The following is a 60,769-nucleotide window of genomic DNA, read 5'->3' on the forward strand; positions in this document are numbered from 1 at the left end:
ACAGACTCTTCAACCCCCCTGGAAAGACCCTTATCGGGATGTGCTAAGCAACTTTGTGCAGACACACTGCAGGGAACAGACCCTTGGGTTCGCATGACTGGCCCTGCATACCGTGTGGTGGCCTGAAAGTGCAGACTGCCTGGAATCCAGGTGGACGACATCTGACGAGACTCTGTCCCAAGGTGTCTGGACAGGCCTGTGTACCGTTTCTCACCGCTGCGTCTTCTATCTCTTTGTTGGAAAGAAAATGCCCTTGTCTGTATTCTCAAACTATTATAAACGGAGGAAACATCTTCTAGGATTATGGCCTTTTGGAAACAGCCTCATCATCATTCTGGAACAACTAATTTCTCTCTTGCTTTTTCTGAAGGGTTAGAAGGTTCAGACTTCACAAAGTCTTTTCATCTGAACTGTTAACTGACTCTGGATTCTTATCCAAATTAATGGTCTCTGAATTTACAACTTTATGGATTAGTATTGATAAAATGTATGTTTCTAAACAGTTCTTTTGTGATGCCAACACTGTTTTAAAACATCCTTGAAGTTTTGCTGTTTTCCAAAAAGTTCAGCAGCCATTGCTTCACGTTTACTCCTTCCCCGTATCTTCCCAAAGGCACATGGCATTCTCTCTCACTGTGCTCTTATGAGATCCACTATTCTGCTCTCCTGGTCACTTGGCAGGAGGCATGCGTGGCCTCGGTTTATCTTTGTGGAGACAACCCTTCTCCTGAGTCAGAACACATGCTAGTAAATATTTCAGTTGGCTACTTTCAGACCTAGATAGAGTCCTGGTTTGCAACACCGTGCACTTCGGAGTTGTAGTCTTACTACTTCTGTTTTGTACAATTAAGTTTCGTATTTTGTTAAAAATAATGCTGTGCCCCGTAACGTGATGTTGGCTCTATGCTCCAGGATGATCTCGTGGGGCACCTGGGTGGCTCAATCAGTTAAGCAGGATGATCTCTCACACTCAGGACTTTGAGAAAATGTAGACTTGGGATGGGAAGCACCTGAGAGGTCTCCACCCTGACCTCCCAGACAGCCCAGCACAACCAGGGAAGAAAGAATCTCAAGCAGGCCCCACACTGTTAGTGCAGAGCCCAACGTGGGGCTTGATCTCATGAACCATGAGATCCTGAACCATGAGATCATGACCTAAGCTGAAATCCAGTTTGATGCTTAACTGACTGAGCCACCCAGCAGCCCCAAGATTTTATTTTTTAAGTAATCTCCACACCCAATGTGGGACTCGAACTCACAACCCCAAGATCAAAAGTCACTCAGCCAGGGACCCTAGTAGTGTTTCTACATATTATTGGAATTAAACTAGTATAACTCTGAATGTGATTCTGATAGTTCAGACAGATAAGGTAAACCCTAGAGCAACCACTAAAAAAAACACCATCAAAAATAGAGTGAAAAAAGTGAATGAAATTACAATGCTACCTCAGAAAATCATCACTGTGCCAAAGAAAGCAGTAAGGAGGAAGAGAGGAAAAAGACATGATGCACAGGGAGAAGTAAAAAGTAAAATTACAGAAGTAAATCCAACTATATCAATAACATTGAATATGCATGGAATTAGCCACCCAATCTGCTTTTTAAAATAGGTTATTGGACCGGATTTGAAAAAACCCCACAATGACCCAACTGTATGTTGGAGATACTTTAGGTTCAAAGACCCAAGGAGACTGAAAGGACGAGGATAGAAAGATACCCTGCAGCGACGATCCGAAGAGCAGACAAAACAGACCTTAAAGGGAAGATGTTACTAGAGACAAAGAGTAATCAGGAAGATCTAACAAATACAAACATACATGCACCTACCGAAAGAGGACCAAAGTCCACGAAGCAAAAACTGACAGAAAGGGAGAAACAGACAAATTAATGATAATAGTTGGAGACTTCAGTGCCCACTTTCAACAATAGATAGAAAAACTAAGCAGAAGATCAATAAGGGAAGAGAATCAAACAACACTAGAAACCAAGCAGACCACACAGACATCTGCAGAACATGCCAACAAACAACAAAATATGCATTCTTGCAGGGCACACAGGGAATATTCTTCAGGATAGAGCACACTACATCACAAAAGATATCTCAGTTGATTTAAAGGGATAAAATAATACAAGGTATGCACTCTAATCACAATGAAATGAAATTAGAAGTTTATATGGGGAGATTTTAGAAGCTCATAAATACATAGAAATTAAGCAACACTCTTCTATGTAACCAATGGGTCAAAGAAGAAAGGAGCAAATCAGAAAATATTTTAAGATAAATGAAAAGGAACACACAAATATCAAAATATACAAAATGTAGTCAAGGAGTCCTGGGGCACCTGGGGGGGCTCAGTCGGTTTAGAGTCCAGCTTCGGCTCAGGTCATGAACTCACCGTTCATGGGTTCAAGCCCCGTATCAGGCTCTGTGCTGACAGCTCAGAGCCTGGAGCCTGCTTTGGATTCTGTGTCTCCCTCTCTCTCTGACCCTCCTCTGCTTGCACTCTCTCTCTCTCTCTGTCTCTCAAAAATAAATAAAGAGCATAAAAAACTTTAAAAAGCAGTCCTTAGAGAGAAATATATTTTTTTAATTTTTTAAAATTTATTCTTGAGAGACAGAGAGAGATAGCACAAGCAGGGGAGAGTCAGAGAGAGAGGGAGATACAGAATCTGAAGCAGGCTCCAGGCTCTGAGCTGTCAGCACAGAGCCCGACACGGGGCTTGATCCCATGAACCGTGAGATCATGACCCGAGCCAAAGCCAGACGCTTAACTGACTGTGCCCACCCAGGCGCCCTGAGAGAAATGGATTGCTGTAACTGTCAACATTAAAAAGAAAATCTCAAATCAGCCAGCTAACCTTCCAACTTAAGATAATGGAAAAAGAAGAGCAAAATAAACCAGAAGAAAGAGAAGAATGAAAATAAAGAAGATCAGGGGCGCCTGGAGGGCTCAGGCGGTTAAGCGTCTGACTTTGGCTCAGGTCATGATCTCATGGTTCTTGAGTTCAAGCCCTGCTTCGGGCTCTGTGCTGACAGCTAGTTCAGAGCCCAGAGCCTATCTTCGGATTCTATGTCTCCTTTTCTCTCTGACCCTCCCCAGCTCACATTGTCTCTCTCTCTCTCTCTCAAAAATAATAAACCATTAAAAAATAATGAAGATCAAAACCGAAATTAATAAAATAGATAATAGAAAAATAGAGAAAAAGCAATGAAACCAATGCTATTTCTCTCACAAGATCAACAAAATTGATAATCAACTTTTAGCTAAATTAACTCAAAACAAAGGAGAAGAGACTTAAATTACTAGAATCAGAAATGACAAAAAGGTCACTACTCCCAACCTTACAGAAATAAAAAGGATTTTAAAGTAATAGTATGAAAAAATGTACACCACAAATTTAGTCATTTAGGTGAAATGGATAAATTCCTAGAAAGACACAAACTACCAAAACAGACTTAAGAAACGGATTGTCTGAAAAGACCTATAGCTAGTGTAGAGACTCAATCATTTATCAAAAAACAATCCACAAAAAGCCAAATTCTTCACCACTGAATTTTACCAAACATCCAAAGAAATTTAATACCGATCTTTCAAGACTTTTCCAAAAATAGAAGGGAAGAGAACACTTTACATCTCATTTAATGAGGCCAGTAATACCCTGATACTGAAACTATACAAAGACATCACAAGAAAATAAACTAACAAATATCTCTTATGAAGATTCAGGAATGCAAAACTCTTCAAGAAAATACTAGCAAACGGAATCCAGCAACATGTAAAAATAATTATACATCATGTCTGAGTGGGACCATTAAAAAAATGTCTGCTCTGTGACAGATACTGTCAAGAGAATAAGACAAGCCACAATAAAGGGGGAAAATATTTGCAAAAGGTATCTGATAAAAGGCTGTTATCCAAAACATACAAAGAATTTTTAAAACTAAAAATAAGAAAACAAACAATCTGGTTTAAAAATGGGCCAGACATCGGGGCGCCCGGGTGGCTCAGCTGGTTAAGTGGCTGACTTCAGCTCGGGTCCTGATCTCACAGTTTGTGGGTTCGAGCCTCGCGTCAACCTCTGTGCTGACAGCTTGAAGCCTGGAGCCTGCTTCGGATTCTGTGTCTCCCTCTCTCTGTGCCCCTCCCCTGCTCGTGCTCTGTGTGTCTCTCTCTCAAAAATAAACATTAAAAATTTAAAAAAGGGCCAGAGATTTTGACACCTTGTCAGAAAAGATATACTGATGGCAAATAAGCATGTGAGATATTCCACATCGTTTCATCAGGGAAATGAAAATTATAACAACAATGATACCACTACATACCTATTAAAATGGCTAAAACCTGGAACACTGAGAACACCCGGTGCTGGTGAGGATGTGGGGCAACGGAACTCTCACACATTGCTGGCAGAAATGCAAAATGAAGCTGCCACTGTGGAAGGCAGTTTGGCAATTCATTACAACGTTAAATACTCTGATCACACATTCCAGCAATAGTGCCTGGGTGTTTACTAAAGACATGAATACAAACATCCAAGAAGCTCCACAAACTCCCAGTAGGAAACACTCAGACAGCCACGCGGAGACACATTACAATCAAGCTGCTGAAAGCAAGAGACAAAGAGAAAATCTTGAAAGCAGCAAGAGCTCATCACATACAAGGAAGGGTGTCCTCAAAAAGATGTCAGCAGATTTCTCATCAGAAACCTTGGAGGCCAGAAGGCCATAGGTTGATAGATTCATGCACTAAAAGAAAAAAGAAAAGAAAACCTATCAGTTGGGAATCCTATATCTGGAAAACTGTCCTTCACAAAGGAGGGGGAAATGAAGGAATTCCCAGATAAGCAAAAGCTGGGAGAGCTCATCAGCACGAGACCTGCCCTGCAGGAGACGCTCAAGAAGTCCTGGAGGCAGAGATGACAAGACGCCAGGCAGTAGCTCAAAGCCAAATGAAGTAATAAGTTTCCAGTAAAGATAAATATATGGACAATTATAAAAGCTAGTGGGAAATAACAAAATATAAACACTGCCCCTGTCTGCTGACACAGAGCCCCTAAAACTCTTATAATTTCCTAAGTAATGAGAGCACTGGGCACATCTTTTGTTCTAATATTCAGTCTCTGAGGCCAGTTCCTGACACAGAGCTCCTAAATCTCATGGAATTTCCTGAGTGAGAGGAATGCTTTTTGTTCTAATGAGGTGATGCTGAGTGGGCTCCTGGGTGGCTTTAGGAGGAGGGCTGATTACCAGAAACACGAAGCCATGACTAGGAGCTCCCAGTGGTCAGTCCCGCTCCCCAAGTCCTCTGGGAAGTAGAGAGGGGCTGGACAGTGAGCCTATGACTGATCGTGACTACATGATAAAGTCCCTGCAGTGCAGGGTTCAAGGTGCTTCAGGGTCAATGAACACGTCCAGGTGCTGGGAGGGTGGCACAGGCCAGCTTCACAGGAGCAGGTGCTCTTGTGCTCAAGATCCCTCCTGACATCCCATCAGTTCATCTGTCTCCCTTGCCATATCCTTTTATATATCAAACGGTAAATGGAAATGTTTCCCTGAGGTCTATGAGCCACTATAGCAAATTATTAAACTCAAGTTTCAGGGTGGTGGGAACCCTGATATATAACCCACTGGTCAGAAGTGTAAGTTACACCATGAACTTGAGATTGGCATCTGAAATGGCCCAGTCTTGTGGGTCTGAGCCCTTGTGGGATCTGACAGTAACGCCAGGAAGATAATGTCAGAATTGAAGTGAATTATAGGAGATTCAGCTGGCGTCACAGAGGGTTGCTTAATGTGTGGAAACCCACACATTTTCCGTCAGAAGTCTGTGATGTGTGGTCGAGGAGAGGCACAGAGGGGCGTGTCCTTCCAACTCAGCCAGTGTTATGGAAACCTTGGTTTGTAACTCCATCAAACGTTTGTAAATGCACCAAGGGGGATTTATTTCTGAAATGTAAGAATGGTTAGACATACCGCAATCATTCACTATAACAGACCACACTAACAGAAATTTCCTTCACTGATTCAGAAAAAGTACTTGACAAAATTCAACATCCTTTTGTGATAAGAAAAAATCCCTACTCAACAAACTTAGAAGGAAAGTACTTAGATAATAAAATGCAGATATGAAAAACCCACAGCTAAAATCAAACTCAGTTATAAAAGACTTAAAAGTTTTTCCTCAAAAATCAATAAAAGGGGCATCTGGGTGGCTCAGTCGGTTGAGCGTCCACCTTGGGCTCAGATCATGATCTCCCGGTTCATGAGTTTGAGCCCTGGAGCCTGCTTCAGATTCTGTGTCTCCTTCGCTCTCTGCCCCTCCCCCACTCATGCTCTGTCTGTTTCTCTTTCTCTCTCTCTTAAAAATAAATAAACATTAAAAAATTAAATCAAGAGGAAGATGAGGATGCCTGCTTTCACTATTTCTATTCAACATAGTACTAGAAATTCTAGCCAGAGCCAGTAGGGAAGAAAAGGAAATAAAAGGCGTCCAAGTTGGAAAGGAAGAAGAAAAATGACCTCTGTCTGCATATTACATGATCTTATATGTAGAAAACTAATAATTCCACTAAACACACACATGTATTAGAATAAATGAATCCAGCTTAGTACTAGTACATTGCAGGATATATACAAAATCAACACACAAGAATCAGTTGCATTTCCATACACTAAAATAAACAATATGAAAATGAAATTTTAAAAATCCATTTGCAGGGCCCCTAGTTGGCTCATTTGGCTAAGCATCCATCTTCAGCTCAGGTCATAACTTGTGGTTCGTGGGTTTGAGCCCCACATCAGACTCCATGCTACCAGGGTAGAGCCTGCTTGGGATTCTTTCTCTCTCCCTCTCTCCACCCCTCCCCCACTTTTACTTTCTCTCTCAAAATAAATAAACTTAAAAAACTAAGAATAATAAATAATAGGGGCACCTGGGTGGCTCAGTCAGTAAAGTGTCCAGCTTCGGCTCAGGTCATATCTCATGGTTCATGGGTTCGAGCCCCGCGTCGGGCTCTGTGCTGACAGCTCAGAGCCTGGAGCCTGCTTCAGATTCTGTGTCTCCCTCTCTTTCTGCCCCTCCTCTGCTTGCACTTGTCTCTGTCTCAAAAATAAATAAATGTTTAAAAAAAACCCTACAACAAAGTGACAATAACCAAAACAGTGTGGTCCTGGCACAAAGACACAGACCAGTGAAATAGAGAGCCCAGAAATAAACCTTTGCATCTGTGGTCAAATGATTTTTGACAAGGATGCCAAGACCATTCAATGAGTAAAAGACAGTCTTTTCAACACATGGCATTGGGAAAACTGGATATGTACATACAAAAAATGAAGTTGAACCTTTACCTAACACCATATATAAAAATTAATCCTACACATGGATCAAAGACGCAAACCTAAGAGCTATGACCAAAAAACCCTTAGAAACCATAGAGGGAGAGCTTCATGACACTGGATTTGGCAATGACTTCTTGGCTATGACACCAAAGGCACAGGTAGGTGATGAAAGAAAGAACAGAGTGCATACACTTAGTGTCACTAATCATTAGGAAAATTAAGATAAAAACCACAGAGATGCCACATCACATCCATTAGGATGGTTACTATAAAAAAAAAAACCTAGAGGGGCATCTGGGTGGTTCAGTCAGTTAAGTGTCCGACTTCAGCTCAGGTCATGATCTCGCATTCGTGGGTTGGAGTGCCGGGTCGGGCTCTGTGCCAACAGATTAGAGCCTGGAGCCTGCCTCAGATGCTGTGTCTCCTCTCTGCCTCTAAAAAAGGCTCGCGCTATCTCCCTCTCTCTCTCTTTCTCAAAAAAATAAATAAACATTAAAAATTAAAAAAAAAAAGAGTTCATGTTAAAAAACCAGAAAGAAAAAGTGTTGGCCAGGATGTGGAGAAACTTAAAATCCTTGTACACCATGAGGGGGAATGTACACTGGTGCAACAGCTGTGAAAGTGTGTGCAGGAAGGGAGGTTCCTCAAAAAATTAAACATGGAATTTCCATTTGATCCATCCATTCCACTTCTAGGTAAGCAGCATTATTTATGGTAGTCACAAGATGAAAACGAGCCAAATGTCCACTGACGGACTGAATGGATGAACAAAAGGTGGTTTGTACCCACAAAGAAGTATTATTGGCTCATAAAAAATGAAATTCTGACACTTGCTACAATATGGATGTACCTTGAAGGTATCCGTGAAACAAGCCAGATACAAAGAGATAAATACTGGCTCAGTCAGTTCAGCCTGGGACTTCGGCTCAAGTCATGATCTCACAGTTTGTGGGTTGGAGCCCTGCGTCGGGTTCCCTGCTGATTGCTAGTTCAAAGCCTGGAGCCTGCTTTGGATTCTGTGTCTTTCTCTCTCCGCCCTTCCCCCTCTTCACGCTCTGTCACTCTCTGTCTCTCAAAAATAAATAAAATGTAAAACAACAACAACAACAAAACCCCAAAGAGACAAATACTTATGATTCCTTTTGTATGAGGTAACCTAGAAGAGGCCCATTCACAGCTATCGACAGACAGTAAATTGGAATTATTGGGGGGGGGGCGGATACGGAGGTACTGTGTCACAGGGACAGAGATTCGGTTTGGGATAATGAAACGGATCCAGAGACGGGTGGTGGTGATGGTTGCATAATACTGTGAATATATTTAATGCCCCTGAACTGTACACTTCACAGCGGGTGAAATGGTATTTTTCCAGAATGAAAAACTGCACATAATACGGAGCGCACGTCACAGAAGGTCCCTTCCCTGCGCCGCACGCACACCACCCAGCCCTGGCTTTCCGGGGACAAGGTCTCGAGCTCTGAGGCGCCCATTCCCAAAGGCACCGCTCCTGTTGAGCCTTCAGCTCCCTAAGCCCTTTTATGTATCTACACATTTAAGAACATCTTCAGTTTCACGTTCAAAGAGCCCAAAGAGGAGAGAACAAATCGGGATTCGCTTTACGTCGCAAAGTAAGAACCTAGCAATTGCCGGCTGTGGTCAAGCTGCCACGTGGCACCGGTGGGGCAGCAGGACAGCGCCCGAGCTGGCGGCAACAAGGAGCACATTTCTTGGAACGCTGCACGGATGCTGCACCAACGCCTCCCCAACGTCGGGGGCCCGCCCCATTCCCCACGACCGATGGCACCGGCCTGGGCTTCCCCGTCTTCACCGGGCTGAGACGGCATTCGCCGCAGCAGCAAATGTGAGGCACCCCAGGCAGCGCAGCTGGGGTTCTGCCACCCACTCATGTCGTTCTGGAGACCAAAGCGGCACCGGAAACGGCGCGCAAGGAATGACGCGCAGCGCGTGCGACCGGCCCCGCTGCTGCGCGTGCGAGCAAGCTCCGCGGCCAGGCGTCCTGGCTTCGGTACCGTGCGGCAGACAGCACCCCGCAGTGGGCGCGGCGTGGGGAAACCCGGGGGCGGGTGCAGGACGTAGGAGAGTTCGGTGGACCTTGGGCCACAGCTTGTCCGCTCCCCTAACACTAACTCTATTTCGAAGCACTCCTCCGCTGTCCAGGAACGCAGTCCTGGGCTCTGCTCTCCGCCCGCGGACCTCAGGGACAGGCCTGAGACACGCTAGCGCCCGGGTCACACAGCACCAGTCGGCCAGCCTTGTCCGGGAAACATGGGGCGCGTCCAGAGGGGGGGCGCTCGCGGATTGGCAGGCCCCACGGTGATGGACGGAACGGGCAGCATGGTGATTGGCGGAGGAGGCGGGGGCGGGGCGCGCGACCCGGGGCGGGAGGAGGGCGGGCCTTTAGGGGATGGACCGAACGGGCACTTTGGTGATTGGCTGGAGGCGGCACGCGGAGAGGGGCGGGGTGGTGCGCGCGGATTGGCGGGAGGCTGCTGGTTGCGCGCGGCTGGTGAGTGAGGTCCCGCGTACCCGGGCCCGCGTGGCGGCAGTGGCGGGGCCGGGGCTCCGAGTCCGCGCGTGGTAGCGGCTGGGTAGCTTCTCTTAGAGTCCCTGCTGCACTCGACAAGCTGAAGTCAGAGCGCGGGGCCGGAGTCCCTTTCAGGGTTGCGGCCCCGCTCCGCTCGTTTGGGCCGGAAGTCAGTCCGGTTCCGCCCCGGCCCAGAGCCGTGCGATAAAAGCAGGGTACGGGCACCTGGCTACCGCCCTGAAACCGTGCACGCAAAAGGAGAGACCGTAGGCCGTCCCATGCGCAGTGTCCGACGGTTGGCACGGGGCTCGTGGTTCAGAGAGCGGCTCAGTGCAGTTCGGGCGGCCGCCGGGAGGCGGGGTCGGGGCTCCGCGCGGTTCGGGCGCCTGCCAGCTGCCAGGCGGTGGGGTCGGGGCTCGGTGCCATTTGGGCGGCCGCCGGGAGGCGGGAGCGGTGCTGGGCCTCTGCCAGGAGGCGGGGTCGGAGCTCAGTAAACAGTCAAAAATGGGAGGAAATAGAAGTGCCAGGGGACGGTTGCAGTTGGCGAAAGTGAGGCGTGAGCAAAGACGGAGAACAGGGAATGGGGAGCCAGCGAGTCTGCACCTATAGGCAGTAGAGGAAGAAGATGTGGGCCAGATGTCATTGGGGACTCTGGGTTTTAGTCCCTGATATGGGGACCCTTTTGAGCAGAGGAGTGACAGATTTATATTTTGTATAGGCTTATTATTTTATGGCAGACTTATGTGACAAGAGGCTGCCCTCATGCCCTGAGCTAGGGCAAGATGGGGACAGATGGCATGTGGAATCTGGGACCCTGGCTAGTTGTCCAGGTGGAGATGTGAGGCAGTCAGGGGTTGCCTGGAAGGGTTTGGAGAGCTCCAGGTGGGAGAAGCATTTCCTAGCTCTCTTTCTGGATGAGGATTCCGAGGTGCACTTTGGTATCCAGCACAGTTGACTTGGAGGTGCCGCTCTGAACTACATGTGGTGTGGGCGGCAGCTCTGCCCTCCACTTCGAGCACCCGTGGGTGCAGTGGAGACACATCAGGGTGGGCAGGGGTTGCAGGGAGACATCTGTGTTTTTGCAGTGACTGGCTCCTTGCCGTGAACATCCTCGTCTGGACGCATCCAGCACGGCCATGTTCTCTGAGCAGGCTGCCCAGAGGGCCCACACTCTGCTCTCCCCGCCGTCAGCCAGCAATGCCACCTTTGCCCGTGTCCCTGTGTCCACATACACCAACTCCTCGCAGCCCTTCCGGCTGGGGGAGCGCAGCTTCAGCCGGCAGTATGCCCACATTTATGCTACCCGCCTCGTCCAAATGAGGCCCTTCCTGGTGAGCCGGGCCAAACAGCACTGGGGTAAGTGATGAATTTGGGGCAGTGCTTCCTCCCCACCATCCCAGACAATCCCTGGGTTTTCAGAAATGTAGTATGAGGGACCTGGTAGAGCTGGAATCTTCTTCAGTTTATCCCACTTCCCAGTTATCTTGGGGAAGTAAAGCTCTTTGTGCCTCCGTTTCTTCTTCAGGTAGTCACGAGGATTAGATTAAGGAATTGCTAGGTTTAAAGTGAGGTTTGGTGCTGAGGCTGGGTGAGGTAGGGCTGAGTTCCGGGGTAGCAGGGATGATTTCATTGGTGCCGAGAGACGTTTGTCCTTGTCTTGAGCTCAGGCTGTGTGTCCACACTGTAGCTGGCAGGGGTCTCAGTGCAGCAGGCCAGCCACCAGGCACTGGGAGCCAGGGTCCGTGAAGACACCACCACCTGTCTAGGGGGTTTCTGTGTGCTCACTGATATCTGTCTGTGGGTCTGCTTCTCCTCTGCGCCTTCCGTGTTGGTTGAGCATGAGTCTCCCGCCCCTTGGGCTCTCCTGTCTTTCCTAATCAAGGGGCCTGGGCAAGGCACATCTTTTTCTTTTTTCCCCACTTCTTCCATCGTGTCTCCTGCAGGGCCCCCCCTTCAACTTTTGCTGCCTCGCTCCATTCTTACTGTTTATAAGAGAGACCTTCCATGTAGTTTTCAACTCTTCTGTTATGTTTTTAAACTGGAATGTTCATAGGGGGGACCGTGTCTTCCTCGTTTTTCTTGCACCCAGCACTAGACTCAGTGGTCCCAGCTCTGGCTGCACACTGGAAGCACCAGCAAGGCTGTGGGGGACAGAGGGGTTCAGGCCCAGCCCAGCCCACTGAGCGACGGCATCAACTTTGGTTTTATCATAGGCACGAGGAGAACTAGACTGTCATATCTGTTGTGTCCGCTGCAGGCGGGAGTGCTGTCCACCTCTCCTCTGTCACATGACGAGGGTCTCCTTCCTCTGGCTCCCAGTAGCCTTTTCCTCGCTTCCCTTGAAGCTTCCTCCACCCTCCTCGGTCCCTGTGTCACCACCATTGTCCTGGTACTACACCTGTTCTCAGACACCATTCCTACTAACAAAGCTTCCCGGTGACAGAAAACAGCCGTCTAACTCTGCCCGCAGACGAGTCAGCAGTTCAGACAGCGGCTGTGGTGAATGGACCTTGGCTGGGTTGATGCTGGCGTCTCCCAGAATATCCACCTGCAAGTGCATTCCCCCATGTGGCCAGGCTTTCCAACCAGACTTCAGCCAGTCCTGGGACTCATCTGTCTCTCTGGAACTTCCTGACCACCCCAAGCCCCTTCTCATTGTTGGCATCACCTCCTCCTGGCATGCTCTTGCCCCGTCTTTGTCATGACCTCAGCTTAAGTGTCCTGTGCTTCGAGAGGCCATGGCGCCTCAGGGCTTTCTCAATCCCTTCCGCCTCGGCTCCTGCTGGTTGGGAGGCTCGGGAAGGGTGAGGAGGGGCCTAAGTTTTCACTCTCTGTGTGGTTCCTGGCTTGATGCCCACATGCTGTACAGCTGGACAGTTCCTGCCCTCGACACGGGGCTGTGTGGTTCCACCTGGCGCTCAGCTGCACACGTTAGATCCCAGCCATGTACCCTTGCACGTGTCACTCAGTCTCCCTGTATCTCTGTTTTCTCAGTCGTCTGTCAGGGCAGTAATGTCTCCTCCTGCATGTTGTCGGGGTGGATGAGTTCCACATACTGCTCAGCATGGTCCCCCGGTGCTGAGCAAGGGTTCCGCAGACAAACTTTGGGGTCTATTGTTTCCAGGGCATTTCTGGCCGTCAATGGCGCTCTCCTTATCTTGTTTTGAGCACCAGGATGCAGATCTGTGGAATGTTCTTGGTTACTACAGGGCAGAAGGGGCTCAGGAAGAGGCTGATCCTGTGTGCACATGACCCCATGGGGTCCGGACAGCATTCTGCCCAGGGGCGGGATCTTTCCTGACAAACCCTCAGGCCTCCTGGGACTTGCACGCCCTCTCTTCTGCCCAGCAAGCCTGGTAGACGGTGCCTCTCTGATGTTTTTGGGCAGGGCCGTGCTGAGACTCGGCACGCTTCCTCCTAAGAACCATGATTGGGTATGAGTGACGTAATACTCTTGGTTTCCTGTTGCTCTTTGCTGCAGCAGACGACAAAGCCACAAACCAAGTAGCTTAGGACCACAGAAATGTGATCTCAGTCCTGGAGACCAGGAGCATGACGTCAGGTGTCGGGAGGGCTCTCAGGGAGGACCCTTCCTTGCCTCTTCCAGTCTCTGGTGGCTGCTTGGGCCTCAGGCCACAGCCTTCTAGTCTCTGCCTCCATCTTCATGGTGCCTTCTCTGCGCATCTGCCTTTCTTCTAAGGACACAGGATCCAGGGACCCAACCACATCCCGGATCTTTCTGTCCTGGGGCCAAGTCTGCTAGTGGTGGGGGGGTGGGGGTGGTCCTTGCTCCTCATGGTCTCTTTCTCCTCCAGAGCTCAGGCCTGTGGCTGCATGGCTCTGTGAGGCCTACTGTGTCCGGGGTGGGTTGGGAGGGCACCTAGTCTGAGCTCATGCCCATCATGCCTAGGTGCTGGAGTCCAAATAAAGAAGCTGTGTGAGCTACAGCTTGGGGAGAAGTGCTGTGTAGTGGGGACCCTATTCAAGGCCATGCCGCTCCAGCCATCCATCCTGCGGGAGATCAGCGAAGAGGTGAGCCGCCCACTCATGCAGAGCTCCCCTGGGACACGTCCTGTGGGCATTGATGGGACCTTCAGCCTTGGACCTAGGGGGTCGGGAGCTGTGGTGCCATCTCACTCGGGCTCAGAGCCTTGGTTGCTTCCGGCCCCAAAACTACCTCCCTGTCTCCAAATTCCAGCACAACCTGCTTCCCCAGCCCCCACGGAGCAAATACATCCACCCTGATGACGAGCTGGTCTTAGAAGATGAGCTGCAGCGCATCAAACTGGAAGGCAGCATTGATGTGTCCAAGCTGGTCACAGGTGGGGGGCAGGAGGGGTGGCCTGTGCATGTGGGTGCTGGCATGTCCCTGCATCCCTGGAACACTGGGTTCGGGTCAGGCAGCTGGTGAGGCCGGGGGAGGGGACCAGCGTTCCCGCCTCTACTCGGAGGCTGTGACCCTGGGAAGCAGACACTTGGTCTCAAGTCCTAGGCAAGATTTGGCCGGCACGGCATAGGAGAAACGGCTGGTTTTGCGTTTGGGTGACTGGAAGGGGGCTTGCCTCCTGGCGCCTGACTGCACTGCACTACAGGGACAGTCCTGGCCGTGCTTGGCTCCGTGAGAGACACCGGGAAGTTTTTGGTGGAGGACCACTGCTTTGCAGAGCTCGCTCCACAGGAGCCAGCACCCCTGCTTGACACAGACAGGTGAGGAGTAGGTGTACGGGGGCTGGGCCAGTGGTCCCAGGAACCACCAGTGCCGGGCTCCATGTCCCCCACTCCCCGTGATGATGGCGGGGGGTGCAGAGGCGGGACACCTGCCTTGGCACCCAGGAGGACCCCCCCCACTGCTCCCACAGGTTTGTGCTGCTGGTGTCTGGCCTGGGCCTGGGTGGAGGTGGGGGTGAGAGCCTGCTGGGCACCCAGCTGCTGGTGGATGTGGTGACCGGGCAGCTGGGCGACGAGGGGGAGCAGTGCAGTGCCGCGCATGTGTCCCGGGTCATCCTGGCGGGGAACCTCCTGAGCCACAACACCCAGAGCAGAGACTCCATCAACAAGGTACTGTGCCCGCCTGCCTGCCTTTAAGCTTCTCCTCCCCCGGGAGAGTTGGGACCCGGAGCCTTGCGTGTCTGGTGGGATGTGCCCTGTGGCACCTCTGCTCAGGCCCTGCTCTGAGGGTGGGGGAGCCCCTGGTGCCGGCCCTTTCCACCCCCAGCAACGGGGCCTGACGGTGTGTGGACTTGTATCCCCAGGCCAAATACTTAACCAAGAAAACACAGGCAGCCAGTGTGGAGGCCGTCAAGATGCTGGATGAGATCCTCCTGCAGCTGAGCGTGAGCGAGCTGGGGGTCGGCCAGGCGATGACACTGGGGTCTCTGAGGCTGCAGCTGGGCACCTGAAGGCGGGCCGGGGGAGGGGTAGGTGGGATCTGGAGGGGACGAGTAGGGAGGGTGCCAGGCCTTACAAGCTCCCCTGGCCCTCCCTTGTGCCTTTAGGCCTCAGTACCTGTGGATGTGATGCCGGGCGAATTTGACCCAACCAACTACACGCTCCCCCAGCAGCCCCTGCACCCGTGCATGTTCCCGCTGGCCACTGCCTACTCCACCCTCCAGCTGGTCACCAACCCCTACCAGGCTACCATTGACGGTGTCAGGTAGCCACTTGCAGCCACACCCCAGCTGAGCACTGGACTCTGGCCTCTGTGGCACTGGGAGGGGAGGGTGGGGTCCAATGCTGCACTGAGCCCAACTGGACCCGGCCTCTTTGTCAAAACTGGCCTGGAACAGCAGCCATGAGAGCTCAGGGTGAGCCCTGGGCCCTGTGGGGGTACAACTGGTGTCCCCAGGGTGGAGATCAGCCGAGCCTTGCCTTGCAGATTTCTAGGGACATCAGGACAGAATGTGAGTGACATTTTCCGGTACAGCAGCATGGAGGACCACCTGGAGATCCTGGAGTGGACCCTGCGTGTCCGTCACATCAGCCCCACAGCCCCTGACACGCTAGGTAATGAGCTCAAGGCCAAGGGTGTCCTGACGGGGAGCCTGCGTGCTTGGAGGTTGGGTGTCCTTTGCACCCAGCAATCCTGCCGTGACCAGTCTAAGGAAAAGTCCAGACTCCTGGCCCTCGTTCTGGAAGGTATTCTGGAGCCTTCCCTCATGGCTGAAGGCCACGGGGACTTTATCAGGAGCTAGGGCTGGTCAGAGCCCCAGAAGGGTGAAGGCGGCAGGCATGCTCACCTGTCCCCAGGCTGTGTGGCCATGTCTGGGCGCATTTTGGGTGTCGAGGCTGGCAGGGCCGCTACCAGCATAGCCTGAGCGTGTGCGAGCAGGGGGGTGGTGCTCTGTGAGGGCCGAGAGGCCGAATCCACTGTGGGCCTTCCCCAGGCTGCTACCCATTCTACAAGACTGACCCGTTCATCTTTCCCGAGTGTCCTCATGTCTACTTTTGTGGGAATGCACCCAGCTTTGGCTCTAAAATCTTCCGAGGTAAGTCCTTTCTCCTGGGGGCCCCAGGCCCCAACCGTCATGAGGGGGCAGGGCTCGCAGAATAGGCTGCACTGGAGTCCCCGGATCCCGTGGGGCAGCCAGCCTGCCTGGAATGGCCCACACGTGTGTTCCCGTGTTTGCGCTCACCGTCAGCGTGGCTTTACCCCTGCTCGCCTGGGCCCTGCTGTCTGACGCGAAGGGCCTTCCATGGCCAGCACTCCCAGGATGCTCATGGGGAGCTCCTGTTTGCTTCTGGTGACTTCCCTTGGAAGAGTGGCCCACCCAGAACCTGAAGGGGCGCCTATGTGGCTTCTCTGCAGGCCCAGAGGACCAGAGGGTGCTGCTGGTGGCTGTCCCGGACTTCAGCAGCACACAGACTGCCTGCCTCGTGAACCTGCGCAGCCTGGCCTGCCAGCCCATCAGCTTCTCAGGCTTTGGGGCTGAGGATGAGGACCTGGGGGGCTTGGGTCTGGGCCCCTGACCCATGGCAACCCCGGTACCCATTCCCCACAGCGTTGGCACCGCAGCAGCGTGTACTTTGTAATAAAAGCCTGACCGTGTGCTGGCTCTGAGCTCCTGCAGACCCGGCGCTCCACCCTGACCCTCCCCTCAGTGCTCAGCAACATGCATGCCGTGAGCTTGCTTTATTGGTGTGGCTGGGCAGGTGGCTGACAAGTGTGCCCCACCCTGGCCCTGCTGTGCCTGTCCTGAGGCTGGCAGGTGGGGCAGGAGTGCCTCGCAGACCCAGGCTCCTAGATCTCGCGCCCGTCGGTGCAGCCTTCTGGCTGGGCCCATGCCGATGGCTGGGGCTTCTGTGGGGACCAGGGCATGGATGTTGGCCGACTTGTGCTCAGAAGTCCCCAAAGTTCACTGTGTAGGTCTCAGCTGTGGTAAATGGGAAATCTGGACCCATGACCGTCTCCTCCAATTCCTCCACTTCCATCTCCTCCTCCTCCTCCTCCTCCTCCTCCTGGGGTCCCAGCTCCGTCCCAAACTCTGTCACCACCTCCGTGTAAGTCTCTGTCTCAAACTCCTCCCAGCCGGCTGTGGTGGTCTCAGGTGGAAAGTGCCAGGGCCCCGGGCTGGAGCTGGGGGCGGGCGAGGGGCTGAAGGTGGGGGAGTGGGCGGGGGGTAACGTGGTGGCCGGCGCAGGTGCTGCGGCGGTAGTGGGGCCCGCAGTGGCGTTGAGACGCCGGAGCCGCATCTGTTCGCGCATGCGCAGCCGGTACTGGAGGCGGCGGCGCTGCACGCGCCGCTGCTGGGGTGTCATGGGGCGCGAAGGGTCAATGTGTGGGATGGGTCGGTTCCCGTTCATGGCCATGATCTCCCGGATGCGCTTCCAGTTGGAGCGGGCCAGGATGAAGTTGCACTGGGTGGCCCCGATGTCGTAGTCCACATTGCAGGTCTTGGCGCTCGGTGTGTAGCCCTCCGCGTGGGCCGTCACGCGGTACTCACCCGGATTCAGGATGCGCCAGTAATCGCCACCGCTCGCTGCACAGAGAGGACGGGTTCTGCTGCCCAGGATTCCCCCATATCTCCAGCCTCCAGCCCTTCTCTCTGAGATGCCACCCCAAACTCCCGGCCCACCCTGTGCCCTGGGCAGACCCTCTGGTGGGAAGGCAGGGAGTCAGGGATCTGCCGGGCAGGCCTGGGCTTGCCTTGCCACAGCTACACGGATCTGCTTGCCCAGAGCCATATTCAGATAAGGTACCTGTCTTCACGCCGTGGTTGATGCCACTCACAGAGATGGTGGCATTGGCAATGGGGATGCCCTGCTCATCTGTCACAACCCCCTTGATGCCACGGTGAACCTGTAGGAGGAGGCAATGGAGGACGCCCCACCCTGTCCTGGCCCTTCCGGGCAGGGGCTTCCCCAAGGCCTCAACCTAGGCCTAGTCCCACCTCTTCCCCCACGCTGCCTGTCCCCACCTGCTCCATGAAGGTGAGCAGGGCCTCCTTGTTGTTCTCCCACTCCTGGGGCAGCTCGCTCTCATGAGGGAACTTGTCACAGCCCAGGTAAATCGAGAGCTCCAGGCAGTTGGTGTGCAGGTAGCTGAAGTCATTGATAGCTGTGCGGGGGGTAGGGGGGGGAATACAGAACCGCAGTCACCCCTACGCCCTGTCGCACGCCGGACCTCGGCCCATCATGGGCTGACTTACTCCCAGACCGGGGGTTCCACTTGGCCCCGTTGACGATGCCCATGCCGCTGGTGTAGTCCTGTGCCTGGCAGCCTCCCCGGTAGGGCTCTGTCATGGTGAGGTGGGCAGAGGCGTAGGAGATGGCCAGCCAGCGGAAGATGGCGTGGTCTGGGGTCTCCTGGGCCTCGGATACGTCATCCTCGTCTTCTCCCCGGGCAGCTGCCATGGCTGCGGCCAGCAGCTGCTCCTGAGTGGGCGTCCGGGCCATGTCGTAGGGGTAGGACACAAGCCGCTCCCCACCGTTCAGGTTTGCCCCCAGCACGAAGGGGTTCTTCTCCATCCACGCAATGATGGCCCGGACCTCTGTGGACACCTGAGGGTGGCCGAGGCATGACATCTGAGCTGCAGCCTCCGTTACCCTCCCTACAGAACCTCCTGCCCCTCTGCCCCCCCCCCGCCCCCACCTGTGCGGGCTCAGTCACCCGCCATCCCACCCCCAAGCTCACAGCTCAGGACCCCAAGGTCCGGGCTGCTCCCCCTGGCCTCACCGTGGCGTCTGGGGAGAGGTAGCGTTCAGGAATGGGCAAGTTATTGTTGGGGACCCGGTAGGGGACCCATTTCCTCTCCTCGGCTCCCCAAAGCACAGAGTTGAGATCTGGGAAGTCTTCATAGATGTCAAAGCCCTCCTCAGTCCACAGCCCCATCGCCCAGTTCCCAAACTCTGAGCCCTGGAAGAACCGGTGGGTGTGGCATCATTCCAGCCCCGCCCCATCTCTTGCCCCGCCCCACTGCCCTGCCAGCCAGCCTAGTTTCTAGCCCACCCTACCCCGCTCCCCACCCACCATTTGCGCTGCCACCTCGTAGCCATCTGGGTTCAGAGAGGGCACCAGGTGGATGCGCGTGTCCTGTACCAGGCTCCGCACGCGGGGATTCCCGTCTCGGTACTCGCGGCAGAGGTACTGCATGAGGAGCAGAAGCAGCTCGCGGCCCAGCACCTCGTTGCCGTGGATCCCGGCCGTGTATCGGAACTCGGGCTCCCCTGCAAGGGCAGGAGCCTCAGCCAACCACCAGGCCTCCTGAGGCCTGAGGAGATCTGAGGAAGGACCCAGACCAACTCATTCCCAGGGAGCTGGGGGCAAATGAGGCTTGTTGGCCCTAGCAAGGCACACTGGGACCCGAGAGGCTCCAAAGACAGGTAGAGGCCCAGCTGCAGTGCCAGGGCCTGCCTTCGAATCCTTGCCAGGGAGGGCCAGGCCTCCATGGATTTACGGGGCCCTCACCTAGCTCGTGATCCCCGGGGTTGTCCGAGATCTCCATGGCATAGATCTTGAGCCCCCGTGAGCTCTTCCCCAAGCTGTATGTGCGGGTGATAGTGGGGCACTCCTCATTCACCACCTTCATCAGCTGGGCTCGGGAGAGGACACGGAGTTATGATGTGTCCCCCCCTCCCCCGCTGCCTTCCTGCCACCACCCACAGAGGCGATCCAGGCTTTGGGGAGGGCCAGACCTCTCCACTGCCCTGGTCTGTTCATAGGGGAAGGCATCTGTGGTAGGAGTGGCCCCCACCAGCAAGCCCAGCCCCTCTCCAGTCCTAGAGTCAGAGGGAGGGTCCCCCAGCTGAGGGCGCCAGCCAGCCCCCATGCCAGGCAAGCCGTTTCTGGGATGGGAGCACTGGACACAAGCTCCCCCATTAGCCCTGAGCCTGGGGACAAGCACCCCACCTGCCGCATGTCCTTATAGCTGTGGTGTCTAAAGTCCAGGTTGTCGGTGGTCACGACCTCATTCTGTGTGTAGTAGCTGTGGACAGCTGCGGGGTGGGGGTGGGGGACAGGCAGGGCCCTCAGCTGTGCCGGCCGGCCCCCAGGTGGCTCCAGCCACCCCCTCTGAGCCCAGCCCACCCCTGCACTCACGGGACATGGGACACCCGAGCACCTCCAGGCGCATGCACAGGCTGCCGTTCCAGGTGAGGGGGTAGATGCGGATGAAGCGGGCCACCACCGGTTCCGGGAGCTCACTCAGCACAGGCGTGTCCTTGTCCACGTTCCCGTGGAAGGTCTGGGGAGAGGCCCACCTCAGAGTAGCCCTCCACCCCTCCCAAGAGCCCACCCTCAGCCCAGAGGATGGGGGCAGAGCCAAGAGCTTGGGAGCGCACCATTTCTTCGTAGCCGTTGGTGTACATCAGCCACGTCTGGCTGTCATTGCTGAAGCCCACGAAGAAGGAGGTCACAAAGTCGTCACTGGGGAGCAGATGGCAGTCAGGGCAAAGCTTCTCTTGCTGCCCCACGTCCCCGGCACTCAGGATCCGAAGCCCGTTCTTCTGGACCCAAGAACTTAAGAGCTAGCAGGGGTGTATGATGCTCGAGGATGGAGTTGGGGGGTGGCTCCCATGCCCACTACGTGCCATGGAGGGGTAGTTGGGGACGGGGTCCCTAAATGGCCCCCTAGAATGTCCTAAACAGGATGCAGATCTGGAGCCATCCACCCCTCACGTACTGGATGCTGGAGTCACGGCCCTGGGTGATGACACCCGTGAACTTGGTGGTCCTTCTGGTGTCTACCTCGATCCACTGGGTCTGAGCTTCGTCCTCAGCACACCATGCCCCGTCGTAGTAGTCGTCCTCGGTGGCACCGGCCTGTTGGGGGCAGTGGGGAGAATGAGCGGTGCAAGAGCCCCCTGCGCAGCCACAAAACGGGCCCATCCCAACACCTACCTGAATGTTGAGCCGGCCGCGCTGTGCCCCCAGGCCATGGCGCAGCATGGAGGAGGCCCGGATCTGGTTGTCCTCAATGCGATGGGACTCCATCCCGATGGGGGGACACTCTAGGGACATGGCACCCGAAGGCTGGTGGCCCACTGGCTCGGTCACTCCCTCCACCAAACCCAGAACAAGGAGCCCAGAGCCCCCCACCCCCTTAAATCAGGGGGCACCAGTCAGGGCAGCTCCACCCCAAGCTGTGCTTTCCCTGGCTGGGACTCAGCTTCCTCATCTGGAGAAGGGGCAGATGATGCCAGCTTCGAAGGGCCACATAGCTCACATAAAACCACAGGCAACAGTGACCCCAGAGCTCAGCCGCTCACAAGCATCATCTGTATCAGGGCCTTGTGCTAAGAGTTCTGTCCCCTGGACTTAATCCCAGGGCAGAGCTACTCCAGGACCTCTCCCTTCTGGGCCCCAAGAATTTAAGAGCAAGAAAGAGTCCTGGAGGCCTGAAGCATCATTGGGAAACCCAGATTTGTGACCTACATGTGGCTTGGGTCTTTTGCCCCACCACTTTTACCTTGCTGCTGTGGCGGGGACCCCAGCCCCCATACCCACCTCCCAGCATCCTCACACACCCTAGCCCCCCAATATACCCTCCAGTGCACACAACCGTCTGCAGCCCCCACAGCTCCCAGGCCCCTCACTCACTGACTCTTTCCGTTGGAGCCCACTCCTCCTCCAGCTCCTCCCCCTTCCGGGGCCCTGGAGGCAACACAGGGAGGAAGTGAGCCACTTGTTCACCAGCAGGCAGCCCAGCTGGGTGGGGCCAGCCCCCACACACACCTTTGTGGTCCTTGCCCTTCTCCACGGCCCATTTGTCATCTGTCTCCTCCTCCTTAGGGCCTCCTCCCTCCTTTTTGGGTTTCTCTGAATGGTGCAACATGAAGAAGCCTGTCACCTTAGCTCTGGGCTCCAGGGGGCAGAGATGCAGGGGTGAGGGGACTGGGGTGGGGATCAGGCCTGCACTGGGGGGCTGGGGTGGGGGGGTGAAGCCTGCACTGGGGACTGGGAGGGTGTCAGGCCTGCACTGGGGGCAGGGGGCTGGGGGTAGGGGTCAGGCCTACACTGGGCTGTTGGGCTGGGGGTGGGAACAGCTTGATTCCACTCACTCAGCTTCTCTTTCTCTTCATCTGTCTCCAGCTCAGTGTCAGGTTTCCTGGGTCTCAGAGGCCCAAAGTAATAGTCCACTGTGGGGAGGGAGAGCCTTGCTGAGGTGCCCTAGGTGCTGCCCCCCAGGGCCCCCACTGTGAGCCAGAGACTGGGCAGGAGGGAGGATGAGATGAGGAAGTGGGATCAGGGTGGGTCTTTAGGCACAGGTGAGGAGGGAGGGGCTCCTGAGGGGAAGCCAGCTAGTCAGGGATAGAATGAGCAAGACACTGGGAAGTCACCAGCCTGGCCTGGGGGAAGTGGGCCCAGGCTCAGCAGGGGGCGGGACACACATAGGACCTGCCTCAAGGGACACCTGACACCTGTGGCCAGGAGGGGGTGGACTTGAGTGAGAGCCAGCTATAGCCAAGTGTCAGAGAGATTGTTGGGGACTTGGGAGCAGGGCAAGGGCAGGGATCACTCAGGTCACTATGGACTCTCGGACACAGGAGGGAGAGGAAGGGCCTGGTGCCCTGATAGGCGAGCAGCCTGCAGGATGGGAGCAGGATGGGAATACAGGAGAAAGAGCGAAGCCCACAGGGCCTGGGAGGAGAGCAGATTGGGCTGGGGAGGAGGGCACTGAGGGAAGCGGTGGCAGGGCCTTGGGGACTGGAACCAGAGGTGTGGCAGGCAGGGCACTCACTGTCATCATAGTGGGGGATCACGTAGCCATCCCCGTAGTCGGGAGGCAGCGGAGGCGGCAGGGGCTTCAGAGGCGGCTCTGTGGAGGTGGGAGGCAGGGGTGGGTCCAGAGCCCCCCACGCCTGTGCCTGGCACCCTTCCCTCCACCACCCTCCCCACCCGCTGGGGTGCCCTCATCCTACCGATCCTCTCCTCGGGGGTCTCGAGCCTGGGCCCAGCTGGCTCAGCCTTCTCCTCAGGGCGCTCAGGCCAGGGCCGCTCTGGCCTCCTCCTGGGGGGTGGCCGGGGCTGCTTCTGCCGCCGGACGTACTCAACTGAGGGGAAGGGTGGGCTCTGAGCCAGTTCAAGACCCCCTCCCCCACTCCAGACAGCAGTGGGGGAGAGCAGAGACCCTACTGAACTGACAGTCAGTGGGTCCCTGGGCCAGGGATCTTGGTCCGGCTGGGGGCACTGGGGGGCCTACTCACAGTCCTCGTAGTCCTCCCTCTCTATCTGGTCGTTGTAGTCCAGTGTGGGCGGCTCCGTCTCCTCCTCCGGCTCTGGAGCAGATGCTCGTGGGTGCCTTGTTGAGGACACTCCCGAATGCCCCTACCTGGGGCCCACCCTGGAAACCCAGCCAGCCAAGGCAATTGGTCCCCCAAGGCGAAGTGGGTATCTCCCACTCACCAGACTGGCGCTCCAAATCCGTTTCTCCTCCTGGACCCGGCCAGGTACTTGGGAAGGCCCCGTCTGCAAGACAAACCCCAGAAGCAGGTGGATGGGAAGCCTGCCCAGAGCCCTTGCTGTACATGGAGCAAGACCTGGGCCCTGCCGACAGCTCCTGACGCCTGGGATGGCTCCCAGGAGCCCTGGGCTGCTCTGGTTTCCACCACCCTGCTGGCAACGCCTCCCCCTCCCCCAGAACCAGAGAGCTGGATGGCTTTCCAGGGAGCCCAGCCTTTGCCATTTGGCCCAGTGACACTCAGGAGGCTGGCTCTGGTGGGGCCCGGGGGACAGATCCCAGGACAGTGGATGGCAAAGCCCATCCACAAGTCAGGGCGGGGTGGGGAGGTGGCAGACAGCTGCACCAAGGGAGCTCCCACTGAATTGCTACGTTCATGATGAGGCTCCAGAACCCACCCTGTCCAAGAAGCCCTGAGGATCTGTAGGATGCAGAGCCCCAGGGACCCACTGCCCCCCCAACCTCCCAGTAAGTAGCCTGGCAGGTCAAAGCCCCACAACCCCAGGAGGGGCCCACACACACCTCCCTCCTGGGGCAGCATCTCAGTGCCAGGCCTGGGAGGCAGGGGCCACCATGGGGTTTCTGAGGGGGTCGGGGAAGGGGGCCTCTTCCCAGCCAAGGGCTTTTTGGTGGCCTTGGGTGGCTTCTCCTTGGGCTTTTTGGTGGCCTTGGGTGGCTTCTCCTTGGGCTTCTTGGTGGCCTTGGGTGGCTTCTCCTTGGGCTTCTTGGTGGCCTTGGGTGGCTTCTCCTTGGGCTTCTTGGGTGGCCTGAGGGACCCCTCCAGGGGCTGCTTGGTCGCTTTGGGGCCTTTGTCCTTCTTCCCTTTCTTCCCTTTGTCTTTGGCTTTTTCTGGAGGTGCTGTCATAAATGCAGATTGGGGTCAAATCAATGGAGACCTAACTCTATACCCCATGTGGCCACCCCAAGGTGCCCACCACATGCACACAGGGTCTCTTGTTGGTCCTGTTTCTTGGACTGGGAAACTGAGAGGTTATATTGCTTGCCCTTGTGGCAGAGCTGTAATTGGAACCCATGCCTTCCATCCACAAGTCTCTGCCACCAACACCATATCTTGGCCCAGGGAGGCCCACACCCTCCCACCTGCCAAACTCAACAGAGGACCCTCGTGATCCTCTTCTCCCTGCCATGTCCAGGCAACTGGTCAGGGAGCGTTACTCTGTGCTGGGCAGGGAAGGGGCAGAGACGTGACTCAGCCGTCCAGGCCTGGGGGGTGGCCCAGCCTAAAAGCAGGGGAGGAGGTCTCATCCCTGCCAGCTGTCACACGCACTAAAAGGCATGGGCCTGGGGCCTCCCTGAAGCTCCCCGAAGGGGCAAGTAAAGCTTCAGAGAAAAGCGTAACTCACGCCCGTCTAGAAATAAGGGGTCTGGGGTAGGTCGGAAGCTATAACCAATAGGGGGTCCTGGGGCCACACAGAGGACAGAGGGACAGGCAGGCACACCAGCTGTCTCAGTCCATGGAGGAAGTGGGAGCAGGGCAGGGACTGTCTGTGGGAATCCCCAGGCCCCCCAGCAAATGCTGTGAAGGACTTAACAGGGGACAGGGGCCACAAGGCCTAAACGCAGAAACATTTACAAAACACACACAGTCAGGAGAAACAGGGCTGCCACAGAGGCATCCAAGAGGCCCGGACACCAGGTCTGGAATGCGAAGTGGGGGGGGGGGGGGGCATGTCCTAGGACCCGCCCCCCAAGGGGTGGAGACGGAGCCAGGAAAGATCTAGAAGGAGACCCAGGGGAGGGGCAGCTGACCTCGGGAATGCTGGGCGGTGCCCCAGAGTCTCCTGGGAAAGGGAGATCAACAGGACCCTTGCCCCCTCAAGAAAGCCACCACAGACAGCTGAGATGTATTGACAACTGATTATGTAAGAGGCCCGGGCTGGCCGCCCTGGTGATGCACCACCTCATCTAAGTCACACGGCCCAAAACCGCTCTGCCGCTGCTCCTGGCCGCCTTGCAAGGAGGGGTCTTCGCAGCCCCCTCACCTGCCTCTGTGTTCCTGGGATGAAAGGCCCCCCCAAGGAAAAGTCTGGGACTCTGGCGGAGGTGTGGGCACGGCCAGGGTGTGCCACAAACAGGCCCCACTAGGGCATGAGGGCAGTTCACAGGACAGGCCTGGGAAGGGGGCAGCAAGGTCCCCAGGGGACTCAATCCTAGTCCCTCTGGGGCCTGGGGTTGAGGGCCCCTGAAGACCCAAACCACTGAGCAGCAGACCTGTGGGATGTGCCTCCATGCCCAGAGGGCTGCAAGCCAGCACTGACCTCTGCCTGGCACGGTGTCCCGCCAGACATCTGGGCTGTCTTGTGCCTTCCAGAGCCATTCCTCACGCCTGGCAGGCTGGACAGCAGCCAAGGCTCTACCAGGGCCTGCCATTCTCACCTGAGGGGCGGGGCGCCCCGAGGTCCCCCGTCACTCTTCGGGCCTCCCCCAGGGGGCTCCCGGGGGTCCTACCTTCTTTGGAGCGCTCCCCGGGCTTGCCCCCCGTCTGGGCTTTGCGGACGCGCGGGGTAGGCTCCGGGGGCGGCGGGGCCTCCATATCGTCCTCCCGGGTCTCTGCCTCCAGCTCCGACAGGAAGCCCTCGAGGAACTCCTCGATGTCGTCGTCGGTCAGCACCGTCTGCGGGCGCCCCCCGGGGCACAGCGCCAGCAGCGCCAGGAGGCAGCCAAGCAGGGGCGCCCCGCGCACCGCCGCCATGGCAGGGGCTCGCGTGGGGGCCGGGGGCGCGGGGGGGTCCGGGTGGGCCGAACCGGGGACCAGGGGTGGTCGGGGGCCTCCGAGGAGCTGCTGGCGGCTGGGAGCTCCGGCCCCGCGTGGCGCGTTCCCGCGCGGACCGCCTCTCCCAAGTTCCAGTGGCGGCCGGGGCGGGGGCTCTGGGGCTTCCGGAGCCGGCTCCCCCCACCCCTGGGGAAGGAGGAGGAGGAGGAGAAGGAGGAGCGGGGCGTGGACTGAGGGGCTGCGGAGGCGGGCGGGGTGGGGGTGGGGGCGGCGAGCTGTCCCGGCGGGCGCCGCGCTTGGCACTTTCCGAAGCGGTAACTGGGGATGCCGTCCCGGGCCCAAGGCCTGCGCCTAGAAAAAAGGGCCTGGAGTAGGGGTGGGGGCTGGGGCTGGGGCGGGGGCGGTGCAGGGAGGGTCCCAGGGGATGGGAGGTCCCGCGGGGGCGCAGGTCAAAGGAGTCCGATGCCACACCTCCTCGCCAGAACTGCCTGGGACCTGGAGGCGAGGAACCGGCACCCGGCCCGCTGGATGGGGTCCGGAACCCTGACGGCAGAGCCCAGCGTGGCCTCTGGCCCCCGAGACCGTCCCCATCTCAGCGCCAGCCCAACCTTCCCTCCCTCTGGAGGCTAGGCCATCTCTGCCCACCGTCACAGCTTTCATTCAGACAGCTGACTTCCCAGGGACATGGGTCCTGTGCTGGTTCACCGGGGGGAGGGGTGGGGCCTCAGGGGGGCCTCACTCTCTAGTGGGAGGCAGGTGCAGAACTGCCCTGGGCATCCTCCAACTGCTCTGCTGGGGGTAGGGCGGTCTCTAGGTGACCTCCCTCCCCCAGCTTCTGGCCCACAAGAGGGCAGAGATGCAGTAGGGAGGGAGCAGAGTCCTTTCAAATTTTATTAACTTGTGTGTATAATGCCCAGGAATGGGGCTCGGCATTCCCACAGTGATTTCCATACACGGTCAAGGGTGTCTTGCCCACCCCTACCTCCTGGTGGGCTAGAGATTGCAGAGGTCTCGCAGCCCATTTATCTGGCCTCTCCTGAACATGGTTCAGCAGCAGGTTAAGCCAGATCAAATTGCGGGACGATTTTAGGGGCAGTGCATGTGGCAAGTGTGGGGGCCACGAAGTGGAAGGAAACCAGGTACCACCCCGAGGAGCCAGCTGGGAGAGGGGATGTGTGCCTTCAGCCCAACCAAGCATGGGACGGGGGAGGCACTAATGCTGCAGGTAGGTCCTCTTCCCGATAGTTTCTTTCACTGTTTCCTGGGGGAGCCTTGCCTCACCTCTCTACTCACACTGCTTCCCTACCAGCTCAGATCCCCATGTGGACAAACTGCCGTTTCCCTCGTTCTTACCAGAACCTGCTTTTTAAAACTGTTTATAGTAGCTGCAGCCACTGCATAGACCTGGGGGCACATATACTGGAGAGTCAGAAGATGTCGGGATCAGTCCATGATACCTGCATAGATGCTGGCAACTATCAGAAAAGCCCACAGTAGATCGTGTCTGTCATGGGTGCAGGCATAGGAAGTTATCACATGGCAGGCCTGGTGTTTCCATAGGCTGCTAGAAGGGAAAATGTTGGCCGGCCTCACATGGGCATCGCACCTGAGAAGTGTAGCAGCAGTGAGCCCCCAGCCACAGTTGTCTGTGAGGGTTTGGCCTGGTGACGTCATTGGGAAAACCCAGGAGCCCCATGGGTGGTCAACAGGCAGAGTGTGGAGCTTGGACTAAAGGGAAAGAGGACGAGCCTGTCAGGAAGCCCTGGGCCTCCCCACACAGCCATGGCCAGCCCCAGGGACACTGAGGGGACCGCTGGCTCAGCCTGGGATGGGGCTGAACCCTGGGAGGAGCTGCTGGGGGCGGGGCCAGGCCCACAGAAGTGATGCAAGTCTCCTTCTCGAGGCCTTTCGTTCCCTTCTCCCAAGCTCACCCTGGTTCGTACTCAGAAGGGCAGTGGGCCATGTCAGGAGCTGGTCCCCTGATCAGATCCCAGCTCTGGCCATCTGACAGCCCCAGGGAACCCCACGGCTCCCCAGCCTCAAGGTGCAGGTGGAGCAGGGCTGTGCACGTGCTGTACCTGGCACCAGGTCAATACCAGCGACATGTGGGCTCCCAGCTCCCATCATGTCCCTTCAGAGAGCAAGGCCACCCACCTAAGCCCCCAGCCAGGCCTTCTGTCCCTCCTGTCCTTGCACAGACTTGCCTTGTCATGTGTCCCCAGACTGGTCCTTGTGGCAGAAGGGATGAAGCAAGCTCTTGCCCACAAATGTCCTCTGCGAGCCTCTGAATCATCATTCTTGAAACTTTGTCCTGGAATTGGTTCTGATGGCTCCCAGTTGAGTGTGTCCAGCAGGGAGGCTCAAGGCTGGGGTTGAGGGGGTGGGGGTCTGAGGAACGTCACTTCCCTGGGAATGTTCCTGAGTTCAGCTGTCTCACACATGGATCAGATTTGGGCCCGACATCCTCTGCCAGGGAAAATAGAAACCATAAAAAAAAAATCAGAAAGGAATAGAAAGAAACTTCTCAGCCACAGTGAGTCACCAACAGGAGCATGAGCAAAAAGCCTTGTGGGGAGCTGGGCGGGTGGGGCAGGGAGTTGGTGGGGTGGGGGGGGGGCGCCTGCTCCAAAGCATCTGGTCAGGTGGAGAGGAGGGGTGAGCAACCTCCATGCCAGGCCAGTACTTTCCAACCCCACTCAGTGGGCGGGGCTGGGACCCCACCTACCTTTAAGACTCACACCCAGGAAGTCCCTAGACCTGGGCCCAGGTTCGGCCTGGGGGCAGGGAGGCAGCCCCAGGGCCAGTTAGGACAGCCCTGGCTGCTGATGAGGGGCAACTAGGCCAAACTCCCCAAGGGCAGCACAAGGCAGGTCCGAGGATAGGAAGCTCATGGCCTCCCGTGGCTGCTGCCCACCCTTCCAGGGTCCAGTGCCCCTGCTGAGTGGGGCATCTGTATCCATGTCAGGGGATCTCATGAACTAGCCTAGGGTCTGCTGGGCACCCTGGCTTCTGTGCCCCCATGTCCAGCTTTCTACAAGAGATACAGGCCTCCCCCTCATTCCCAGGGAGGGTCTCCCAAGGAGCCACAGCAGGACTGGGCTCGACAGGGAGGAGAGTGACATGACCCTGGGGGGCCTACCCTCGCTGCCTTGGGAGAGAGAAAGGAGAGTTCTGCGGGGGCCTGTGGGCTATGGGAGGGTCCATAGAGCTTCCCTGCAGACATGTGAGGATGAGGCCAGGGGTGCCCACAGATGCAGGCGTGGCCAGGCTGGGGCCGGTCCCATGTGGCCTGCGGGCTGAAGCACACCACTGAGGGCCAGTGAGAAAGAGCTGCACCTCGAGGGCTGCCGGCCAGGGTAGGTCCTCAGGAGAGAGAGCTGGCAGGGTGTCCCAGCCAGGGTGGGGAACAGGGGCCCTCAGGCCAGCAGTGAGACCCACCTGGGAGGAGTGGGGCAGCACAGATGGCCTGCAGGCTGCCATGGAGGGCAAGGGGACACCACGTCCACTCTGCCCCAGTCAGTGTTGCTCCCCTCCCCGCAGCAGGGTGCTGGGGCCTTGTAGGGGCGGGAGTTGAAGAAGGGAAAGAATGGAGCCCTCTTTCCGGGATGGTGAGGTCAGTCCCACAGGGTGGAAGGGAAATGGAAGCTTTGATCCTGATCCGCCTGGGGCCAAGGGAGAGGGGAATTCCCGGGCATCTGTCTTAGGACTGTGACCTTGAGCCCTTGGGCTGACTAGTCTGCGCCAGGAGGGTGGTTCCAGGAAGACCTGGGCCCCCTACCCCACAGGAAGGGAGTCCCACTGGGGACGGTCCCCAAGGAGTAGGGTTAGCCTCTGTGTTTGCAGCTCAGGCAGCTAGGGCCTCTAGGCAGGGCTGTCCTGGGCCTTGGGAAGCATGGGGGTCAGTCCCATCCCTGGGGGGCCCTGGATGACCATGGCTCGGGCCCCCCCCCCCAGGGTTCCTTCTTGCCAAATGTGGGTGGTCCACAGAAGCACTAATTCTGCATATCTAGGTAATGCTGGGGGGGCGTGGTGTGGGGGTCGGGGGACCTGGGGGAGCAGGAAGGAGGCCCTTTACTGGCTCTCTGGGAAAGAGCCAACCCCTGGGCCAAAAGCTGCCTGGAGGCCAGCGGGCCAGCCATCCCAGCAGGAGACTGCCTCTCCCATTCTGCTGTGGCTGGAAAGTACACAGCTTCACTGCCCCCCCGCCCCCGCGCCCCAGTCTCCAGACCACCCCCGCCTGGTGCCAGCACCCTCACTTTGCATCCACAGGCCCCTGTGGCTCATGTCCCTGACTGCGGTGCACTGATTCCCTAAGCAGGTCCTTACGGAGCTCTCCACCTCAGTGTGGCCAGGAGAGCCACGGAGGGAGCCTTCCCCGAGACAGTCTGGAGGGAAGGCCGACGCAGTGACTGGACTCCCCGAGGACAGAGGACAAGGGAAGGCAATGACCTGCTGCGAAGTAGGGTCCCACCCTGTGGAAGAAAAGGCCAGTGGGGGGCATCACGGTGGGGAAGACTCTACCCCATCCTGGGGCTCCCCACTCAGTTACCCACGACTCTAGTGCTGGCACATGGATGGCAGATGGGGCAGTGGTTCACGTACTTTATATCTGGGCTCCATCGCCTCTGGCATGAGGCCATGGGGCCATGGCTGCATAGCTCCTCCTGCCTGAGGCCCAAGGGTCACCAACAGACCTCCTGGTGCCCAGCCTGGGCAGAGGTGGGACATCCACCCCCCAGCAGCACCAGGATGCCCAGGGTGTAGCTGGGGCAGCACAGGACACAGGGGCCGGGGCAAGCAGGAGGGCCTGGCCTGGGAGGTTCCTGGGGCCTCTGAGGAAGCAGCTCAGATATGGAAGCTGGGGTGGGGACAGCAGAGCCACAGTTCAGAGATAGCCGAGCAGGGCCTTCTGAGGGGCCTTTCTCTGGCCTGGCTGGCCAGCCCACCGTGGATAACAGGAAGCCTGGGCTCTGGATGGCAAGCTGGGGCATCCCTTTGTCTCCCGGAGCCCTGGGTCTGTGTCCTGGGACTGAGGGAGGAGGACCTGGGCCCACCAGGTCTTTCTGCTCCTCCCTCTCTGGAGAGGCCCCCAGAAGTGCCCCCTTGTCTATAGTCTAGATGTCACTGGGGGCATCAGGCAGGTCCAGCCCATGAGAAGTGTGGTTCCCAGGGCCACGGGGCCGGGGCGGGGGGGGGGGTGCTCACAGACAAAATCTAGCTGTCCACACGACTGGAAGAACAATCTCTCGGGTTTCTGACAACTTGAAAACCACATGTGATTTTCCACAGTCCAGTGTCCCTGCCCCGCCTCCGGGCCTGTACTGCTGAGTGAGCGGAGTTCACCCGGATTCCTTCCACTCACCACAGGGCCCAGCCCCTGGGGAGACGGGGGTCACCGCAGCCGCGGGGGCGCTGCTGGCTGGCTGGGGGGGCAGGCATCCAGCGCCCTGAGTCTGCATCCGCACTGGGACTACGGCCTGTAGCCAAGCAGGGTCACCACGGCCAGTGCCATTCCTGGGGGGAAAGAGGGTGGCTCAGTTCCAAACTCCTTTTTTAAAATGTTTATTTTGTTTGAGACAAAGAGTGTGAGCGGGGGAGGGGCAGAGAGAACGAGCTGGGGGTGGACAGAGGATCCAAGGCAGGTTCCAGGCTCTGTGCTGAGAGCGGAGAACCCGATGCAGGGCTCAAACTCACAAACCGAAAGATCATGACCTGAGCCGAAGTCTGACGTTTAACCGACTAAGCCACCCAGGTGCCCCCAGATTAACTCCTGATGGACTGAAGATGTAGATGTCGCAGTATTCAAGGAGAACACAGGAATCTGTGTTTATGTTCCTCTTGGGAGAAGCCTCTCAGCAGAAACAGTAGAAGGAAATACTGAGAACGTCGGCTGGATAAAAGTTTTAGCCTTCTGTTCAAAATATACTGAAAATTAAATTAAAAGACAAAACGCTGAGGAAGGACCGACCTCTCCAGAAGAGAACATTTTAGGGGCCCATCATGACCCCCGAGGTGCTCCTGAGCCTCCACTGTCTGCTCTGGACAATGGGGTGATGACAGCATGGCTGAACAGTGACAAGGGCACAGGGCCCCACAGTGACTCTAGAAAGCTATGCCTGAAAAACAGTGTCTTTGATAAAACAAAGCTGTTGAAGAAAATTGTTTATGTTTGAAACCAGTTTGACTTTGTCTCCACTTTTTAAAGTCAGCAATGAGACACAATCAGGCACTTCCTGAAAGTAGAAAGGTAAGTGGCCAGTGAATAGACACAAAAATTGACCTCCTGAAAAGTCGTGAAAATGCCAGCCAAAATGCATTCAGTCCTGCCTTTCCCATTATGAAATTCTCACTGACTTCACACCTCCTGGGAGGTGTCACTCAGAATCACGTAGCTTCAAAAAGCAGAAAGCCATGGTGACTGCTAACCGTGTGTGTCACCGGCGGGGCGGGGGGTGCCCAGGAAGCTGGTAGGATGTCATCCTGGGTGTGTCTGTGTGCTGTTTCCACAAGACGTGCCTGCATCTGGATCCCTGTGCCAGAAAAGCAGACAGCATTCCCCGAGCGGATGGTCCCTCATCTCTGCTTGAGCCGAGATGGAATCTTCCCCTGCCTGCCCGGTGACATCAGCCCCCCAGCTTCCCAGGCCTTCGGGTTTGGGCTGAGCTGCGCCCCCACTTTCCTGGGCCTCCAGCTGGCAGATGGCAATGCTTCTCAACCCCCGTGACCGCATGTGCCAAACAAACCTGCACCACAGATCTGTCTCTCTGTGTGTTATGTATCTACACAGGTATATCTTGCCCATCTATCCACACATAGATTTATACGTGCACACATGTGTATCCTATGGGTTCTGTGTCCCTGGAGAGCCCTGGCTGATGCCCCCCCACAGCAGCTGAGCCCTGACAGGCCACCCCACACACACCTGCCTCGTCAACTTTTGCTGTCCCCCCAGGTCCCTCCACATCCCAGAACTTGAGCTCAATAGGTGTCCCAGAAAGGCTGGGAGCCTGTGACCAGACCCTGACCCACCCCTTGTTCCAATGAGATGCTACAGAGGGTCGGCCTCGTGCACACCACACGTGGCTGCACCTGGCCACCCGTGCAGGGGCTGCAAGGGGACCCGAGGGCTGGGCAGCCCCCCAGCTTGTCTTCTCCAGAAACTGGATGCCCGCCTCATAAATGAGTGTGTCCCAGCATCCCCGTGCGGGATGCTTTCCTGCCCTGATGTGTGCTGTGGCCGCAAGGAGGTGCCCTGTGGTGCTGAAGCTGACAAGCCTGAGTGGCCCAGCCTGTCCACAGGGACTTCGGGGAGCAAGGCATTGCATTACCCCTGAGAAACCCTCCCCTGACCCCCACTGCCTAATTCAACATGTCCCAGATTTTAGTGGGAGCAAATGCTACCGGCATGGGGCATGTCCTGTCCTGGGGACATATTTGCTATTTCTTCAGTTTGCACACCTTTTCCTCAGACATCACTACTTTCATAAAGACCCGTGCTCAGTGCGGCTCCCCCCACTGTCCTGTGTAGACCTTCAGCACCCCTACATATGCCAAAACAAGCCACCTGGCCCCCCTACTTCATGTCTAATCTATTGACCCATTGGGCTATCCTTACAGCATTGATGGCTCTCGCTAAATGGCCTTCCTGTGCTGGTGCCCTTCATCCTGTAACTCTGTGAGACCCTCACAGGCTTGGCCATGTGCTGCTCTGCCCAGTGGGACAGGGTCAGACCTGGTTCAAGGACAGATTTGAGGAAGCACTTGCAATGCCTCTTACCCTGTGCCCCCAACCTCCAAGAACTGTGGGGGTTCACCTGGGGGCCTGAGGCCCTGAGTGAATGTCTGCTAAAGGTCTGCAAACACCACAAATACCTTCACAGGTCCTTGTGAGCCGGGCGGCAGAGTGCACTGGGCCTGTGTGAGGACGGCAGTGTAGTCGGGCTGGTGCCCCTCACAGGCATCCGGGGGTCCAGGTAATCACCGAAGGTCCCATCTGCGGGTGTCACGATGCAGATTAGCCAAGAGACCCCTTCGTCTTGTGGAAGGGTGACAAACCCGGAGTAGGGGTAACCCTAAGGGTAACCCAGTTCTAATAAGTAACACTCACATACTGGAGCAAAAGGCCGCTATATCATTTCTGGAAAAGATACAAAGTCTCCCAAATGTAAAATCTACTTGAAAGGTAGGATTTAACAGCTCCATAACATAGCAAGCAAAATCTTAGTAATAAAAATAAAATAATAATAATAATAATAATAAACCACTCAGTCTAATCCTTTGGTTTGAATATTCTCAGGAAGAGCAGAGCGCCCTGTGTCCCAGTGGATTGACACAGGGATGATAACTTGCAAGTTTCACTTATCCAAAATGGCGTTTCTGTTAAGACAGGGTCATCTATGAGTGACAGAAAGCCCAACAATGGCTAACATAAGATAGAAAGTTGTTCTCTCATATAAACAAGTCAGAGGTGGCACAGCAGCCTAACAACAACCAGAGAATTCACCTCCTTTCCTTTCATTACTCCCCCGTTCTCAACTTATGGCTTCCATTTCTTGGTGCAAAATAGCTGCTTGGGATCCAGCCATCATTACATCATTCCAGGCAGCAGAAAGGAGGAAAGGAATAGTAAAGCACAACTTTTTCCTTTAAGAACATTTTCTAGAAGCTCATGCAAAGCTCCAAGTTGATTCCATTGACCTTGCCCAGAACTCAGTCATAAGCCAGAGCCAGCAACCAGGGAAGCTGAGAAGTATAGTCTTTTTTGATGCCCTCGTACTAGTGAAATTTTAGGACTTTGGTTACTGAACCAGAAGGAGATAATAGATGTTGAGGAATAAGTAACAGTCTTCGCTGCTGATGATATTCTGAGTCTGAAGAGATTACTAAACTCTTAGGAAGATATGAAAACATACCCAGTATCTGGTGGAGGAATGTGTCAAAACTGAAATTCGTGGGGCGCCTGGGGGCTCCATCAGTTGAGCATCTGACTTTGGCCCTGCATTGGTTCAGTGCTGACAGCTCAGAGCCTGGAGCCTGCTTTGGATTCTGTGTCTCCCTCTTTCTCTGCCCCTCCCCTGCTTGTGCTCTGTCTCTCTCTCAAAAATAATGTTAAAAAAAAAAAAGCTGAAATACCAGGGCAGTATAAGAAACAAACTGTGGCATCAGCAATTTTTTAATCAGCTTGTGTAAGGTGTTCATATTCTTTCCAATTTTAGTATATGTGCTGCCGAAGCGAGCACAAGGTGTTCATATTCTTGCCTGTGTGTCTGCAGACGTGCGCCAAAGCCCAGCCGGCAAAAACCAGAAGTGCAAACCAACTCTGAGGGAGAAGGGGGGGTCCCCAGCAGGCGTGCACCCCAATTCCACAGCTCCTGCTGTCCCATGGATGCCGGAATGACCCCAGGGCCACTGGGGTGCCTGGAGTCCTGAGCGCTAACAGCTGTAGCTTCTCTCTCTCTCCCCTCCTCCTGACAGCCGAGATTCTCGTGCTCTTGTTTCTCCTTCCTTAGTGCCAGGCAGCTGCACCTATACCTGGCACTCCTACCAAACCCCAAGGACCTCAAAGGCCACGAAGGCCCGGGGACAGCCAAGGGCCATCACACTTTTTTCAGGACCTTCTTCTCGTGGACAGGATTGCCCTGTCCAAGTCTGTTAGGGTTGCTCAGACTTCTGGGCTGGCTTCTCCTGCTCCTCCCCAACTTCTGTGCTGGGGCCTTTGCAAACATGTCCCCCACCCAGGCCACACCACATAAGCCCAGGCCTTCCCCCTCTCAAATCACCCACCCGTAGTTCTGTGTATAATCACCATCCTCAAAGGAGTCAGTGTCTAGAACCTCGAAGACCTGGAGATCTGCGGGGGCCATCACCCCAAGTCTATCCAAAGCCAGCCCTCAGGGGACAGCACCTGAAGACCTGGACTGAGTAGATGCTGAGGGAGGGGCCAGCGAGGCCATCAGTCGCAACTGATGGGGGCGGTCCAAGAGAGGCCCACAGGAAGAGTATGTACTGGGGCGTGGAGGGGTAGAGCAGGGTTGGGGGCACATCCTGTGGACAGCTGGTCACACAGGCCTGAGCACAGGGGCATGAACGGGGCTGTGTGGATTTAGGGGTGACTGACAGGTGAGGGGAAGGTCAGATGCACCCAGTGAGTGTATGGAGAGAAGTGACCCTACCTACCCAAGTTTGATGTGGGGATCACATGTGATGCAGAGGTGGCCACTTGGTCCTATTCCCCCTTGAGATGCCACCTCCCAGAATGAGTGCTTTTGGGGGGGGGCAGGGCCCCAGCGCCAGTGCCCTGCTGGACATCAGGCAATCTCATTGACCTTGCTGCTGGGTCTGCAATTCTGCTAGCCTGAGGTCATCAGAAACAGGGGTGGGGACTGAGACGTCTCAGAGTGGCCCGTGCCCCTGCCCACCCCACCCCTGCCTTGCCCCTGCACCTCAGCAGGCTCGGCACCCCCACCTGCCAAAGTTGCAACTCCTCACGGCCGCTGGCTTTGGACTACTGAATGCTCTTATTTCCAAGTTCCTTATCATGCAAGTGGTAGATGCTCATTGTAGAAAAATCAGAAAATATAAAGAGGCAAAAATAACAGTGATTATGGTGAGTCTTATGAATGTCTCCTACCTCCCAGAGAGAACTGGTAAAGCTTTGTTACATAACCATCCAGGCTTCGGGGAAGCATCTAGCCTGGGGGGGTCAGTGATGGAGCCAGGCTTCCTTGGTCACATCTGTGAAACAATGGGAAATACTCATACGGGTCTCTGCTCCCAGTTCCTGATACAGACCTCCCAAAATCCTGGTAATTTCCTAATGAGAGACCTGGGAACATGTTTTGTGATCCCATCCCAGACACAGAGCTCCTAGAGCTCTTGGAATTTCCTGGGTGAAGGGAGTGTCTTTTGTTCTAACAACAAGACTGTCTTTGGCTCCAGGATGGCTTCAGGGGGGTGGTCACCAGAAAGATCAAGCCAGGATTAGGAGCCCAGGGCATGAGGCCTCACTCCCAAGCTCCAGGGAACAGAGAGGGGCTGGCCATTCGGTTAGTGATGGATCCTGCCCCCTAGAGGAAGCCTCCATAAAATCCCTAAAATTCAGGGTTCAGAGAGCTTGTCCTGGTGCACTCCATGTCCCCGGGCCCAGAACCAGCTGTGCCCAGCACCCTTCTGGACCTTTTCCTGTGTATCTCTTCATCTAGCTGTTCATTCCTATCCCTTAATACCCTTTGTAAAAAGTAACTGTTTTCTGGAATCCTGTGAGGATTGAATCTAGGAGGGCTTCAGGGGAACCCCAGTTTGCAGCCAGTCAGTCAAAGGCACCGAAGCCCCAGGACTGGAGGAGGTTAGCATCGGAAGTGCAGCTGCGGCCGAGCCCTTGGGCAGCAGGGTCTGCGCTAACTGCACTCTGTTGGCAGAACCGAGCTGGACCTCAGGATACCGGCTGGGGTCAGAGAATCGCTCATGTGGGTTCAGAAGCTGTGCGTTAGGAAAGGAGACACAGGAGTGTTTTTCTCACACAACGTCCCTATACTGCTCTTCACTAGCTGTGCAAAGGCGAGCAAGTTACTTGGTCTCTCTGTGTCTCTATTTCCTCCATGGTAAGATGGGAATGTGGAGGTCACCCACGGACAGGAATGTCCTGGGTGTCAATGAGCTGACACGTGTAAACAACTTAGGATGGGGGCGCCTGGGTGGCTCAGTCATGTGGGCGTCTGACTCTTGACCTCAGCTCAGGTCATGATCTCATGGTTTGTGAGATCGAGCCCTGTGTCGGGCTCTGTGCAGACAGTGCAGATTGGGATTTTCTCTCTCAATCTCTGTCTCCCTGTCTCTCTGCCCCTCCCCTATTCTCTCCCTCTCTCTGTCCCTTCCCTGCTCTCTCCCTCTCTCTCTGCCCCTCCCCTGCTCAGGCACCCTCTCTCTCAAAATAAAAAATAAAAAAAAAAAAGAAAGAGCTTAAGACAGCACCTGGCAAACACTGAATGTGCATATGCTTAAAAACATTTTATTATTAACATTTCCAACATATGCACCAGTGGAGAGATGATGTGCTGAACTTCCTGCCAATCACTGGCATATAAGTTACCAACTCACGGAGCCCGTCTTGTTTCACTGTGCCCCATGCTTTCCTCTACCTCAGAGTTTGAAGCGAATCCCAGACATCATATGATTCCAGCAGGAAATTATTTTATTGTGCATTTCTAAAAGAAAGGTCTCCCTCAGCCTCTCTCTGTTCAACATAACCAGGATCACTCTTGACCACAACTCCGTCAATCAATTTTTTTTTATGTTTTTTACTTATTTTTGAGAGACAGAGAGAGACAGCACAAGCAGGGGAGGGTCAGAGAGAGAGGGAGACACAGAATCCGAAGCAGGCTCCAGGCTCTGAGCTGTCAGCACAGAGATCAACGTGGGGCTCGAACCCACGAATCGTGAGATCATGACCTGAGCCAAAGTCAGATGCTCAACTGACTGAGCCATTCAGGCGCCCCCCCACCTCTTTCTTATACTGAGCCTCTCTGTGTCCCCCCACCCCCAAATTCACATGTTGGAACCCTGGTTTTAGGAGGTGGGCCTTGAGAAGTAATTAGGTCATGAAGGCACAGCCTCCTGGATGGGGCCAGGGCCCTTGTGAAAGAGCTGCCATGTGTGACCCCTTCCACCCTGTGAGGCCACAGCAAGAAGTCTGCAACCCTCCCCAGCCTCTCGAACTGTGAGAAGTAAACACTGTTGTTTACAAGCCACTGGTGCGTGTACTTACTAGAGTTGCCCGCAATGAGCTAAGACACCATCCAATCAGCAACCCTGTCCTCTGGAAAAGGCAGTATGGCACCTCAAAAGTAAAGTGTCTTTATTATATAACCTTCCAGGCCCTTGGCAAGCCACAGCCCCTAACACTAGCACATCTATTCCTGTCAGAAACCAAATCCCATGGCTCTGACAGATCTCTGCAGCTCAGGCAAGGTTGGCCACGGAGCCCAGCAGTAGAGTCCAGAGCTGACCAAGGTCAGAGCTGTGGACTCAGGGCAGCAGGCTGAATGGCACCCATCCCCCACCCCCAGTTCATGTCCACCTGGAATCTCGGAATGTGACCTTCTTTGGAACAAGGGTCTTTGCAGATGTAATTGAGATAAGACATTTCAAGATGAGGTCATCCTGAGTGAGGGTGGACTTGAAATCCAATGACTGGGGGCTTTATAAGAAAGGAGGAGAGGAGGAGAGAAATTCCTGGTGTTTGAAGCCACCACGTTTGTTCTGATTTATTAGAGCAGCCCCAGGATCAAAAAACACCGGGTGCTAGGAACAAAATTGTGTCTTCCTTCCCTCCCTCACATTTCTATTTTGCAATCCGAACCCCCAATGTGACTGTATTTGGAGATAATAAGGCCTTTAGGAGGTAATAATTTTATATGGGGTCATGAGGGTAGGCTCTTGTCTCCATGGGATTAGCAGCAAGGGGTGAGGCAGAGATCTCTCACTGTCTCTCTTCACAGCACATGAAGAGGCCACATGAGCCAAGAGAGGATGCCTCAGGAGGAAGTCTATCTGCCTGCACTTGGACCTTGGACTTCGGGCCTCTGGACTGTGAGGAGTAAGTTGGTATTAATTAAGCCTGGGCTAACTGCCACACCGGATACCCCAAACCCACAGTGATGTGCAGGGAGCAGAGCAAGGCCCCAGGCTAGCGCTAGCAGGCTGACCATGTGCTCTCCGGAATGCTGCTGGCAGGCAGTCCCCAAAACACAGGAACCCCAAGGAGGGGTGGCACCCGAGCCAGGGCAGAGTCCTGACCCACAAGCCAAGGAGAGGTCCAAATAGCACCAAAGTGAACTTTTGAGAAGGTCCAGAGGGAGGTTGGCAAGATTCTCCCAGAGACCTCTCTGAGCTGGAGGTGGAAACAGGAAATAGCTGGACGAGATTCATCTTGGAAAAATGCAAGCTCACATATCTGGGCAAAACTAATCCGAACCACAGTGCAAGGCAGCCACGGTGCCAAGCAGGCAGGAGCACTGCGCCCCGGGGCAGCTGCAAGGGCCCAGGCAAGAGGCCATCTGTGCAGCCTGACTTTTTGAGGGGTGGTCTCAGCATGTGGAAGTCCCTGAGGCTGAGGACTCACGGGGCTGGGAACCCCAAGGCACGTTTTTGGAAGTAGAGGGCTGAAGCTTCCGTTTCCCAGTGGGCCAGATGGCGACCTGATGATCCAGGGCATGGCGGAGAGGAGCGCCCCACCCAGCAGTGCTGTGGCCTCGCCCACTGGTGAACAGGCCTCCACTCCGTGGGCACAGAGGATGTCCCTCCCCCTCCACAATCTTCCCCGGGTGTGGAAAGCCCCATGTCCCTCTGTTTTGCAAGTTGCCCTGTGTTTTAAGCATTCAGGTATGATGGGTCATTAGAAGTTAGAGGCACAGGATGCAAGAGGAAAGGAAACTGTTTCAGGGGAGAAATGGCTGCTCCCTGAGGAGAGGCAGGACCCGCAGGTGGGGAATGAGGCTCTGACCCCTTACCCAGGCCCTGGGAGCTCTGCCTTCCCTGCAGGCCAGAGAAATGGGCACACGGAAATGAGAGAGGGGCCAAAACCCAGGCCTCTAGGCTGAGGAGCGAGCATCCCATGGCCCAGGAGGGCAGGTGGAGGCAGAGGAGGCCTCTCTCAGCCCTGTGGCTACCGCCCTTGACAGGAGGCCCTCAGGGAGAGGAGATCCAGGAGAGGGGTGGGAACAGGGTTACACCTAGCCTGTCCCACATGTTAGTCTAAGCATGGGCTAAATCGACTGCAACAAAGAGATTCCAACACGTGGCACCTGAAAATAAGAGAGGAGCAACTCCATACTCTCAGGGTGTCAGCTTTCGCAGCTTGATCTAGACAATCAACACAACCCCTATGTTGGAAAAGGCATTGCTGGGTGTGATTTTTGTTTTCATTTTGTTAGATTTGGTTGCCAAATTGGCTTCCAAGAAGTCCTTCCTAGAAACAGCCAGTCCCCTCACACCTGACAAGTGCACAGGTCAGGCAATCTGGTGGAAATTTACCGAGTAGTGTTTCTTCTGTGGAATTCCTCCTGGTGTTCCTGCCGAGTTTTCCATTAGATCATTGTCTGTTTCTTATGTATCTGTGGACAGTTTCACAATTACAGGAATTAGACAATTTCAAAAGACATCGCAAACACTTTCCCCCAAGTTTTGCCTTTTGATTATAATTTTTAACACTATTAAAATGTGAATGTCGTCAAGTATATCGCTTTTTCTTCCACATCTCCAGGTTTATCGTAATAGACTACGAAAACATTTGTGGGCTTTTCCAGACGTTTTCTTGGTTTCTTTTTTAGATTTGAATGTTTGATCCATCTGTATTGCATTTCGGTGTTAAGGACGGAGGGAGCCAAATTCGATTTTTCCGAAAATCAGTCGTACCAGCTCCGCTGGACGGGAAAACCTTCCTGGGTGTGAGGCCCCTCCACTGGGACGTTCCACTCAGCTCAGCGCGCCGCTAGGTGCTTGAGACCCCGCTTGGCCCTGCCCACTGCGGTCGCCGGCTCCGCCCCGCCAGGCCGAGCCCCGCCGACCCCGATCCACGCCGACCCCGATCCACGATCCGCCTCCACATTCCCTGGCCCCGCCCCCAGGCCCCGCCCCAAGCCCCACCCCCAAACCCCACCCCCTCTCCTTCAAGCCCCGCCCCACACCTCTGAACACGCCCCTCGGGACTCCCTGGACCTGCCCCCTCCCCCCCCCTCTCGCCCAGCCTCCGAGCTCTCTAGCCTCGCCCCACCTAGTCCGGGCCCCGGCCCCCTGGCTTCGCCCCCTCAACGCTCCTCGGCCCCGCCCCAACGCCGGCGCTCTTCCGGGTTGTCCCTGGGCGGCACCAGGGAGCTCCTCGAATCATTTAAATAAAAGGTTTGGCCTCTGGTGCTATTTGCATGGAGGAGGGGCCTTCCACACAAGCCCCATGTTTGGGGCCCTGGTCCTTCGCGAAGCTCTGGGCGACATAAGTTGCCTGGGGCCGGTCCGGCTCACAGAATACCGCCGCCAGATGCCACTTCCCCTTCCAGCCCGCCTTTGCCGCCTTCCTTCCGATTTTCGCGTGCCTTCTTTCCGGCGCTCGCCCGCGGCCAGAGCCAGGATGCTCCCGAAGCGGCGGCGAGCGCGGGTCGGGTCCCCCGGCGGTCCTACCTGCTCCGCGGCGCGCTTCCCCGGCGTTGCCATCTACCTGGCTGAGCCGCGCATGGGCCGCAGCCGCCGGGCCTTCCTCACCCGCCTGGCCCTCTCCAAGGGGTTCCGGGTCCTGGATGCCTACAGGTGCGCGGTCGTGGACTAGTTTGTAGCCCGGGGGAGCACCTACCGAGGGCTCCTACCCCGGACGCTTTGCGGGGGTGCGGGGGTGGGCACCTGCCCGGGGGGGGGGGCTTCTGCCCGGGGCGCCTTCGTGGGGGCCGTCGCTTGCAGGAGGAGCGCGGGGCGGGTGTGGCGCTTAAGGTGCAGTGTCGCCTGTGTTGATATTGCCATGCTGTCGCGCCCAGAGGACCCTGCTGCGTGGTGTGAGGGCCTAGGCACAAAATGTCAGTGTTAAGAACTTTGCACGTGATCAGCCACTTTCACATAAGGTGTTTCTTTACAGCCGAGGATATTGAGGTCTAAAACGACTCACCTGGCAGCCGACCCTCAGGGCAGAAGGGCACTTGAGGTTTTTGTAATCCAAGTTAACCCTGGAACTTCATCCTCCTGTGGCTTTTCTTTCTGTATCCTCTTCTATGAAAGGGTGCTGTAGTTGGGGGCAGGAGTGTTCTGTAGGACAAGGAGAGAAATCTCCCAGAGACCTTGTAAAGAGCCATAGGAGTGTGTGGGGTTAAAGGTATCACTGGCTAACAGCCTTCTGCCCTAGGTGAATTCATCTTGCCCCATCAGCCAAAATGACATCTCTCCTTGGGGCTGAGAAAGTAACTTGAGGGAGGTCCAAGAGCAGCAATAGTTACAGGCTCCAAAGACCATGCTGAGATTAAAGAACTGGGGTTCCCATAGGTTTGAAGTGGAAGAAGCCGGTCTTCCTGCAGCTTTTTTTTTTTTAAGTGAGTTAGCCATTTCTAGTGGTTAGACCCACTCAGGAGGGATGTTTAGTGTGCTAGGTGCTAAGACCTTTTGCGTACTAGCTCGTCTAATCTTTGTAACAACCCTACACGGTAGATATGTTGTTATCTTCTTTAAGGAAGAGGGAATCAGGGCACAGAGAAGGGACGTGCCCAGGGGCACAAGCCACGCGTGTGGCAGAACTGGGGTTCAAAGCCAAGCAGTCTGGGTCCAGCACTTTGATGGAGACCCATTGGTCCTGCCCGCCAGGGAAGAATTTTCTCAGGTATCAGGGGAGAGGAAGACAGACAAGTGAACACAACCCTGGGCTGGGCTTGTGACCATGGCTGGAGCAGAGAGGCTCGGCTCTGCGGGTCCTGGGGTGCCAGAAGGGTTCACATGATGGAAGAGGCTAAGGATGTGACATTTGAGGAATGAATGGGTGCACACCAGGCAGAGGGGATAGGGAGCAAAGGCCAGGAGGTGTGGAGTGAAGCAGGAAGGACCTCTGGGTGCCCCCCTCTCCCCTCGCTCTGCCCAGCTCCGAGGTGACACATGTGGTGATGGAACAGACCTCAGCAGAGGAGGCCAGCTGCTGGTGGGAGCGCAGGGTGGCGACAGGATCTCTCCCTGGCTATGCCAGCCCATTGCTGCTAGACATAAGCTGGTTCACGGAAAGCATGGCAGCGGAGGAGCCCGTGCCCGTGGAGCCCCGGCACCGCCTGGAGGTGAGCTGTGGGGAGATGCCAAGTGGGGGCCTCACCTGACCAGCCAGGTGATGTGTCATCGGCGCCTCGCTGATATCAGAGAAGGTGGGCGGGAGGATTCATCGCAGGCCACCGGGGACTCAGAGGCTGTCCTGGGGTCTGCTCTCATCTGGTGCAAGCTCTTGGGGTCCACCTGCTGTTACCACATTCAGGCCTTTCTTGCTCAAGCAGTGAGACGGTGACACTTAGTGAGACAGTGGGAAGCTGTCCTCAGGTGCTATGGGTCTGTGGCCTCTGTTCTCCTCAGTGCTTCCTGGGTGAGCGCAGCTGGGGGTACAGGGGTGGGCTCAGAGCCAGGCTTCCCATGTTCGAGTCCTGTGTCCCTGTGAGATGGGGAGACCAGTGCTCCGAGTCCTCGCCGCAGAGAGAGCTGGGGAAGCGGAGCATGTGCAGCAACAGGAAACATCCTCCGTCCTCCGAGAGAGCTGCGGCACTGGCCTAAGGAGCCCTCTGCGGCCTGCTCTGCTTCTTCTGTCCCAGGCCACCTGGCCCCACCAGCCCTGCAGCCTCCAGCTGGCCTCCGTATTGCCCATCCACAGGTGGCTGTGCCTGGGAAAGGGCTGCCAGGCCCAGTGTGGATGTCACAGTACGCCTGCCAGCGCCCCACACCTCTCACACACCACAACCCCAGCCTCACGGTGAGCCCGGGCTCCCAGCCTCCCTGGGATGGGGCCAGCCCCTTCCCTGAGCACTGCCCCTCTGCCCTGTCCTAGCTTGGGGACAGGTGGTGGAAGGGACAGGTAAGGGTGGGGCACCCCTCCCTGCCCCTGCCCTCACCCAGGGCCCCTCCTCGCAGGAGCCCCTGGAGATGCTGGCAGAAGCGGCCAGCTTTGAGGGCAGTGAGGGCCGCTTCCTCTCCTTCCGCAGAGCAGCCTCGGTGCTCAAGGCCCTTCCGAGCCAGGTCACAGCCCTAAGCCAGCTGCAGGGGCTGCCCTACTTTGGAGAACATTCTTACAGGGTCGTCCAGGTAGGTGCTCACCACACTTGGTAGGGTGGGGTGGTGAATGCAGGTGAGTGAGGAGAGACAGGAGTGCAGCAAGGCCAGGGTGTGCCACCCTCTCTGCCCAGATACCTCATCTGTAACTTGGGGCCACACAGTGTGGCTGACAGGGACCGTCCGGAACTGGTAGCTGCCATTGTTGGCACTGGCCCGGCTGCCCAAGATGGTAGTAGAGAACCTATGACCATGAGTGCCTCTTTTTAAAACACAAAGTGGGGCACCTGGGTGGCTCAGTTGGTTAAGCGTCCGGCTTCCAGCTTCAGCTCAGGTCATGATCTCACAAGTTCTTGGGTTCAAGCCCCGCGTCGGGCTCTGTGCTAACAGCTAGCTCAGAGCCTGGAGCCTGCTTCGAATTCTGTGTCTCCTTCTCTCTCTGACCCTCCCCTGCTTCTGCTGTTTCTCTCTCACTCTCAAGAATAAATAAGAAACATTAAAAATTAAAAAAAAACCAAAGTATTTGGGGCATCTGGGTGGCTCAGTTGGTTAAGTGTCTAACTTCGGCTTCCTGATCTCACGGTTGGTGGGTTCAAGCCCTACGTCCGGCTCTGTGCCAACAGCTCAGAGCCTGGAGCCTGCTTCAGATTCTCTGTCTCCCTCTCTCTCTGCCCCTCCCCCACTCACGTGTTGTCTCTCTCTCTCTGCCCCCCTCTCTCTCAAAAATATATAAACATTAAAAAATTTTTTTTAAATAAAAGTGTTTAAGGACCCAAAATGTTAAAATGTCTTTTCGTACACTTACCACTGAGAGAATATATTGTGACAAAAGGAGACTTGTGAATTCAGTTAAGCTTTTATTTAAAATATCTTTTTTTCACATTTATTTATTTTTGACAGAGTGAGACAGAGGGTGAGCGGAGGAGGGGCAGAGAGCGAAGGAGACACAGAATCCAAACAGGCTCCAAGCTCTGAGCAAACATTCAGCACAGAGCCTGATGTGGGGATTGAACCCATAAACTGTGAGATCATGACCTGAGCTGAAGTCAGACGCCTAACCAAGTGAGCCACCCAGGGACTCCACCAGTTAAGCTTTTAAAGGAAGTCTCATTGAATACATTGCCTGCGTTTTGAAAAGCAGTGGTTGGGGTGCCTGAGTGGCCCAGTCAGTTGAGCGTTCGACTCTTGGTTTCAGCTCAGGTCATGATCTCGTGATCGTGAGTTCGAGCCCCGTGGACAGCCCAGAGCCTGTTCGGGGCCTTCTCTCTCCCTCTCTCTCTGCCCCTCCCCTGCTCTCACTCTCCAACAAAATAAGTAAATAAACTTTACAAAGAACGAAAGAGGGAAAAGTAATGGTTTTCCCTGCCCTGGGACTTGCTACTCAGTTGACAGCTGGCTTGTCCCTGGGCCGAGGGCCTTTGAGGCTTCGAAGCCTTCGAGGCTCCCTGAGCATAGTCTCTCTTTCCGGGTCCCCTGGGTCCTGACTGGATGAAACTGCCCTGCTGAGTGCTGGGGTTCCGCCTGCTCCCTGGGCCCCAGCTCTTGTCTCCGGTCAGGGTGACAGCTCTGCTTTGTCCCCCAGGAAGTGCTGGCTCAGGGAGTATGTGAGGAGGTGGAGAGAATCCGGTGCTCAGAGAGGTACCAGACCATGAAGGTACGCGTAGGGCTGACCCTGGTAGGGACACAGAGCCCGTGGCCCTCCCCCAGGTGACCACACATCTCCAGCCACAGACAGGAGGCCAGCAGGGGCGCCCAGGGGTCAGAGAAGGTCTCCCTGAAGAAGTGACAGCTACGCTGACACCTGATGTGCCAAACAGAGGGGAGCCCCGAGAAGCTTGTTTTTAGCACAGGAAATTTCCTGGATCACTCAGGACCACCTGCTCCAACGGGACCATCTATGGGGTGTTCTCATGCATGTTGTATGCTCTGGCATCCTAAATAGAGTGAATTGAACAAAATGTAATTGCCTGAGTGTCGTGGGGCCACTCACCCTTACATGGGCCCCTCGTGTCCACAGTGCATCTCCCATGTTCCCACCTGAGCTGCTGACACAGGTGTGTCAGGCGAGTGGGTCATGGTACTCGGGGCGGTGGCACAGAGTGTTGGTGAGGGCAGTGGGGGCTTCCAAGAGGGACATCCTTCCAGGTATTTACACCGTTCGGCACACTGGCCACTCTGCTGCTGGGGACCTGGCCACAGAAGGTTCCCTTTCTGTGGCTTACAGCCTCCAGCACTGCACAGACAGGACCTTCTGTTTCAGTTCCAGAAATCCCTGGGGAGGGGGTTGGCTGGCATAGGGCAGGTGCCCACCTCATCCCGACAGGCTGTGGTCAGGGAGGAAAGAGGGGGCTGGGGGCTGGGGGCTGGGGGCTGGGGGCTGGTCCACCCTGCGTGGGAGCCCCATGCGCAGCGGGCAGTCCCCAGTGGGAGATTGGGTCCGTGGTGTATCTTCTGTGTATCTTCCAGGGGGTCGGGCAGTGAGTCCAGGCCCAGGCTTGCGTTTCCTCCAGCTCCTGCTATGACCACCCTCTGGTTGTTAACTGCCTGTTGTTTTCGGCGTCTGCCGAGGAGCAGAACCAGGGGCACGAAGCTCCGGCTGCTCTTAGACAGGAGCACCAAGGGGGCCAGCAGATGACAGGCTGTGAGCGGTGAGCAGTCTGTGAGCAGTGAGCAGTCTGTTGTGTGATGCGGAGTCACGGGCTGGAGCTGTGGGCTCTGGGGAGACCGAGGCCCTCCTGGGGGGTGCCCACGGGGCCTCTCCCTGCTGTGTGCTGTGAGGCTGGGCTGTGTAGGCAGGCTCAGGGATTAGATCCTGCCTGCGCCCTCCCTGTGTGACCTTGGGCAGCTTGCTCACACTTAAGAACTGTGAGCAGAGACAGCACCTGCCAGGCTGCAGGGGGCTTAGTGAGGCCACTAGTGAGATGCTGTGGCAGTGCTGGCCAGGGATGGCACTCTCTTCACAGACCTCTGCTGCTGTGTGCATCTTCTGGAAGGGCTCTAATCCTGACCACACTGTGCTCATGCCCCAAATAGCTTTTTACCGGGATCTTCGGGGTCGGGGTAACGACTGCTGACCGGTGGTACCGGGAAGGGCTGCGGACCCTCGACAGCCTCCAAGAGCAGCCCCAGAGGCTGACCCAGCAGCAGAAAGCAGGTGAGCCGTCTGAGAAAGGACATGGCCCTGGGCTCCCACACCATGGAGCCCTCGTCATGTACATAGGGCATGTGCGAATGGCCACCTGGATGGCAGGAAATGGGGTCAGTGAGAAGGGCTCTGATGGCAGGCAGGCATCTCTGGTGGGCTTCCTGGGTCTCCACCCAGTGGAGTCTGGATGCACTGCAGCCCTTGTGCAGTGAACAGTGATGGCCACAGTAGCTGCTGTGACATTCAGGCCTCCTAGTGAGACTCATACCTGGACCAGGCCCCTTACTATTTCTTACTAGTTCTCCTTTTTTTTTTTTTTAATTTAAATCTGAGTTAGTTCACACATAGTGTAATAATGACTTCAGAAATAGAATTTAGTGATTCATCACTTACATATGACACCCATGCTCTTCCCCACAAGTGCCCTCCTTAATTACCATCACCCTTCTAGCCCATCGCGCCACCTCCCCTCCAGCAATCCTCAGTTTGTTCTCTGTATTTAAGTTTCTTATGGTTTGTCCCCCCTCTCTGTTTTTATCTTACTTTGCCTCCCTTCTCCTATGTCCATTTGTTGTGTTTCTTAAATTTCACATAGGAGTGAAATCGTGAAATTTGTCTTTCTCTTATTTTGCTTAGCATCATACACTCTAGTTCCTTCCATATTGCTGCGAGTGGTAAGATTTCATTCTTTTTGATGGCTGAGTAATACTCCATTATAATATATGTGTGTGTGTGTGTGTGTGTGTGTGTGTGTGTGTGTGTGTACATACCACATCTTTTTTATCCATTCATCCATGGATTCGATGGACATTTGGGCTCTTTCCATACTTTGGCTATTGTCAATAGCACTGCTATAAACTGGGGTGCATGTGGCCCTTTGAATCAGTATTTTTTATCTTTTGGATAAATTCCTAGTAGGGCAATTGCTGGGTCGTAGGGTAGTTCTATTTTTAATTATTTGAGGAACCTCCATACTGTTTTCCAGAGTAGCTGCATTAATTTGCATTCCCACCAGCAATGCAAAAGTGCCCCCTTTCTCTGCATCCTCGCCAGCATCTGTTGTTGCCCGAGGTGTTCATTTTAGCCTTTCTGACCAGTTTGAGGTGGTATCTCATTGTGGTTTTGATTTGTATTTCCCTGATGATGAGTGATGTTGAGCATCTTTTTAGGTATCTGTTAGCCATCTGGATGTCTTCTTTGGAAAAGTGTCTCTTTGAGTCTTTTGCCCATTTCTTCACTGGATTACTTGTTTTTTGGGTGTTGAGTTTGATAACTTCTCTATAGATTTTGGATCCTAACCTTTATCTGATAAGTCATTTGCAAATGTCTTCTCCCATTGTGTTGTTGCCTTTTAGTTTTGCTGTTTCCTTTGCCATACAGAAGCTTTTTATCTCGATGAGGTCCCCATAGTTCATTTTTGCTTTTATTTCCCTTGCCTTTGGAGGTGTTTTGAGTAAGAAGTTGCTGTGACTGAGGTCAAAGAGATTGTTGCCTGTTTTCTCCTATAGGATTTTAATGGTTTCCTTTCTCACGTTTAGGTCTTTCTTTCATTTTGAATGTATTGTTGTGTATGGTGTAAGAAAGTGGTCCGCTGACCACTGCATGTCTCTGTCCAGTCTTCCCAACACCTTTTGCTGAAAAAGATTGTTTTTTTCCATTGGATATTCTTCCTTGCTTCATCAAAGATGAGTGGACCATGGAGTGTGGGTCCATTTCTGGGTTCCCCACTCTGTCCCATTGACCTGAGTGTCTGTTCTTGTGCCAGGATCACGCCATCTTGATGACGACAAGCTTTGTAACACAGCTTGGAGTCCAGGATTATGATGCCTCCAGCTTTGGTTTTCTTTTACAACATGACTTTGGCTATTTGGGGCCTTTTCCGGTTGCACACAAATTTTAGAATTGTTTGTTCTAGCTCTGAAAAGAACGCTAGTGTTATTTGATAGGGACGGCAGGCCCCTTCTGATTCCAGGAAAGGGAGGCTGCATCTGAACAGCCTGTGCCCTGTGCACACCTTGCCAGCATGGGGCTGGCGCCCTGACCCACTAGGCGATGGCGTGGGGACCTGTGTGGCAGGAGAGGCTCAGTACAGGGCCTGTTCATGGGAGGTGGCACGGTGTGGTGGAATGAACATGAACTTGAGAGTTTGTAGGCTTGGGTTTCAGTCCTGTCTCTGCTACTTACTAGGTAGGTGACCATGGCCCTGAGACTTAACTTCTCTGAGCTTCAGTGACATTCTCTGCAAAGCACAGGGCTCTGTGAGCTCCTCTCTGTGAGGCCAGTGGGGAGCAGGTGTTAATCAGAGTCTCTGTCCTCTCTGTGGGGCTAAGGGTGGGGTCCCCACTCAAGTGGTTCCACAGCTCCGCACCTGCAGCTTCTTTGAACATCTTACCTTGGATGGGGGGGAGGGGAAGCCATCTGAGGGTCGTGGGAGGGTTGTCTGGTTGGTCCACAGGAGGCAAGACCCACGTCCTGTGTCCCGTGGAACATTAAGTGACATCATCGCTGGCTGCACCCAGTCCCCTCTCCCCATGACACCAGCCAGATGAAACCACCAGCAGCACTTACAGAGAGCCCGTGTGGCCATGTGCTGTTACTCCCCACTTAGATCTCGTCTCATTGTGTGGGAGGTATAGTGATCCCCCGTAGGGGAGGAGATTGGGCCACGTGCAGTGAGGGGTTCCTGAGTGGCAGAGCCACCTTCCTCATGTCTTTATCGGTTTCTGGGCCATTTTATGGATGGGAAAACTAAGGCATTCAAAGTACACCTGCATGGTGAGTGCAACTACACCAGCCTCCTGAGGGGCCGGAGTAGTTCTGCAAGACGCTGCCGTTAGGGAGATGTGGGCAGGGGCCCAGGGGCTTCTGCCATTTCTTCCAACTACATGTGAATCTGCAGTTCCCTCTGAATAAAAGTTTATGATTTAAGAGGGAGCAAGGGACAGTGGAGAGCAAGATGGTGGGGCTGGGAAGGTCAGCAGAGTTGTGCTGCCCACAGGACTCCGGCACTATCAGGACCTGAGTGCCCCAGTCCAGAGGTCTGACGTGGAGGCCCTGCAGCAGGTGGTGGAGGAAGCTGTGGGGTGCATCCTTCCTGGGGCCACCGTCACGCTGGCCGGCGGCTTCCGGAGGTAAGGGGATCTGACCTGCCCCCCTCGCCCCAGGGAAGGCACCTGACGGGGACCACAGAGGTGGACCTTCCCACACTGGTGGAACCAGGGAGCATGTGGAGGCCACGTCCTGGGTCGGCCCTGGACTCAGAGCGGGCCCCTCAGGGGCAAGTTGCAGGGCCACGACATGGACTTCCTCATCACCCACCCCCAGGAGGGCCGGGAGGCAGGGCTGCTGCCCAGAGTGATGCACAGCCTGGAGAGTCAGGTGAGGAGCACCCTGCTGCCAGTCCTGGGAGCACTTCCGGGCTCCAGGCCACCCCCCACCCCCCGCCTGGCAATGTGGACCCCTGCCATGCCTGCTCCTCCCCCAGGGCCTTGTCCTGTACCACCAGTACCACCACGGCCACCGTGCAGATGCCACCCACCTGTCCTGCCACAACCACGCCATGGGCGGCTTTGAGATGACTTTCTGTATCTTCTGCCTGCCTGCACCTCCAGGGACTGCTGTGGGGGGCACCCAGAGGGCCGTGCGGGCAGACCTGGTAGTGGTCCCCATCAGCCAGTTCCCCTATGCCCTGCTGGGCTGGACCGGCTCGAAGGTAGGGGGCGTGCTGCTGGGGCTGGCCCAGGGCCTCCAGTCAGTGGCCCCAATACAGCCTCGCTTTCTGCAGCATTTCCAGCGGGAGCTGCGCCGCTTCAGCCGGAAGGAGAGAGGGCTGTGGCTGAACAGCCATGGGCTGTTTGACCCCCAGCAGGTGCGTTGCTGCCCCCTGCCCTGCAGCCTGGAGATGTCATGTGCTGGCCCCCACCTGCCCACTGGCACTAATGCTGACGCTCCTGTTGCAGAAGAAACATTTCCATGCGGCATCAGAGGAAGACATCTTCAGGCACCTGGGCCTGGAGTACCTTCCCCCAGAGCAGAGGAATGCCTGACCCAGCTGCTGGCCCGGTCCGCTCTCTGGGGAGGCAGGCCCTACGGATGTCCTCAGCCACCAAAAGTCTCCAGGGCGAAGATGCACTGTGGCCCCAGGTCCTCACTCCGCACCCAGGCCCGGATGAAATGAAATGAGCACATGTAATAAACCGAGCGCTGTTTTCTTGTACTGCTGGCCCCCTGGGGGAGAGTGGTGCCCTGTTCTGTGCAGAGGTCTGGCCTGCTGGGTGTTGGTCAGGGGCAGGGGAACGATGGCCTGGATCAGCGAGGACCTGAAGGCGCCTTCCCTGTGGGCTTGCTGTAGACCCTGAGGTGGCAGATGACAAGTGCTTTGCTCAGTACCCCAGGACTCAGACCTAGGGGCTGGGGGCTGGAGCTCTTCCCGCTGGGAGCCCACCTGCTCTGTGGCCAGCAGCTGAGGAGGACAGGGCCCGGAGGCACGGGCAGAATTTCCAGTGCTCAGAATTCCCACCACCTCCCAGCCAGATTTCCTGTCTCTGCCTCTGTTCTTCTAAGGTCTGTTCTCAGAAGGGTTTTGTCAGCAGGTCACGTAGCCCCCCTCCTTGCTCCTGGCCCACACTCCTGCTCAGTGATTCCAGAGCCTCACAGTGGCGCCCAGGGTCCTGGCCTCCCCCTGACCACTGGTCTCATCTGCTGTCCCACTGCTCTGAGCCAGGTGTCTTCCTGCCCTGGTGCCCACGTGACCTGTCCCAGATACCTGTGAGGTCAGGGCGGGTCTCAGCCCTTCCCAGAGGGGCCCTGGCCATGCAGTGTCCTCTGTTCCTCAAATCCTCAGGTCTTCTCTGGCCTCGGTACCTTTGCCACTGGACCGTTCACTAGAAGTCCTCCCCCAACTGAGTCTCTGTTGGGGGAGGACTTCCCTGACCACTTGTTGCATTAAAAAATATTTTTGTAAAGAAACATTCAGGAAAATTGATTCTTTTGGTGTCCCTGTGGGAGCCCCATTCCCCTCCACCATGCCAGACTTGGAAATAAAACAGCCACTTACTGTACCTGCAAAACGGGTTGGGAACAACTGGGAACCCTTGGAAATAAAACAGCCACTTACTGTACTTGCAATACGGGTTGGGAACGACTGAGGGACAGTGATCTAGGACAAGCAACCTGATAAAACCAAAGGACAGGAACAGGAGGAGGATGTTGGGAAGGGGTGCTGTGCATGAAAAGTCCAGTGGAGGAAATTCAGAGTTCGGAGTGATGGTTTCTCACGGGCTGGGCTGGTGCCAAGACAAGGACCCTCCTCCTGTGGGCAGCAGGGCAGGGCTCCCTACCTTTCCTTCCTCTGTGCTGTCAGTACAGAGCCTGACCCAGGGCTCAAACCCAACCCAGGGATTGTGACCTGAGCTGAAATCAAGACAGGGGCACCTGGGTGGCTCAATTGGTTAAGCATCCAAGTCAGTTTCAGTTCAGATCATGATCTCATGGTTTGCGGGTTCAAGCCTTGCATCAGGCTCTGTGCTGATGGTGCGGAGCCTGCTTGGGATTCTCTCCCTTTCTCTGTTCTTCTCCTACTTGCGCTGTCTCTGTCTCTCTCAAAGTAAAACTAAAAACAGTCGGATACTTAACTGAGCTGCCCAGGCACCCCTCATTTTCATTTTAAGTAAGCTCCACACCCAGTGTGGGACTTGAACTCACCACCCTGAGATCAAGAGTCACATGCTTTACTGACTGAACCAGCCAGGCCGGCACCCTTTTGTCTTTTCAATGATAGCCATGCTAACAAGTGTGAGGTGCTATCTCACTGTGGTTTTGATTTGCATTTCCCTGATGATTAGGTAGAGCATCTTCTCATGTGTCTGTTGGCCATTTTTATGTCTTCTTTGGGGAAATGTCTATTTGGTTCTTCCATCCATTTTTACATCAAATTGTTTGGCTTTTGCAATTGAGTGTATGAGTTCTTCATATAACTTCCATATTAACCCCTTATCAGATATAGGATTTGCAAATATTTCCTCCCATTTCATAGGTTGCATTTCCATTTTGTTGGTTGCTTCCTTTGCTGTGCGGAGGCATTTCAGTGTGCTGTGGTCCCACTTGCTTATTTTTGCTTTTGTGGCATTTTGGATTTGAAATCCAAACAAAATCATTGCTAAGACATCCTTCCCCGCAATCAGAACTGAGGTCTGCTTCCAGATACATGTGGGACCTTACAACTGCCAGGGCCTTGACTCTGATACCCTTGGCATTTCCCAAGCTGATTGGGTCTCAAGTTCAGGTTTCAAATAGTGATGATAGGAGGCTCCTGAACTCACTTCCTGCTCTGGATACATCAAATCTACTGCAACACAGAAGTAATTCCCTCTAAAAAGAAATCCAGAAACTAGCTGAACAATTTCTACCTGTTGGGGAAACTGAGAATAGCCACATCAACATGGGTCACCAGTGTCTCTCTGGAAGGCACACAGGTGTATTACTTGGCGCACCCAGAAGACATGTCCCTTAATCAGCAGGTTCTGGTGGCCGCTGGGGTTTGCGTTTGCAGGGCCCCTCGACTTGTTCAAAGAAACCGTTCTCTACCAGCTCTCCGTCCAGGGCTCAGCACAGAGTATGCAGACCAAAACCCTATCTCCCAGGCTTTCCACGGAAGGGGCCTGTTTGTCGACTTGGAAAGCTGCTGCCCGAGGGCTAAGCTTCTAATTGAGCACGTATCCGTGGCTGAGCCTCCCCTCTGGGATACTGACAGGCCTTGGACACTGTCAACCACCGGAACCAAGAAGAACACAGAAGGTGCTTGGGCAATCACAAAGTTTGAGAGAACCAAGAGCTGGGGTTGGGCTGGACAATAGGGTTCTTCAGGAGACCCTCCCCCCCACCCCCAATCAGGCCTGGGAGAGGTGGCTGTTTCATCCAATACACAAAAACCAATATGGACTCAAGGAAAAGGAACAGAGGAATATGTTCCAAACCAAAGAACAAAACTCTGGAAATAGCCCTTCATGATACGGAGATGAGTGATTTACCTGATAAAAAGTTCAAAATGATGGTCATGAAGATGCTCCCTGAGCTCAGGAGAACAATCCATGAACATGTGAGAACTTTGGCAAAGACAGGAAAACTATAAGAAAATGCCAAACATAAAGCACAGAGCTGAAGAACCCAGTATCTGAGCTGGGATCCCACAGAGGGGCTCGGCAATGGACTACATGAAGCTGACTTGGATAAATCACCGGATTCTACTCCTGAAACCAATATTGCACTGTGTGTTAACTAACTAGAATTTAAATTAAAAAAAATTTTTTTAAGCTGACTTGGGGGTACCTGGGTGGTTCAGTCAGTTGAGCATCTGAACATTCTTGATTTCAGCTCAGGGTTGTGGGGTTGACCCCATATTGGGCTCTGCACTGAGCATGGAGACTGCTTAGGATTTTCCCTCTTCCTCTGACCCTCTCCCCAGCTTGTGCTCTCTCGCTCACTCTCTCAGGAAAAAAAAAAAAAAGCTGAACTAAAGACAGTATAGTAGGATTCCTCCAGTTAGAAGAGCCAAAAGAAAAAAGTGAAAAAGAAGATAGCTTTAAGGGGGTTATGGGACACTATTCAAGTGGCCAAACTTGTACAGTATGGGGTCCCAGAAAGAGGAGAGACAGAAAGCTTATTCGAAGAAATAACGGCTGTAAACTTCCCTAACCTGGGAAAGAACTAGCTATCCTGATCCAGGAAGCCCACAGAGTTCCCAATAGATGAATTCAAAGAAACCCACACTTTAAGTTGTCGAAAGTTAAAGACAACGAGAGACTATTAAAAGCAGTAAGAGAAAAACATACAAGGGAATCTCCACCTCCCATAAGACAATCTGCAGATTTCTCAGGAGAAACTTTTTAGGCCACAAGGGAGTGTCATGCTATTTTCAAAGTGCTGAAAGAAAAAAAACCCTGCCAGTCAAGAATACCATACCTGGCAAAGTCACCCTTCAGAATTGAAGCAGAGATCAAGAATTTTCCAGAAAAGCTGAAGGAGTTCATCACCATTAGATTAACCTTACAAGAAATATTAAAGGGACTTCAAGCTGAAACAAAAGGATGTTAATTAGTATCAGAAAAGCATCTGAAACTATAATTATGACTAGTAAAGGTTAATACCTAGTTAAGTTAAGAATACTCTGGGGGCGCCTGGATGGCTCAGTCGGTTAAGCCTCTGACTTCGGCTCAGGTCAGATCTCACGTTTGTGGGTTCGAGCCCCGCGTCAGGCTCTGTGCTAACAGCTAGCTCAGAGCCTGTTTCCAGTTCTGTGTCTCCTTCTCTCTGTCCCTCCCTCCTCATGCTCTGTCTCTCTCTGTATCAAAAATAAATAAAACATTAAAAAAAAGAATACTCTGATATTGTAATGGTGATGAGGAAATCACTTATCAATCTGTAATTCACTTATAATGAGGGTTAAAAGACAAAGGTATATATAGTAATTTGTTAATGGATACAACATGTAAGGAGATAGAAGTTGTGATATCAAAACCAAGATGTTGGGCGGTAAAAACATAGAACTTTAGTATGTGTTCAGAGTTACGTTATTATCAACCTAAAACAGACTGTTAAAACTGTGTAGCCCTCATGGTAACCACAAAGTCAAGCTCTGTAGTTGATACACAAAAGATGAAGCTAAGCATAACCCTGCAGCAAATTATCAAATCACAGAGGACAAGAGGAAGGAGCAAAGGAATTACAAATCAACCAGAAACAATGAAAAAACTAGCAATAGTAAGACTGCATCTACAAGTAATTATTAAAAAAAAAATTTAATGTTATTTTATTATTGAGAGAGAGACCGTGAGTGGGGGACAGGGCAGAAAGAGTGGAAGACACAGAATCTGCAGCAGGCTCCTGGCTCTGAGCTGTCAGCACTGAGCCCCCAACACAGGGCTTGACCTCTAGAATCATGAGGTCACGACCTAAGCCAACCAGATGTTTACCTGACTGAGCCACTGGGCGCCCCTGGTGAAATTTACTCTGAAGTAATTCATTCTTTTGGAGTGATTGTAAATTATTTTCTTCCTTTCCCTCTGGGATAGTCTGTTATTCAGGTATAGAAATGACACATATTTTATGTATTGCTATGTATTGTTTAACTTTATGGAGTTCATTTATTAGATGTACCGGCAAAGTTAGGGAGTCACTGAGGATTCCATACAGCATATCAGGAACTCCTAATAGTGAAAAAGTACGTCACGACTTACAAATAGAAATTACAATAAGTATTCAAAAGTGACCCAAGTCAATTGGGCTTGAATGATTTTTCCAGAAAGTGGTGGGATGGATCCTCTTACCTATTCCTTCAGCCCTGGGGAAAGAAGAGGTGCACTCAGTGCCAGTGCTGCTAAGCCCACCAGGTCTTCCCTCTGGGAGCTCAAGGTCTAGAGGGGAAGATGGAAAAAAACATGGAACAAAACTGTGAATGACACAAAGCAATTAGGAAATAACATGAAACCGTGAACGACACGAGCAATTACTCCACAGAACAAAGCAAGGTTCTACAGCAGGGGTGAGATCCACCAGGTGAGGGTGTGGGAAGGCCGTCATGAGAAAACACGAGTATTTCCTGCAGCAGGACAAGGTCGCATCATCCCGCGCACATCTGAGTGCACGGAGCCCGGCAAAGGGCACAGTGGTGCAGAAACTTGGGAGGCAGAAGTGGGTGTGTCAGAGTGGACATTTGAAAGGAGACCAGGGAGACTGGAAAGAGCTGGGGAGGAGAGCAGAGAGGGAGGGGGAGCAGGGGCGGGCCTGGGGTGGGATGACACTGCGGCACTCTGCTCCCAGTGCTGTGGGACAAGACTCCCCCGCGTGTAGTAACCTGCCCTGTGAACACTCCCTGGCTCAGAGTCTCAGGGACAGGGATGCAGCAGAGCTCCACTGGGGCCTCCTGCCAGCACGTCTCCTGCCAGGAGGTTGGGGCTGTTGTCAGCACCCAGGAGAGACCTGCCTCACTCAGCACCTGAGCTCACTTCAGGGTGTTGGCAGCATTCAGTCCACGACGAAGGTCTGAGTCCTGGTCTGTCTGTGGCTGTCTCTCGGTGCTGGTAAACGTGCACCTGTGCACATCATCACTCAGCACACGGGCTTGTCCCCAGTGAGAGTATCTGAGAGAGAACACAAGTCCGAGTGAGGACCGGGCGGGCCATGCACTTCTAATCAGCCAGACTTGGAAGGGCCTTTAGTCCCACTGCCATCTTCTGTGTCACAGAAATGAATCACTAAGTCCAGACCACACTCCAGGAAGGGGGTTCCACAAGGATGTGTCCACAGGGTGTGGGGATCCCAGGGAGCCACTGAGGGGAGGAGAGAGCGAAGACCCTGACAGGGTCAGTGCCTTGCCCAGAAGCACAGTCCAGTGAAATGGCATAACCAGGCATGAACCCATCTGCATTTCCTTGAAGTGGGGTCCTGGACTTCACCCAGGCTTTCTGAGGGGGCTCTGGACACGGCTGTGTTGATACTGTAACTGTGCAGACAAGGAGACGGTGTGGGGTTGAGGGCGAATAGGAGGACGACAGGAGCCAATCCAGCATGTTCTCTGAGGGGGACCCCAGGCCAGGGCAACCCAGTGAGTGCAACCCTGTCCATGTAGCTCTTTAGTGCAAAGGGAGGGAAGGTCTCCTGTCACACCACTGGCAAAATAGAGGTAAAAGTGTGTTCTGACCTTCTGAGCCACGACCTAAATCCCTTCTGTAGGCTCTGCTGTGGAAATTAGAAAGCGTAAGATCTTGGAAAGATTTTGCCCATTCTTTGCGAGGCAGGGCTCTTATCTTCCGTACCTCCAGAAAGAGAGTTCCATCCAACACGCACACACACACACACACAGAGACACACACACACACACCCATAAGGAATGTGGGGTGAGATCTGAGGAGCAGCAGAACAAGAGGAGATGGGAAGACTAAGTCAATGTGGTTGGATGGATTTCCTACACATGACCCCACGCCTCCAGTTTCAGGTGTCATCCCACATCTGCCTGAGGACACCCCGAGGAAGTCCATGGGAAGATCACCTCCGCTGTGCAAGAGAGACACAGACCATCCCCGAGGGCACAATCGCTCATCTGGAGTCAGAAACAGGGAAGACTGAAGCCTTGAGTCTGAAACCAGGTGTATCTCAGAGCTGGAGCCTGGCTGCACCCAGACCTTCCCAGGAGGCTGTGGAGAGGGGAGCATTGGTGTAACTCTGTACCGATTTCATGGAGAAAGGGGGTGAGCTGTCAGCAACCCAGAGCACTATTTCCTAAGTGTCAGACTCAGGGAGGGGATCCTAGGCAGTGAAGTCATTTTTTTTCTTACATTTATTTATATTTTGAGAGACAGACTGAGAGAGAGCATGAGCGGGGAGAGTCAGAGAGAAGGAGACAGAAAAAACTGAAACAGCCTTGAGGCTCCGAACAAGCATTCAGCACAGAGCCTGATGCGGGGTTCAAACCCACAAACCAGGAGATCATGACCTGAGCCAAAGTAAGCCGCTCAACCGACTGAACCACCCAGATGCCCCATTGTGAAGTCACTTTCTTGACCTGAGGCAGTAGCAGGGCAACCATGTGCTAGTCTAGTCCCACACCAGACCTATTTGGCCACAGCAAGGGACAGTTAGACATGTTCTCCTGTTGCTTTCCTACCCAGCGGGGCTCTGGCTCCAAGAAATGTTGCAGAGGTGGGCTTCAGGTACGCCTCCGCTGCTGCAGGCTCTTTTCAAGGAGGTCTGGAAATCGAGAGCAGGCCAGTTCACGTGAGGCCACCGCTCCCAGCCAGCCCTCCGCAGTCCCGTCCCCTCCCCCAGCCCAGAGCCCCAGAGCACAGATGGAGCAGGAACTGAGGGATGAAAGCCCCTGCTCCACTTCCCTGGAGGACCTGAGCACGCCCTCCAACCCCAAGATGCAGCGCGGGCTCCAGGTGAGTGCAGGGACCAGGGAGACCCCACACCCAGGGCCCGGAGGCGGCGACAAGATCACAGGTCCGAGGGGCCACACTGCCACTCCCCGGGCTCCCTCGTTGACTCCTGCTCCCAGGAGAACCTGGAAGCCCATCTCCTCCCCAAACATGCCCTCATGGCCTGGCCCCTGCTGTGGCCAGAGGCAAAGTCACTCTCCTCGGATTCGTAGGAATATCAGAAAAGAGGCCTGAAACCTTTTCACATCCCATTCTGTCTAGAAGATTTCTGCGTGTTGTCCAGATTCCCCCAGCTCATAGGCCCAGGGGTCCCTATGGCCTGCCCGTCCTTCCACACCTTCTCCAAGTCTGGCACATGACCATGGTGTGTGGGAAGATTCTTCCCAAAGGGACATGGGGCTCAGGGTATCATGTCTTCT

The 60,769-nt window shown here is 54.8% G+C and overlaps 3 protein-coding genes across 9 annotated transcripts; 2 read left to right on the forward strand and 1 right to left on the reverse strand.

Moving 5' to 3' along the window:
• The first annotated feature begins 9,387 nt into the window (after positions 1–9,387).
• POLD2 (DNA polymerase delta 2, accessory subunit) lies at positions 9,388–16,936 on the forward strand. 4 transcript variants are annotated; one of them, XM_029931122.1, is made up of 11 exons: positions 9,388–9,697; positions 10,970–11,240; positions 13,795–13,916; positions 14,083–14,206; positions 14,477–14,591; positions 14,744–14,942; positions 15,137–15,217; positions 15,380–15,537; positions 15,760–15,887; positions 16,268–16,369; positions 16,690–16,936. In XM_029931122.1, the coding sequence occupies exons 2-11, from the start codon at positions 11,021–11,023 to the stop codon at positions 16,848–16,850; spliced, it is 1,410 nt and encodes a 469-aa protein (XP_029786982.1). In that variant the 5' UTR covers positions 9,388–9,697; positions 10,970–11,020; the 3' UTR covers positions 16,851–16,936. The 4 variants fall into 4 exon arrangements, with proteins under 4 accessions (XP_029786982.1, XP_029786979.1, XP_029786978.1 ...); XM_029931119.1 differs by lacking the exon at positions 9,388–9,697 and adding an exon at positions 9,796–9,866; XM_029931118.1 differs by lacking the exon at positions 9,388–9,697 and adding an exon at positions 9,891–10,099.
• Positions 16,937–16,998: 62 nt separating this feature from the next.
• On the reverse strand, positions 16,999–26,637 carry AEBP1 (AE binding protein 1). Its single transcript, XM_029931117.1, has 21 exons — positions 26,249–26,637; positions 24,302–24,637; positions 23,725–23,787; positions 23,526–23,597; positions 23,241–23,372; positions 23,060–23,137; positions 22,380–22,457; positions 22,054–22,137; positions 21,919–21,972; positions 21,220–21,329; positions 21,002–21,141; positions 20,661–20,745; positions 20,419–20,563; positions 20,230–20,315; positions 19,789–19,912; positions 19,351–19,547; positions 19,057–19,236; positions 18,530–18,881; positions 18,299–18,438; positions 18,081–18,180; positions 16,999–17,860 (listed from the first exon to the last, which is right to left on the reverse strand). Exons 1-21 carry the CDS (start codon positions 26,490–26,492, stop codon positions 17,220–17,222), a joined length of 3,441 nt encoding a protein of 1,146 aa, XP_029786977.1. The 5' UTR covers positions 26,493–26,637; the 3' UTR covers positions 16,999–17,219.
• Positions 26,638–42,285: 15,648 nt separating this feature from the next.
• POLM (DNA polymerase mu) lies at positions 42,286–53,388 on the forward strand. Of its 4 annotated transcripts, none has more exons than XM_029931124.1 (11): positions 42,286–42,809; positions 44,116–44,302; positions 44,822–44,979; positions 45,209–45,308; positions 46,858–46,929; positions 48,309–48,429; positions 51,419–51,551; positions 51,696–51,798; positions 51,905–52,132; positions 52,190–52,288; positions 52,380–53,388. In XM_029931124.1, exons 1-11 carry the CDS (start codon positions 42,460–42,462, stop codon positions 52,464–52,466), a joined length of 1,638 nt encoding a protein of 545 aa, XP_029786984.1. In that variant the 5' UTR covers positions 42,286–42,459; the 3' UTR covers positions 52,467–53,388. The 4 variants fall into 4 exon arrangements, with proteins under 4 accessions (XP_029786984.1, XP_029786983.1, XP_029786986.1 ...); XM_029931123.1 differs by having other exon boundaries at positions 44,881–44,979; positions 45,138–45,308; XM_029931125.1 differs by having other exon boundaries at positions 42,287–42,809; positions 44,881–44,979; positions 45,138–45,308; positions 52,205–52,288.
• Positions 53,389–60,769: the final 7,381 nt, after the last annotated feature.

This window comes from Suricata suricatta, chromosome 2 (assembly GCF_006229205.1).
Source record: "Suricata suricatta isolate VVHF042 chromosome 2, meerkat_22Aug2017_6uvM2_HiC, whole genome shotgun sequence".
Classification (NCBI taxonomy): domain Eukaryota; kingdom Metazoa; phylum Chordata; class Mammalia; order Carnivora; family Herpestidae; genus Suricata; species Suricata suricatta.

Coding starts and splice junctions, on each gene's coding strand:
- POLD2 (XM_029931122.1), top strand. CDS start 11,021: ATGTTCTCTGAGCAGGCTGCCCAGAGGGCCCACACTCTGCTCTCCCCG. Junction 13,917..14,082: donor TGCGGGAGATCAGCGAAGAG/GTGAGCCGCCCA, acceptor TCCAAATTCCAG/CACAACCTGCTTCCCCAGCC. Junction 15,888..16,267: donor CACAGCCCCTGACACGCTAG/GTAATGAGCTCA, acceptor GGCCTTCCCCAG/GCTGCTACCCATTCTACAAG.
- AEBP1 (XM_029931117.1), bottom strand. CDS start 26,492: ATGGCGGCGGTGCGCGGGGCGCCCCTGCTTGGCTGCCTCCTGGCGCTG. Junction 23,788..24,301: donor GATGCTGCCCCAGGAGGGAG/GTGTGTGTGGGC, acceptor TTTGTCTTGCAG/ACGGGGCCTTCCCAAGTACC. Junction 21,330..21,918: donor GGCTCCAACGGAAAGAGTCA/GTGAGTGAGGGG, acceptor CCATGTCCCTAG/AGTGTCCCCCCATCGGGATG.
- POLM (XM_029931123.1), top strand. CDS start 42,460: ATGTTTGGGGCCCTGGTCCTTCGCGAAGCTCTGGGCGACATAAGTTGC. Junction 42,810..44,115: donor CGGGTCCTGGATGCCTACAG/GTGCGCGGTCGT, acceptor CGCTCTGCCCAG/CTCCGAGGTGACACATGTGG. Junction 52,133..52,189: donor TGGGCTGGACCGGCTCGAAG/GTAGGGGGCGTG, acceptor GCCCCAATACAG/CCTCGCTTTCTGCAGCATTT.